Raw genomic sequence first — 57,882 nt, forward strand, 5'->3', positions numbered from 1 at the left:
ATATCCCTTCCGCCTTCCTCTGTTTTGTCTCAATTTGAATGCGAAACAAAAACAAGGCTAATTTTGATATGAGGCACAATAGTGCATCAGAAGAAGCCCTGCACAACCTCTTCCACTCACACTTTATTTGGATAGTCCTTATTTTACATCTGAAGATGCTCTGACGATGGTCATACTATCAACAAACTGATAAGCAACTGCTTGCTAAGGTCAGGGTTAGGTTTAGAATACAGGTAAAGGTTAAGGTTAGGATTAGGTTTAGGATTAGAATAAGGTTTAAGGTTAGGGCTAGGGTTACTAGATAGTTAGTTGAAATTATAGTCTGTAGAGCAACTACAGAGGGACTGTCCAAATATACATTTTCCTGGCTGTGATCACATTAAATTGCAATTTTTGCGTCTTGGTAATTACTTTTACCTTGAGATACTACCTGGACTACATACAGTGTCACAATCCGTCAAAACACACAGCTGGGTGTGCAATGAAGCAAGTCTGCAAGTAAGTAGATGTGTTGGCACCCCTCCCTCCTTGTTGCTGGGTTCTGTCCTGCTGTGCTACAGCAACACCTCACACTTTAGTAATTGCCCAAAAGGGTGAGAAAATGCATGCCTGTTGAACTTGGGTATTTAGGTGCTAGACAACAGTTAGCTTAATCACTCATTTCATTATTTCTTCTCATGTTTCCTTTTGAACTTGCAGGAACTTTTAGAGAACTTATTCCCTTCACTAATCCTCCGCGACTGTACTCCTAAGAAGAGGTCTTCGTTCAGCAGCGCTCCATGGGCCTGCAGACTTGGAGCGTCTCCTCTCGACCCCACTTGGAAGTGTGCAAGGATATTTGCACTGACCCAGATTTGTCATTTCTGATTTATTGAGTGGAATCACTTAACAGCAATCATGTCATCTTTTAAGAGGGGGGGGGGGGGTATTTCAATGAAATGACGTTGAACCAACATGGAATAGATGTTGAATTGACATCTGTGCTCAGTGAGATGTGAATTTAGTATTGAAGGGCCAGGAGAGGAGAGGAAGCTCTGCTGATTGGATAACTAGCACATTTAATCTTTACCCCTCAAGCACTTAAAGCCAAACCTATTCTTCCACACTGAGCATGGAAGATTAAGCCCAGTCCATGGACCTCCGCTGGCCAGAAGGGCAAGAAGCTGAGCTCAATCAGATGAGCTAATGTTAAATCACTTTTTAAAGTTTATGAGTTAAAAGTGCTTCTCTCTCTCCATTCACACGGTTAATGTGCTTGGGTTTCTCAACAAAGTGGTTCTCTCTGTGCAATTTTTAATGGTCCCTCAGCGCCCACTGCATTTATTTTGAAAGCCGACTGAAACAGAAATTGACAAACAGCGCTAAGTTTGTGGTTTGTTTGCTTTTTTGCTATACAACATTTCCCCCAATTCTGTTTCAGCCTGAGACTTAGGCCACAATCAGTGTTGATTCATTATCTGACTGGATTGAGGCTATAACTGCTCTCCGTCTCTCCTCCTCATCAGGGTGCCTCTGTGTTCACACCCCGTCTCAATCACTTCTGAATTTCCCCCCTAAAAGCTCCCCTTCTCTTTTTCAATAAACTCTGCTCCCTGTTGGGTCAGAGAACTACTGTATCGTGATGTTTTTATAAAGGGAGAGAGGGAGTGCCTATGCAGTATAACCATCCGGATGTAGTAATGAAATGAAATGTAAACAAGTAGCCTCCTTGAAGCATATGTTCTTTCATGAGTCATAATACATTCTGTAAAGATTGGTAAAGACCTCTTTTGACTACATACTGTACAGTGTCTATGAAATCCGTTGTAAATTCTGTTCTGAGCTGCTATGATATGTATGTTTGTAAGCAAGCTGTTGCGGCTGGCGTCCATGATAGTACCTCTATCTTGGATTAGCTGTGGGGCGGAAGTCTTACCACGAGCTCCTACTCGCCACCAACCTAGAGAGAGAGAGAGAGACAGAGCGAGAGGGACAGAGAGGGGTGTAGAGAGAGAGAGAGAGTCAGAGATCGGGACAAAGAGATGAACCGAGGGCCTGAGAAAGAGATAAAAAGAGAGCAAGAGGGTGGGATTTATGATAGAAAAACATTCCAACGGTTAACTGCAGTCAAAACAAAGGTATTTTTGCTGCTTTGCTGATCACTCATTTCTTATTGGACCATAATCTTTGTCAGATCTGACTAAAGCTTTGGTGATACAGATTATAGCAAGGCTCAGTGAAATTGGCATAAAATTAACTTCTAATAATGACAGTCTCCTGGGTGTGTGTTGCATTGTCTGTGTACTTGGAGTCTGTCCAGTACCCCCTCCTTCTCACATCCTCCATCTCCCCCAAGACCACCTACCCCCCTCGGGATCTGCACGGATGATCGAGCTCATTCTCCTCGCTGGCTGTTCCCCATGCATGACTGATGTTCGGTTGGATATCCTTGACTGAGTCCTGTTCTGCAGTGAGGAAGTGTGTCAGAGCACAGCCATCCCCCAGCACCCCATAGATGTAAGCACAATCATGACCACCAGATACTGGGGGGGAGGGCTGTTCACTTGGGCCTAGCAGTAGACACTTGCCCTGCTAAAACTAAGGTGTCTCTGTCCTCCTCTGCCCTCTTCCTGGGAAATTCCAATGCCAAGGAGGAATGTGATGTACGTACCAGTATGTATATTTTGGACACAGCTACTCATTCAAGAGTTTTTCTTTATTTTTAGAATAATAGTGAAGACATCAAAACTATCACTTAGTAACTATCATGTAGTAAGGAAAAAAAGGGTTAAACAAATCCAAATATGTTTTATATGAGATTCTTCAAAGTAGACACCCTTTGCCTTGATGACAGATTTGCACACTCTTGGTTATTGTCGAGAGAGAGAGAGACAGAGAGAGAGAGAGAGAGAGAGAGAGAGAGAGAGAGAGAGAGAGAGAGAGAGAGAGAGAGAGAGAGAGAGAGACTTTGCATATTTTTTTTAAAAGTTAGAATTTGATCAACTTGGATTTTTCGGCAAGGACATATACAGGATACTAACCTCCACAAAATAACCTCCACTCCAAATCAAAACTCCAAACCTACAACCTGATTTTGGATAGAATAACCTGGAAGCATTCCTACTACCAAAGATTCTTATTTCCGAGCTATACAACAAATGCTCTGGCAAACAAACAACAGAAACTTGAAAACACCATCCAACCTGGAACTGAGTGAGCAATGTTTAGTATGAAGCTCCTTTTAAAGCCAAGAAGAAAAATACATTACAATGATAGATTTTACTTTATAAGAAATTAATGCTAAGTTAAGGCTACCAAGCTTGCTAGGACAGAAGATATCTGACTGCAACTTCAATTAGACATGATGTGTGAAGTGAGAGGTGTCAATGCCCTTCAGCCCAACAATCACAGGAGAGTTTCAAAGCCTACCCCACCTAAATGCAGAAGCCTTTGAAGCCCCCTCCCACTTTTCAGAGGTCATTACTATACAGTACCCTCTGGATGTAAAAAAATGATAAGTCACGAAAAAAGTACAAAAACAACTCCTTATGGAAAATCAAGAGACACTTTTTGCTGACAATTATAGAAAATGGGAACATAAGAAGCGTAATCATCCACACAGGCCATCCCCTGGCATGGCGCAGTGCTATATTAACACCCTACCCCTCTGTTAAGGGGGAGGGTGTTAGCGATGGGTAGAAACTCAGGATAATAGACAACGAGGAGTCAGCCAATGTCAACCTGTACAAGTCTGGAACAGTAATGGTACAGGGCAAGCCCAAACAGTTTCAGCTGGACTTTCACATAATCAAAGAGATAGCTCAGCAGGATAAGCTCTCTCTGGAGAAAGATACCCCCACCCAGAGGTTGTCAGACCAGACCTCTTCATTATACAACCCCACAGATGAGCACCCCCAAGCGGAAAGTCAACCTCCTAGAACGGAGTACCACTCCCTCATTGAAATGAAGGATAAATTCACCCAGTTGGAGGTAAGGCAGGTGGAGCTGGAACAGCAGTGGAACACACTCCAGTCAGCACAAAAAAAATTGTCCAGCTCAACAACACCCCCTCAACCAAACCCGGAGAGAGACATATCTGCCCTCTGGACTATGGTGAGACAACATAAACAAGAGAAAGAGCAGGAGCATGAGAAGAACAGAGCACTAGAGGAGAAGGTGAGAACGATGACATGTGACAGAGAACAACCCATTAGAGAGCTGGCCACCCCCGCAGAGAAGCCAACATAACAGCCCACCTCAGACCCTGACCAAAGTCTTGACACCACAGCAGAACAGTCCACCCCAGACCCTGACCATAGCCTCGACATCACAGCGGGACAGACAAATGAAGAACCCCAAACCCAGGGGATCCCACCCACTCTGAGCATCTCCCCTGTCAGCCGCACAGATATCCCTCCTGACAACCCCCCTGAGGACATACATAAACAGATTGTACTCCTTATGGACTCAAACAGAAAATATATACAAGAAAATAAACGTTTTCCCGAACACAGTGTCTAAACTCTGGTGTCCAAACTAGAGGTCGACCGATTATGATTTTTCAACGCCGAACACTTATTTTAACTTAATATAATACATCAATAAAATCAATTTAGCCTCAAGTAAATAATGAAACATGTTCAATTTGGTTTGAATAATACAAAAACAAAAGTGTTAGAGAAGAAAGTAAAAGTATATGTGCTAAATATGTGCTATGTGAGAAAGCTAACGTTTCAGTTCCTTGCTCAGAACATGAGAACATATGAAAGCTGGTGGTTCCTTTAAACATGAGTCTTCAATAGTCCCAGGTAAGAAGTTTTAGGTTGTAGTTATTATAGGAATTATAGGACTATTTCCCTCTATAGCATTTGTATTTCATTAACCTTTGACCATTAGATGTTCTTATAGGCACTTTAGTATTGCCAGTGTAAGAGTATAGCTTCCGTCCCTCTCCTCGCTCCTCCCTGGGCTCGAACCAGCAACACAACGACAACAGCCACCCTCGAAGCAGCGTTACCCATGCAGAGCAAGGGGAACAACTACTAGAAGGCTGAGTGAGTGACGTTTGAAACGCTATTAGCGCACGCTAACTAGCTAGCCATTTCACTTTGGTTACACCAACCTCATCTCGGGAGTTGATAGGCTTGAAGTCACAAACAGCGCAATGCTTGGCTCACAACGAAGAGATGCTGGCAAAACGTATGAAAGTGCTGTTTGAATGAATGTTTACGCGCCTGCTTCTGCCTACCACCGCTCAGTCAGATACTTAGATGCTTGTATGCTCAGTCAGATTATGTGCAACGCAGGACACGCTAGATAATATCTAGTAATATCATCAACCATGTGTAGTTAACTAGTGATTATGATTGATTGTTTTTTATAAGATAAGCTTAATGCTAGCTAGCAACTTACCTTGTCTTACTGCATTCGCGTAACAGGCAGTCTCCATGTGGAGTGCAACGAGAGAGAGGCAGGTCGTTATTGCGTTGGACTAGTTAACTGTAAGGTTGCAAGATTACATCCCCCGAGCTGACAAGGTGAAAATCTGTCGTTCTGCCCCTGAGCGAGGCAGTTAACCCACCGTTAATCGTCATTGAAAACAAGAATGTGTTTTTAACTGACTTGCCTAGTTAAATAAAGGTATATAAAAAATATTTCAAAAAACGGCAAATCGGCGCCCAAAAATATTGATTTCTGATTGTTATGAAAACTTGAAATCGGCCCTAATTAATCGGCCATTCCGATTAATCGGTCGATGTCTAGTCCAAACACCCAGTGCTCCTTAGAACTTCTGTCTGAGAACCAACTAGGGCCACCCATGCACATAATAATACCCACAGGCACAAACGACCTGAGAGCACAGCAGGAAAGGGTGGCCACAGCACTCAAGGGAGTGATTGTAAAAGCATATTCTACATTCCCCAATGCACAAGTGGTTATCTCCACCCTGCTACCATGAAAATACTTCAACCCTGCTACCATACAGCGGGTAAACACAAGTATTTGCCATAACTGCGCCTCAAAACCAAATGTCTACCTGGCCCACCACTCCACCCTGGACTTTACCAGGTCCACCTCTATAAGGCAGCAGTGCACACCTTCGCCCTGACCCTAAAAGACTTTGTCCTCAACGAGACACTCTCACAGTCCTGCGGGAGAGTGTGTGTGTGTGTGTGTGTGTGTGTCCACCCCCAGACCTACACATAGAGGACCCACGCCGAGAGGACCTACATCCAGATCACTAGCCACATCCACACCCCCACCAATCAACCCCCCCCCCCCCCCCAAGTCAACCACACCCCATTTAGGCTGCTCAGATCAGACCTATGGCCCTCCTGCCCAACCCATGCACCCCACCCCCGCAAAGAGGGATTCAGCATGAAAGTCACACATACAGTGGGGCAAAAAAGTATTTAGTCAGCCACCAATTGTGCAAGTTCTCCCACTTAAAAAGATGAGAGAGGCCTGTAATTTTCATCATAGGTACACTTCAACTATGACAGACAAAATGAGGAAAAAAATTCCAGAAAATCACATTGTAGGATTTTTTATTAATTTATTTGTAATGTATGGTGGAAAACAAGTATTTGGTCACCTACAAACAAGATTTCTGGCTCTCACAGACCTGTAACTTCTTCTTTAAGAGGCACCTCTGTCCTCCACTCGTTACCTGTATTAATGACACCTGTTTGAACTTGTTATCAGTATAAAAGACACCTGTCCACAACCTCAAACAGTCACACTCCAAACTCCACTATGGCCAAGACCAAAGAGCTGTCAAAGGACACCAGAAACAAAATTGCAGACCTGCACCAGGCTGGGAAGACTGAATCTGCAATAGGTAAGCAGCTTGGTTTGAAGAAATCAACTGTGGGAGCAATTATTAGGAAATGGAAGACATACAAGACCACTGATAATCTATCCTCGATCTGGGGCTCCACACAAGATCTCACCCTGTGGGGTCAAAATGATCACAAGAACGGTGAGCAAAAATCCCAGAACCACACGGGGGGACCTAGTGAAAGACCTGCATAAAGCTGGGACCAAAAAAACAAAGCCTACCATCAGTAACACACTACGCCGCCAGGGACTCAAATCCTGCAGTGCCAGACGTGTCCCCCTGCTTAAGCCAGTACATGTCCAGGCCCGTCTGAGAGTTCAATGCTGCGCGTCTTTTAATCGCACCAACGCACCACAGGGTGCTCACAAAAAGTTACGTTCCCAAAACACAGGGAATCAAAATGTACAATGGGAAACAATCCCGACCGGGCACTAACACGTGCCTATACCACAGAGCCGAAGGTTACATAGAAAATAATCCCGCACAACAACCAGGCGGGCCGGCTGTCTAATAAAGACAAACTAATTAAACATCCACAGGTGCTACCACTCAACATACAAGGAGGGGGAGGAAAAACAATCAGTGGCAGCTAATAGGCCGGTGACGACGACCGCCGAGCGCCACCCGCCCGGGAAAGGGAAACACCCTCGGTCGGACTTGTGACACTCGGCCTAAACATCAGCGTCACAGGTAACTTCCACAAAGCTGTGTACAACATGAGAGACAAGGCAAGAAGGTCCGACTATGCCATCAAAAGGAACATAAAATTCGCAATACCAATTAGGATCTGGTTAAATAAAATAAGGGCAACCAGTGAAGAACAAACTCCATTGTAAATACAACCCATATTTATGCTTATTTAGTTTGCCTTTTGCACTTTAACTATTTGCACATAATATGACATTTCAAATGTCTTTATTCTTTTGGATCTTTTGTGAGTGTAACAATTTCTGAAACCTTGCTCCATTTCCTGAAAACATTCAACACAAAACCTAATCTTCAAGCACTATTTACATAACCTCTGACTCCTCTCGCAAAATTAAACATTCACCTCAAAACAGTTTTACATGTGTTCAAAATCAAACACGGCTCTCAAATCATAAACAAAGTGATAAAAATTATATACACTCTCAAGCAGTCAGTAAACAATACACCGAAAAATAGAAAACACATTGTTCAAAACATACAATTCTCAGGGAGACGTAAATTTTTAATCTAAAAAAAGATTCATATTTTTCCGTCATTGTCTTTTGATGAACGAAAACATGTTTTATCATAGTAGCTCAAAATTTATCAGAAATTACTACTCTGCTTTGCTCTTTGCAATTTTGTTTTCTGTTCTTCCTCGGGAAAGGGAAACACCCTCGGTCGGACATGTGACAGTACCCCCCCCTGACGCGCGGCTCCCGCAGCGCGCCGACACCGGCCTCGAGGTCGCCCCGGAGGACGAGGTGCAGGGCGATCCGGATGGAGGCGATGGAAATCCCTCAACATGGAGGGATCCAAGATGTCCCCCACCGGTACCCAGCACCTCTCCTCCGGACCGTACCCCTCCCAGTCCACGAGGTACTGCAGGCCCCTCACCCGGCGTCTTGAGTCCAGAATGGCCCGGATCGTGTACGCCGGGGACCCCTCGATGTCCAGCGGGGGGGGAGGGACCTCCGGTACCTCACTGTCCTGCAGGGGACCAGCTACCACCGGCCTGAGGAGAGACACATGAAACGAGGGGTTAATACGATAATAGGAAGGGAGTTGTAATCGATAACACACCTCGTTTATCCTCCTCAGGACTTTAAAGGGCCCTACACACTGCGGACCCAGCTTCCGGCAGGGCAAGCGGAGAGGTAGGTTTCGGGTCGAGAGCCAGACCCTGTCCCCCGGTACAAACACGGGGGCCTCACTGCGGTGGCGGTCAGCACTCCTCTTCTGCCGTCCACTCGCTTGTCGTAGAGATTCCTGGACGGCCTTCCAGGTCTCCTTGGAGCGCTGTACCCATTCCTCCACCGCAGGAGCCTCGGTCTGGCTCGGATGCCATGGTGCCAGGACCGGCTGGTACCCCAACACACACTGAAAAGGGGACACGTTAGTAGAGGAGTGGCATAGTGAGTTCTGAGCCATTTCAGCCCAGGGAATGTATCGTGCCCACTCCCCTGGCCGATCCTGGCAATACGACCGCAGAAACCTACCCACCTCCTGGTTCACTCTCTCCACCTGCCCATTACTCTCGGGGTGATAACCAGAGGTCAGGCTGACAGAGACCCCCAAGCGTTCCATGAACGCTCTCCATACCCGGGACGTGAATTGGGGGCCCCGATCAGAAACGATGTCCTCCGGCACCCCGTAGTGCCGGAAGACATGGGTGAATAACGCCTCCGCAGTCTGTAGGGCTGTAGGGATACCGGGCAACGGGAGGAGACGGCAGGACTTAGAGAACCGATCCACAATCACCAGAACCGTGGTGTTCCCCTGAGACGGCGGGAGATTGGTTAGGAAATCTATAGACAGATGTGACCATGGCCGCTGTGGAACAGGGAGGGGTTGTAGCTTCCCTCTAGGAAGGTGCCTAGGAGCCTTACTCTGAGCGCACACTGAACAGGAGGAGACATAACCCTTAACGTCCTTAGCCAACGTAGGCCACCAATACCTCCCCTGAAGGCTCCCCACTGTCCTCGTCACCCCAGGGTGACCCGAGGAGGGTAGGACGTGAGCCCACCGAATCAGTTTGTCCCGAACACCAAGCGGCACGTACTTTCGCCCCGCTGGACACTGAGGAGGCGCGGGTTCAGCCCGTAACGCCCGCTCGATGTCCGAGTCCACCTCCCATACCACTGGGGCCACCAGCTTCGAGGCGGGAAGGATGGGAGTAGGTTCGGTGGACCCATCCTCCGTGTCATAAAGGCGGGACAGTGCGTCAGCCTTCACGTTCTGGGAGAACGGTCTATAAGACAAAGTAAACCGGAACCGGGTGAAGAACATGGCCCACCTTGCCTGACGTGGGTTAAGTCTCCTAGCTGCCCGAATATACTCCAGATTCTGGTGGTCGGTCCAGATGAGAAAGGGGTGTTTAGCCCCCTCAAGCCAGTGTCTCCACACCTTCAGAGCTCTAACCACCGCTAGCAACTCCCGGTCCCCCACATCATAGTTACGCTCCGCTGGGCTGAGCTTCCTTGAGAAGAAAGCGCAGGGGCGGAGTTTTGGTGGCGTACCCGAGCGATGTGATAGCACGGCACCCACCCCAGCCTCGGACGCGTCCACCTCCACTATGAATGCTAGAGAGGGGTCCGGATGCTCCAACACGGGCGCATCAGTAAACAGCGCCTTCAACTTGTTGAATGCTCCGTCCGCCTCTGCTGACCACTGCAAACGCACCGGGCCCCCCCTCAGCAGTGAGGTGATGGGAGCCGCTACCTGGCCAAAACCCCGGATAAACCTCCGGTAGTAGTTGGCAAAACCCAGAAACCGCTGCACCTCCTTTACCGTGGTCGGAGTCGGCCAATTACGCACGGCCCTAATGCGGTCACCCTCCATCACTACCCCCGAGGTGGAAATGCGATATCCCAGAAAAGAGACGGCTCGTTTAGAGAACACGCATTTCTCAGCCTTGACGTATAGGTCATGCTCCAGCAGTCTACCAAGCACCTTGCGCACCAGAGACACATGCGCGGTGTGAGTGGGCGAGTAGATCAGAATGTCATCGATATAAACCACCACTCCCTGCCCGCACAGGTCCCTGAGAATCTCGTCTACAAAGGATTGGAAAACGGCTGGAGCAGTCTTTAACCCATACGGCATGACGAGGTACTCATAGTGGCCTGATGTAGTACTAAATGCGGTTTTCCACTCGTCTCCCTTCCGAATACGCATCAAACTATACGCGCTCCTGAGATCCAGTTTTGTGAAGAACTGCGCTCCGTGGAACGACTCCACCGCCGTAGCGATGAGAGGTAGAGGGTAACTATACCCCACTGTGATGGCGTTTAGACCTCTATAATCGATACACGGACGCAAGCCTCCCTCCTTTTTCCTCACAAAAAAGAAACTCGAGGAGACGGGTGAAATGGAGGACCGAATGTACCCCTGTCCCAGCGCCTCCGTGACATATGTCTCCATTGCCAACGTCTCCTCCTGGGACAGCGGGTACACGTGACTCTTGGGAAGCGCAGCGTCTTCCTGGAGATCTATCGTACAATCCCTTCCCGGTCGATAAGGTGGTCATTTAGTCGCTTTCACTTTACTGAAAGCGATTGCCAAATCGGCATACTCGGGGGGAATGCACACCGTGGAACCCTGGTCTGGTCTCTCCACCGACGTGGCACCGATGGAAACTCCCAAACACCTTCCAGAACACTCCTCTGACCACCCCTGGAGAACCCCCTGTCTCCACGAAATTGTAGGATTGTGCCGGGCCAGCCAGGGAGTCCCCAGCACCACTGGAAACGCAGGCGAATCAATAATAAAGAAACTGATACGCTCCCTATGATTCCCCTGCGTCACCATGTCCAGTGGGACCGTGGTCTCCCTGACCATCCCTGACCCTAATGGCCGGCTATCTAGGGAGTGCACGGGGAAAGGAGAATCTATCGGCACCAGCGGAACCCCTAACTTAAGGGCGAGTCCGCGATCCATAAAGTTTCCAGCTGCGCCTGAATCGACTAGCGCCCTATGCTGGGAAGAGGGAAAAAAGCGAAGGAAAAAAGTTAAGACAAACATGTGGCCAACAGGGGGTTCTGGGTGAGTTTGATGCTGACTCACCTGGGGTGACCGAGAAACGTTCCGCCTGCCATCTCTACTCCCAGACGGACCCCCCCAGCACCGATCAGACGTGTGTCCTCTCCGACCACAGTTGGTGCAGGGAAGGCCTCCTCCTCCGGTACCCCTCGGCGCAGCCCCTCCCAACTCCATCGGAATGGGAGCGGAGGGGCTGGGTGGTGGAACGCACAGGACCCTCTCTGAACGCCCGCGGGCAGCCAGCAGATTATCCAGTCGAATGGACATGTCAATCAGCTGATCCAGTGACAGAGTGGTGTCCCGACACGCTAACTCCCGGCGGACGTCCTCTCGGAGACTACACCTGTAGTGGTCCATAAGGGCCCGGTCGTTCCACCCAGATCCGGCTGCCAAGGTCCGGAACTCCAGCGCGTAATCCTGGGCGCTCCTCCTCTCCTGCCTGAGGTGAAATAGTCGTTCTCCCGCCGCTCGGCCGTCTAGAGGGTGATCAAACACGGCACGGAAGCGGCGGGAAAACTCTGGGTAGTGCTCCCGCGTTGAGTCTGGGCCATTCCAGACCGCGTTCGCCCATTCCAGGGCACGACCCGTGAGGCAGGAGATGAGGACACTCACCCTCTCTGCTCCTGAGGGAGTGGGTCTGATGGTGGCCAGGTATAGCTCCAGCTGGAGCAGAAACCCCTGGCAACCCGCCGCCGCTCCATCATAAGCCCTCGGTAGCGTCAGACGGAGGGTGCTGGAGTCGGGAGATGGGGAGTCCGGAACCGTGGGTGCCGAAGGTGGAGAGAGGAGCCCACTCCTCTCCCATCTGTCCATTCTCTCCATCACTTGATCCATCGCGGATCCGATCCGATGAAGGACGGTGGTGTGGTGGAGAACCCGTTCCTCCATCGATGGGAGAGGGTTGGCTGCTGCTCCTGCTGACTCCATTCAATTTGATAGGTGCGGGATTCTGTAATGCTCCGGGTGTCGTGGGTGTGGAGTCAAATGCAGGAGACAGAGAGTTCAATGCTGCGCGTCTTTTAATCGCACCAACGCACCACAGGGTGCTCACAAAAAGTTACGTTCCCAAAACACAGGGAATCAAAATGTACAATGGGAAACAATCCCGACCGGGCACTAACACGTGCCTATACCACAGAGCCGAAGGTTACATAGAAAATAATCCCGCACAACAACCAGGCGGGCCGGCTGTCTAATAAAGACAAACTAATTAAACATCCACAGGTGCTACCACTCAACATACAAGGAGGGGGAGGAAAAACAATCAGTGGCAGCTAATAGGCCGGTGACGACGACCGCCGAGCGCCACCCGCCCGGGAAAGGGAAACACCCTCGGTCGGACTTGTGACACTCGGCCTAAACATCAGCGTCACAGGTAACTTCCACAAAGCTGTGTACAACATGAGAGACAAGGCAAGAAGGTCCGACTATGCCATCAAAAGGAACATAAAATTCGCAATACCAATTAGGATCTGGTTAAATAAAATAAGGGCAACCAGTGAAGAACAAACTCCATTGTAAATACAACCCATATTTATGCTTATTTAGTTTGCCTTTTGCACTTTAACTATTTGCACATAATATGACATTTCAAATGTCTTTATTCTTTTGGATCTTTTGTGAGTGTAACAATTTCTGAAACCTTGCTCCATTTCCTGAAAACATTCAACACAAAACCTAATCTTCAAGCACTATTTACATAACCTCTGACTCCTCTCGCAAAATTAAACATTCACCTCAAAACAGTTTTACATGTGTTCAAAATCAAACACGGCTCTCAAATCATAAACAAAGTGATAAAAATTATATACACTCTCAAGCAGTCAGTAAACAATACACCGAAAAATAGAAAACACATTGTTCAAAACATACAATTCTCAGGGAGACGTAAATTTTTAATCTAAAAAAAGATTCATATTTTTCCGTCATTGTCTTTTGATGAACGAAAACATGTTTTATCATAGTAGCTCAAAATTTATCAGAAATTACTACTCTGCTTTGCTCTTTGCAATTTTGTTTTCTGTTCTTCCTCCTCCTTGTACCCCTATTTCTTGTACCCCTATTTTTACAGTACTGTACCCTGAATCTCACAAACTTGTCATTTGTCTCTGTGATACTGTAATTCTTGTTCTTTGTTGATATGAACCTGCAACCAGTCAAAATCTATTGAGCAGTCAATACTGTTAATAAATGGAAAGCACAATGTTCAGGGCCATACAATTCATCCATTGTACAGTATACAGCCTACAATGCACTGTACTACAGTATCCCTTCTCAGACTTTCTCCTTCCCACCTTCAACAACCTGTTTGCTCTCTGAACTGGCTTATATTGGTTGTGTCGCATCATTTGAAACAGGTTCAATCAATTTTGAGTGGTTGTGTTCAATCAATGACATATGTTCTCTATTTGTATTTGATTGTTGCCACTTGTGTTTACCAGTACGGATGACATGTGCATTAGACTGCAGAATGTGTTTTGAGAATGAGAATGTGTTTAGAGTTTTGCTGAAAAGTGAGATCTGCAAATTGTGTTTTACCATGTGAAATGGTTTAAGGTATTGACAACAGACAGCATAATAAGCTAAATTAGTCCAGGCTACTGAGAACTTTGTTCAGCCAATGGGTTTTAGTGTTTTAGCAATTGAGAAAAACTGTATCATCTACTTCACTTGCTTTGGCAATGTTAAAAAATGCAGTGGGGAAATGAAATGCAGTGGGAAAAGAGGGAGGGTTGAGTAACACTACAAATTCAAAGACAGTTTACATTCCTATCCTCAAGGGAGCCAAAAACATAAGACTGTTGTTTTACTATTGGTCTCTGCCGACTCCCCAACAACCGGATGTTCCGGTTTTCAGGAGAAATGGAAAGAGAGAATATGATGTGACTCCCGTTTTTGGACATTAACAAGGTGACACTCTATATTAACTCCTCCTCCACATTTACTGGATTGGTTGGAACACTGCAGAAGAGAACCTCCCCCGACAGTTTTTTTTTTCTTCTCATGAAGACCAGTATGTAGGGGATCTAGTTTCAGGAGTTTATTTTTACGCCTGCTACATTCATTTTACTATTAAACTCAATGCTGCTATTGTTTTTAATTTCGTAAAACAGCTTGTGTTTCTTAACCAGGCAAAGGGTAGCTAAGTAAGAGAGTCGCCTGTGTGAAGTGTATAATTGGAGCCGGAGCCGGAGCAGAGCATGTCTGCCTGTCTGCCCACACTCATCGCTTGCTCCCCCGCAGCTCACCAGCTGATGTAGGCTGTGTGTGCCAGGTGTGGCGTGTCCTTCCCACTGCTGAACTGAACTGAACTGCACTGTGCATCTGCAATGCTAATTCTAAAAACCTCTCAATCTCTCAAACACTGTTGTTCAGTCCACTTAGTAGTCAGATTTTAGTCACAGAGATCATTTAGTCTTTTCTCATTTTATTCTCGTTTAAGTCAACTGAAATGAAAAATCTTTTTCGGTTAGTAATATTTTTTGGAGGGGTCTATATACTCAATTATAGTCTCGTCAATTTCCACAGAAAAATAGGTGACAAATTCATATTTTCATCACTATTTTTTTTAACTAAATTAACACTGACGAAAAACAGACAGTTGACTGGTAACCCTGTGAGGATGCCATTCATTTCTCTGAGCACTCCTCTGACACAGAGCATCAAAACAACCACAGACCAATGAACCGCAGAAAACAAAAGATCAATGGATAGACCAGAAGAAGAAGAGGGGAATGTCTGGATGCTCTGGTCCTGCCAGATTGTCATGTTCTTCACTCCTATTTACATGACTAAGCGACACAAGAAAAAGAGGAGCAGGTTGGTTGTATGTTTGGACCGAGAGCAACAGCAACATCTTCTGGTGAGATATAATAGTAGTGAGCACTGATAACAGAATACTGACAGATGATACCATTCTGCTCTGCACATACCTGCCCTTATTTTCAAATTCCCACTCGAAAATAATGTCCATGTGTTTTACACCACTCAGCACACAAAAAAACAAGCAAGTGTTGTTCCTTGAAAAATAAGTGTTGTTTCTTCTTTAAAATACCACATGGAAATAATAACCATGGTATGAGCTATGGCCAACAAAAAGAGCAATACTTTTTCATCAAAACTGAAGAAAATGAGCTGTTGTCAGTTGGGTCACACAACTAGCTCTGCCTCAAATGCCCAGTCACCGTGAAGTGGAGCTTCTAATGTGATCAGAATGACTGGATGGGATCCACTGACCTTAAAGATATGTTGTTTATCAACCAATATGCAATTACTCTCACATCCTGACATTCTCTGTTGGCAACCATAATCACTGCACCGTTTGTCAATGAATACCTGCTGTCGTACATGCAGTACCATCAGCTATACACCACTGCATACCACACATCACGCTTAAATAATGCATTGCAGGTGCTGTATGATTGTGTTTCACTTAGTTCCCTACAATAGCTCCTTTCCAGGGGAGCCTTGACCTGCAAGCCTGTAACATCTGTGGCACCCCCGGGGGTAGCAGGTTCGTCATGGCATCAACAAGAGTCAAGGCCCTCTATCCTGCTGAACAAGCTGCAGCACAAGTACATAGCCGAGAGGTCGCAACCTCTTGGCGAGGTAGCGCCTTGGGGGTCGCACTGCTAATGTGGCATCCCTCCTGGGGTCACTCTCACAAGGACTCCCAGTCCCACACTGCACAGCGCTAAAAGCTCCACATGCCTCTCTCAAATACCAAATCAATTCACACATCACCAATCACTCACGCTCTCTAAACCATGAGCTCAGCAACTCTCAGCTACTGAGCCTATTTTCTGTTTTGAGGAATATAACTTCCTGAAATAAGCATAATGAATCACATGTTGTGAGTCACGGCAATAAGCTCAGAGTACCAGACACTGTCTGAAAATGTGTCAGCAGGAGGTGGGAGCTCCATGTGGAAAGCTGGTCTGTCCTCATTACCAGTTCAATACAGCAGAATGGAAAGCCATTCTCATCTGGTCGCCAGTAGCTTCTGGGGATGGAAAGATCCACCCGTCTGTAAAACTTCTCTCCGCCATTGGTAAACCAGGAATGCACTTCAGCATGACAGAGCCACGTTATTCCTCCTTACATACTTTCAAGCCTCATTGACAAGAGATCAAGAGACCATGCCGTCTGGGCTGCTGGCCAGACGGCATGGATTACCAACAATGACGAGACAGCCTACAGGGAGGAGGTGAGGGCACTCAGAGTGTGGTGTCAGGAAAACAACCTCTCACTCAACGTCAACAAAACAAAAGAGATGATTGTGGACTTCAGGAAACAGCAGAGGAAGCACCCCCCTATCCACACCGAAGGGACAGCAGTGGAGAAGGTGGAAAGTTTTAAGTTCCTCGGCGTACACATCACAGACAAACTGAAATTATCCACCCACACAGACGGTGTGGTGAAGAAGGCGCAACAGCGCCTCTTCAACCTCAGGAGGCTGAAGAAATGTGTCTTGTCACATAAAACCCTGACAAACTTTTACAGATGCACAATCGAGAGCCTCCTGTATCACAGCCTGGTACGGCAACTGACCCGCCCTCAACCACAGGGCTCTCCAGGGGGTGGTGCGGTCTGCACAACACATCAACGGGGGCAAACTACCTGCCCTCCATGACACCTACAGTACCCGATGTCACAGGAAGGCCAAAAAGATCATCAAGGACAACAACCACCCGAGCCACTGCCTGTTCACACCGTTACCATCCAGAAGGCAAGGTCCGTACAGGTGCATCAAAGCTGGGACCGAGAGACCAAAAAACATATTTTATCTCAAGGCCATCAGACTATATTTATATGTACATATTCTCATTCACCCCTTTAGATTTGTGTGTATTGGTTAGTTGTTGGGAAATTGTTAGATTACTTGTTAGATATTACTGCACGGTCAGAACTAGAAGCACAAGCATTTCGCTACCCTCGCATTAACATCTGCTAACCACATGTATGTGACCAATAACATTTGATTTGATTTGAGAGAATAGAGGATAGAAAAAAATTCACCAGTTCACCAACTCCTTTTTGCCTCGCTCCCCCTCCCATTCCTCCCCTCCCATTCTGTCTTCCTCACTTGAGAAACCTTTAAATCAAGAAGATGAGGAGCTCAATGGAGTGTATCTGAGCCACGTCGTGCACAGGGTACCTATGGAGGTGTAAGGGGGCTAGCCTTCGCGCAGGCCCTCCTCTTAGATTGATGCTTCCCGCTCACATGATTTTAATCTCTACAATGGCCGTAGCTCTCGTCATGAGTAGACAAATAAAGACTCGTGGCCCAGTCTCCCACCAAGTGACTGTCCCTCACAGATAACACCAATGGAACACAACAGAAGAGAATGCATTGAAATGGTTTAAAAGGACATTCACTATTCCATTGTCAAAATCCTTACTTGGTATGCAAAGGTCCTCTGTAATCCATATGTACACTGACATTTTTCCACCTTAAATATTTGTATAATTATGTTATACCACTACTGTCCATGAATGGCAACAAATGAGTAACTGCTATAATTTCATGCATAATAGTGTCTTGTTAGCAGAACAACGTTTGGAATCAGAGAAAATGTGAAGGTGTGCATGTTTTCATGTGAGAAATAACATACTGTAGGTGTGCATGTGGCTGCTCATGCATGTGGGGGATTCCACATAAACTGGAGAACTTAAATAACAGCTAGCAAACTAAAGAGCAGGACACAGAGCAGAGGGATGGGGGGGAAATGTGGAGAAAGTACAGAAATGGTTCCACAGATAGCAGAGAGGTGAGGGGAAATGTGGAGAAAGTACATAAATGGTTCCACAGATAGCAGAGAGGTGAGGGGAAATGTGGAGAAAGTACAGAAATGGTTCCACAGATAGCAGAGAGGTGAGGGGAAATGTGGAGAAAGTACAGAAATGGTTCCACATATAGCAGAGAGTTGGGGGGAAATGTGGAGAAAGTACAGAAATGGTTCCACAGATAGCAGAGAGGTGGGGGGAACGTGTGGAGAAAGTACAGGAATGGTTCCACAGATAGCAGAGAGGTGGGGGGAAATGTGGAGAAAGTACAGAAATGGTTCCACAGATAGCAGAGAGGTGGGGGGAACGTGTGTGGAGCAAGTACAGAAATGGTTCCACAGATAGCAGAGAGGTGGGGGGAACGTGTGGAGAAAGTACAGAAATGGTTCCACAGATAGCAGAGAGGTGGGGGGAACGTGTGGAGAAAGTACAGAAATGGTTCCACAGATAGCAGAGAGGTGGGGGGGACGTGTGGAGAAAATACAGAAATGGTTCCACAGATAGCAGAGAGGTGGGGGGAAATTATGGAGAAAGTACAGAAATGGTTCCACAGATAGCAGAGAGGTGGGGGGGGACGTGTGGAGAAAGTACAGAAATGGTTCCACAGATAGCAGAGAGGTGGGGGGAACGTGTGGAGAAAGTACAGGAATGGTTCCACAGATAGCAGAGAGGTGAGGGGAAATGTGGAGAAAGTACAGAAATGGTTCCACAGATAGCAGAGAGGTGGGGGGAACGTGTGGAGAAAGTACAGAAATGGTTCCACAGATAGCAGAGAGACTCCAGGGAGCAGTGAGGGAGAAAAGGTACAATCTGGTTTCCCAGCGACTGCCTCTAACTTCTCCCTCTGATTGCAGAGTGGGTCCGGAACAGCCGTCAGAAAAGATATGAGACACAAAGATGAACAGTGTGTACTTTAATGTGATTGTGGGCAAAAAGCCCGTTTGAGGAGATGCGTAAGGATTGCAGGGGGAAAATCCCACCATACTTGTTCTATTCCTGTTATCTTCCTCTCTTTTCTGGTAGAACTGTTGCAATTGGGATTTCCAGTTGGAAGCCTTGTATAATATGTTACTTCTTATTGCTCTGTAAAACACATTTCCTACTGGTATGGAGGGAAATGTTTCACAAGTAAAACCTCAACATCAAACATTTAAGAGGGGGTGGAGGTATGGTGTATCATAGAAAGAGTGCATGGATTTTGACATGTTTAGGTCAGGGTGGTTCAGTGGTTTGTCTTATTGGACAGGTGTTATTAATAGTTCTAATGATACGTGGCGGGTGGCAGAGAGGGGAGAGGCTGGGAACGATGGAGTGTGGAAGTGGAGCATCATGCTGCAGCAGCTCATAGAGCCCAGGTCTCTCTCTGTCTCATCACTGCTGCCTCCTGAGGAGCAGACAGAGGGAACCAGGAACAGGCCGTTCCGCTGTATTGACTTTCATTTGTTGAAAGTGCCTGATACAGCAAAACATATTTTATTTATTTGCTTGGTAAAGCCCCCCCCCCCCCCCCCCCCCCCCCCATCAAATGAACCACTGAACCTGAGAATAGCCTGCCAGACGCTCCTTAAATCTCTCCCGTTCCGTTTTTTATTTCCACGAGTCGCCTTTTCTTCTCTTTTGTCTTCAAGGAGAGGCTTTTGGACAACAGGAAATAGAACATGATAAGCAGCTCTAATTCCTTATTTTACATGCAGGCATCATTGGTGATTCAGCATTCTCTTTGTTATTAGACTGCAACCAGTAGGTGTCTTCATTTGGATAGATTCCACAATGACATGTTTTAGGTGAACTAAAGCATTACATCCTAGACAATTACATCCAACTTTGCATACCATAGCATGTACCATGGTATTTTTGACCCACACTCTTTCATGGCCCAAACAGAGAAATGGCATCGCCACAGTGCTCTTCCGACCCTGGAACCTCAATTGATTGTGTTTGGTATTGACCCAACAGAGGCAGACAAAGATCCTGCCAGAGTGTGGGAGGGGAGGGGGGGGGGGGGGGGGGGGGGGGGACTGTTTCTCCTACATCTTTGGTATGATCTCTTTAGCTGCGGCTCGGTGAAGCGACCACCATATCGAACAAGGCCAAACACTACCTGGCTGTCAATACAAACACAAGGCTGACTGAGGCATGTAAGTGAGGTCGGGAGCGAGTGCCCTGTCGACTCATACCGATGGCACTGTAGCACTGCGCAGTTCATTCTGAAACTCACAAATCCGAGATCTCTCAGTAGAACAGTGATGTCGCTTAACTTGTCCATTGCAAGCAAACACATTGGTCATGCAAGGAACAATTAGGAACAAAAGATTCTAAGGAGCAGAGATTGTGATCTACAGTGATATGGGTCAGAGGTCAAGTATCTCATATCCTGTCTCTCCAGATGAAGAGGAGTCTGTGACGGCCTCTCATTTCCTGTTCCAGCTCACATCACTCAATGGATTGACCATGCATGATGTGCTTCCCTTGCGGCCTGTAGTAGACTAATAGGGGATTGCCACCAGATCTAGGATTGCCACCAGATCTAGTTTAGCTGCTACACGATGAGTATAGTGGCACAGGACAGAAATAGAAGGAGCGATAATTGAAAGAATCGATATTGCACAGTGCCATTATGTGGAGTGCATTTCACATTGCGTTGCCGATCAAATTACATATTCAATATTCGCTGTAGATAACCATGCCAACGATAAGCTTTGAGTTGTTCTTCCCAGAGGAGAAATGGAGTCTGTGGCTACTGGCTGGTGATGTCATATGTCCTGTCCATCTTCAGGGTTAGAAATCTCTTTACATCATATCAGTTCAAGTCAAAAAGCCTCTCCAATTCCAGGGCATCCAAGAGACAGTACACTACCCATCCGCCCATGGGAAGGCACACGTCCCATCCCTCTCACAGATGGAAATATAAATCAACTTGTCTTATCACGCACACAGTCATACTGGTCTCACATCAAGAAATGACTTTGATTTAAAGTAAAGACCTCTTGTTACAGTGGCCTGCCTATATGTTCTAACCCACTTCCGGGCCATTTGTTTTTTTGTGTGGGGTGATGGGGACCTAATTCAAAGCGACACCCCGTCTTCGTGACACAGGAAGTGCAGTTACAGTGGCACGCTTGGGGCTCAGTGGTTGCCTTGCAGAGTTCACAAAAGGCTCTTCTACCTCTCTCTGTTATTCGGGACAATTTGATCTGTGTAAGAGGGCTGAAAGGCACTTCTGCTTCATTTGTTGACAAAATGTTTGCATGGTGTTGTTTAGTCACAATCACAGTAATGGCATCTGCAGTTATAATGTCATTTCTCCTTCATCATGATGAAGTGGGTTGACTGGGCTGTGACAGGACATCTTAAACACACGCGGGGAGAGAGTTACTAAAGTTAAGATTTTCCCACTTGATGATTCAGCAAAAGTGTTTCGGAGAGTTCTTGTAGACTCAGAGCATACCGTTGACGCTTTCCTCACAGATTGGCAGCCACCATAGAGAGAGCAAAAGAGGTCAACATGTAGATTGAGCTGCTATTAAAATGTTTACTGCCACCAGAGAAGAAATAGATCTCCCTCTCTATACTTGAGACAGACACACAGACAAACACACACAGGAGCGTCATGCATCCATTTCTTTAGAGTAGGCATTAAGTACATGAGGATCATGAGGAGGGAGTTCTGGAATTCATGGAATTTAGCATTCTTTTAACACACTTTGTCCTGCAATCTAGAGCCATAATCATTACGCCTAATTGTATGTAAAAAAATATATATGTATATTGTTCTGCATAGGTTATCTAAGCATAACTCTTCACCTGTTCAATTGTCATTTTATTGAATGATATTGATTCTTTAAGAAGTGTTATGCCTTGACTACAACTGCCACAAAGGTATATAGTATGCCATAACCCAATAATTAAAGGCCCACCTCAGAGGAAGTTGCCACACTTATTTCGAATAATTCCTGTCTTCACATGCACCTCGAAATAAGATTAAGCAATTAGCCCATTACATTAATTATCTGACTCCATAAAGATAAATTGCAATATGCAAGACTATAGTTGAGTTGCTGGACTTGTAATGCCTCAGAATTCATTCTAAATAAAAATGTATTTAATGACTTTGTCAAATGAATGGATTCACATACAAGTCATGAAGCCTAAGTTACAAAGCATTACCATGCATTTACAAGGCATTATTTTAAGCATGATCAGAGAGAGAGAGACAAAGAAACTGGGGCTTGAGCCATGGCCCATAGCTCATGGGAGAGGGAGAGAGAAAGAAAGGGTGTAGGAATCTCACCACCGCAGACCAGGAACAAAAAGAACGAGAACGAGACAATGAAGATAAGACCCTTTTATCATATCTGAGTTGTTTGGACTCCAAATCTGAGTTGTTGACGAATAGCATTACTGTAAAGTTAACTTCCAATCAGACATCAGACCTACAAAACCTTTAGACAACAGATCCTCTGCTACCCAGAGGGGTGACAATGGGGGTTGGTAAAATAACGAGGCATTCCTAAGACAACACAGAGAATGCTGAGTTCCTAAGACAACACAGAGAGTGCTGAGTTCCTAAGACAACACAGAGAGTGCTGAGTTCCTAAAACAACACAGAGAGTGCTGAGTTCCTAAGACAACACAGAGAGTGCTGAGTTCCTAAGAAAACACAGAGAAAATTCTTGCATACAGAGTAAAGAGACACTTCGGGGTATGCCCTACAAAAATGATTATTTCAGACAAAGACTGCCAGCCTACCTGTCAAGAGATGAGTCTCAGCTAAACCCTGCATATACAAGTTGTTGACATGTTGAGGGTTGACGTTTGTCTGACTCTTGCCGTTAATTCCAGTGAAACCGTGTCGGATTCCAGACATCATTAATATTTGGACATGCACACTGACATTATCAAATAGCTATTCTTTGATCTCTCTGTTATCATTTCAGCAAGCTAGCAAGCTATATATCAATGCATTATTTAAATTGTGCAGCTATACACACCCTGTTCAAAACATTAGGAACACCTTCCTAATATTGAGATGCACCTCCTTTTGCCCTCAGAACAGCCTAAGTTTATCGGGGCATTGACTACAAGGTGTATAAAGTGTTCCACAGGGATGCTGGCCCACATCCTTGCTGTCTCTGCCTGGCCGGCTCCCCTCTCTCCACTGTGATTCTCCGCCTCTGACCCTATTACGGGAGCTGAGTCACTGGCTTGCTTGCACTCTGCCATCCTTCCTATCCTCTGGCTTGTGTGGTGGGGGAGATCTTTGTGGGCTATACTCAGCCTTGTCTCAGGGTAGTAAGTTAGGGGTCTGTTGATATCCCTTTGGTGGTGTGGGGGCTGTGCTTTGGCAAAGTAGGTGAGGTTATATTCTCCTTGGTTGGCCCTGTCCGGGGGTTTCTGCTGTTCTGCCTGCGGCTATGGAACCCTGACCTGTTCACCGGTCATGTTACCTTGTCCCAGACCTGCTGTTTCTACCCTCTCCCGTGCCTGCTGTCTCGACCTTTGAATGCTGGGCTATGAAAAGCCAACTGACATTTACTCCTGAGGTGCTGACCTGTTGCACCCTCTATGTCCACTGTGATTATTTCTATGAACATTTTAATATCTTGAAGAACGCCTCAGGGCCTTGTTCCTCTCTAGGTTTTTTCCTAGGTTTCTGACTTTCTAGGGAGCCTATGGATAGCCTAACTAGTGAACGGTTTGGTAATATGGATAGCCTAACTAGTGAACGGTTTGGTAATATGGATAGCCTAACTAGTGAACGGTTTGGTAATATGGATAGCCTAACTAGTGAATGGTTTGGTAATATGGATAGCCTAACTAGTGAACGGTTTGGTAATATGGATAGCCTAACTAGTGAACGGTTTGGTAATATGGATAGCCTAACTAGTGAACGGTTTGGAGCATTATTGGATGGACTACGATCATTTGCTGGTAAAAAATGAGAGGTGCAAAAACAAAGGCTTGAACCCCCTATTTGAATTTGCTCCATTTGACCAAGTGTAGGTTTGTCACTAGTTAACACAGCCATAAACCCACACTCATAAACCCTAACCTTAAATTAAGACCAAAAAGCTCATGTTTGTTTTCATGAATTTGTACGATATAGCCAATTTTGACATTGTGGCTGTTTTATCTAGTTGAAACCCAAGTGTAGGCTACAGAGAAAAGCTGTTAGGCTCTCAGAAGACTTGAGAATAGGCGAGAATAGGAATAACTTTGTAGCAGGTGCTTCTGATTTAATAAACATTGCCATGCTGGTGGGTGGTAACATTGAAAAAAACCCAGCCCTGAAACTATGTCATCTCATTGGAAAAGACCCGTAAGACTCAGAAACATCCGAAGTCACACATTCGGATTTGGCACCTCAAGCCCAAATATATCCTACTTTGAGTAAAACAATTACTTATTGACAAACATCGTTGCGCAACATCACGGGTAAGCTCTGGCCATCGTCTTTCAGCTCAAAAAAGGATTTCTACTGGTGTGAGCGGTCAAAGCAATTTTAGTATTTTCTAAAGTCTACCAAGCTTGCCAGCAGGCATACCAGCTAAGATAGTTAGACAAGCTACTCTAACTTGATTGATAGCCTGAAAAGGCTTGGTAGCTAGTTATGAGGTTGGGGGATTGGGAACCTACACTATCTAGCTGGCTAGCTAAAGCCAACTTAATAAAATTGCTAGGTGGCTAGTTTTACGGAGATATTTGTATTTTTTATTAATCAAGAAGGAATCAATAGGTTATATAGCTTGATCAAATGAATTTCCAAACATGATTCCTACTCATCACCGCCAGCTAAAATCAAATAAAAACACTGTGTGGCACTTGACAGTCGACACTCTGTCCTTCGCTACTGACTATACTGTTTGCACGCACTAGAGTATCTAGCATCCTGCCTAGCATATCTTTTCTTCCTTGGTGCATCTTGGAAGGAGAATGGTCTGGTCCAGTCAGTGTACCCCCTCCGCAAAATAAAACTGGCAGATCTATTTATAAATAATTATGATAAAACGTTGGCTTAAAAATTGCGTCTAGTAAATCATTTCACATCTGAATGCTGAATAACTATATATATTTAAAAATAAAATGTATGACTTCTTTTTTTTTCTTTTTTTTTTATCTGAGGGGGCACGTGCCCTTGTGCCCCCTATGGACATGACTCCTCTGCACACACACTCCAACCAACCATGGTTTCAAATGTTGATGCACCATGGTACCTGGGAGGCACATTTGGATCCTTTTCAGCAGGGTAAACCGACCGTAACTCCCTCTATGCTTGGTGCTCTCCAGTGACAGTGTGACAAAAAGGCCTTCCCTTCATACATGGAGCCACTTATGTGAAATCACTCCAAACAGTGGCACATTTGTTGCACTTGACTAATGTTTAACAGGACATGGAAAATGCTAATTGTTCAAAAGGGTAGGTGGACTGCATTCATTTCAGCTTAGCTCAACTCACTGCAACAAAAGGCTACTTTCTGCAGCCCAACTGAAGGAACAAGAGGCTGACTGGGCACCAGTGTTATCTTCCCTCCAGACGATGACAAGTGAACCAAGCAGCCACATCTTGACTCATCTGACTGAACCACATAGTCATGTTTCCTGCATTTTTTTTTTATCCAAACACAACTCACTAAACTGGGGAGGTTTGTCAAGCTGAGACGGTTGTCTGGAGGAGTGTGGGCCAGAGTTTTAGGGATGGGACCAGAGAGTCATGCTCCTGAACACAGACAGGGGGAAGTGTCACAGCTCACTCATCCTCTCACTGTTGTGTCCCATTAGGGGAGCTGCTGCTGGTGTATCTGAAGTGTGCACCTGTTCATCTACCCTCTCATATCTCATTTTATATACTTCTAGAAAATGGAAGTCATCAAATGGTTTACTGGCACTCTGCAGTCATGTGGTCAATGTACCTCTCCATCGTCAAGGCTATGAATGATGGCTAATAAAACTAGCATAGAGGAAATGAGCAGATAGGCTCAGAATATGTCCATTCAAAGCATTTTAAAAAAATATTATTTTTTAACTCACAGCCAGGAAACGCAACATAGACAGTAAATGCTATAGGGTTAGATCTCTGGGAGTGAATAACATGTCGCCATGGTTCAGGCCTGGGAAATGCAATCACATTTTAGTATTCACTTCAACTCCTGCCTCACCTGTAACTGCCACATTCATCTTTCTTTTCTTTTTTTGTTCATGTGTGCTGTGATTTACGACATCACAGAATGTTTATTCAATTGAAATAAGTCAATAAAACAGGGGAAGCCACTGCTACTGACTGCCCACGGTGAGCAAAAAACTGCATCAGGACTTAACGCCGAACGGGAAACCATTTCTCTAATGGATTAATACATCTCAGACTAAATCAAAGACGTAAATACTTTTAGAGTTTATAGGTTGGGAACCAAAAGACAGCAAGGGCTTTGAAAGATGAAGGTCCTCTTAGTGGGAGAGGTGGTGATTTAAACACTCTTCAGGCCATGAGCTGGAAATGGTAAATGAACACAGGCTCCAAAAATATCAGGATCCAAAACGTTATCCCAAAAATTGCAAAAAGAATATGGGTTAACAGTAACATATTATCTATGTATGCAATATCTGGAATTAATCTGAGGGGGAATCATATTTTTTCTCTTGTTATATTCAGCCATTTTTAGTAAGTGTATTTTAGTCTTTGGGACAAGAACAGGGAGCCCAGTGTGAAGCCTCTGGAGTGATGTTAGTGAGGGATGTCCTTCAACACAGCCTAGAGGGGAAGATGACAACATAGACCCACATATCAGGTGATATCTCTGGGGACAGGGGGGATGGAAATGGTTGACTGACCTGTATAAATAAGGGGAGGAGAGAGAGAGAGAGAGAGCGAGCGAGAGAACAAGAGAGAACAACAGAGAGAGAGAGAGAGTATGAAATGAGAGAGGAGGGGCATTTACTGCCTGACTCCAAGCTTAAAATAGCATCATTGTCTAGACGTTCAACTCCCAACCGGGAATTAACAAAATACACTTTGGGGAATTAAGAAAAGCACATCCTGTAAAATTAACATTTACAGTTTTTCTCCCAGGGGCCAAGTAAAATGGCATCTGGTTTTCACTGAGGCACTTTAAGAGCAGTGTGTGTGTGTTTGCAGAAGACAGTGTCCGATGGGCCCCTGACTATTTCAGAGATAGTCATTAAGCACTGTCACTATCTGGGACGTGACTGTTCATCAAGACCTCACCCTGAAGCTAGAAATGCACTTGTGTGCCGTACTCTGTGTCCGCCTCAGCCCTGTTGTGTCCCATCAAGGGCTGGCCTTACACCCCCGCTCCCATTCCCCACCCTGACCTCCATACACACTCTGATTTATAGAGGCTTGCAGTTTTTCACTCCTCTCACTCAATAAAAGGTGCACTTCTTCCAGAACTAATAAACACAGAAATGATGGGAGGAGAACTGCTGTGATTGCGGTGGAGCGTCACTTTCTCTATATCTCTGTGTGTTTGCCTCACATCCTCCACAACCAGAGGGGCTTCATAGTAATAGGACCAATTACCCATAAGACTAACCAGATTGCAACCTGCATGTGAATATAGGTAAATATACAGGATCTGGTACGATAAAGTAATCAACGTTTTTAACTGTTGTGTTAGATATGTGCTGAAAATGTATCCCTTGATGTGTAAAAGTAGGCTTGCACTGCCCCCTTGTGGAAATACATGTTTGTCATACCATTGTTTGACGATGATTGAGAATTATGATGACATGACGTCAACTCCATCAACATCGATTCCATAGTAGGGACCATATTAGTAATCTAAAAACAAACTACATTTATGCAAATTACACATTTTTGTGTCAAATTAAAATTACGCGATTAATGCTCTCCTCTACTTCTCCCTCCTGTCCAGTGTCACCTCCAAAACTGTCTGACTTAATGAGGAACCTACTGCACCTGCATGTGTGTTTCAGCTCCAGTAAAATCGAGGGAAGTTTTGTTTCGAATGCCTCTATTTCATATAAACATTTGCAGCATATTTACAGATTAATTGTCCTAGTTTGTAGTGCTAACGGAGAAAACCAGCAGCGTTCTTTCCAGCACAAACAATGGGATACGACAATGTGGCTATTTCCATCCATAGAGTGAATTACAGCTGATGCGTGTCCATCACACCACTGTCCCTTGCTCGAGTCCTTGGGGGATGGAAAGAGGCTGTCTACTGTAAACGGGATGATGTCATGGCCACTGGTCTCGCACAAGGATTCCATAGCAACAGCAGATTGTGAGAGAGAGAAAAAGGAAAGCTAAACAAGACTTGGAAAACTGGAGTCATCAGTCCAAACATCCTATCAGAAAAACATTCAGTCCTCAACGTGAGGCCTCAACTGCAGAATAGTGAAGGATGGGGTAGAATTTGCTTAAATATTTTATCTTGTCTCTATTTAATTGTAATTATTGCTTGGAATAGGTCCACCGACAATAGATGTTCCCCTCTGGATTAGATTGCAATGGCAGTACTTCGATAAATCTACAAATTAGTCTGATGCACTTTTTCTTCTAAATGCTTAATTTGTGGCATTGGTAACGAATGACACCTGAAACAGAATTCCCTTATAATGTAGCATGTTAAAATCATCTGAAAGGTTTAACAGGGGGATGATTTTAGCCATTTATCTATTCTGAAGCAATATATTACAGTTCTATAACCTAGGTCGGGCTGAGGCAGAAGTCACCATGAATTACAGCAGGCAGCAATGGTGCAGACACAGTTCCCGGTCAGCAGTTTATCGTAATCAACCTGTCACCCAACCTCCGTTTCCCGAGAATCATGGGTTCCCTTCCCTCCACCCCTATATTGGAGAGTCTCGGATCCACAGTGAATGATGCAAGCAATGCCATCTCACATTAGCAATGTTATGCTGCGTAGGCAAACACCATCCACAGAGAATCACTGATGAGAGCATCTGTGTTGGGTTGTTGATGAAAATGTGATTACACAAAACCAAGTAAGAATCCAGCACATATTTACTCCGGTAATCTGGCCATTTCAGCATCTGTTGTCTTTCATTTTTGAGATGCAAAAAGCCTTGTATCTCTGGAGAACAATGCCTCTACCTAGTGGAATACCAAATAAGGTTTGTGGATGATTGAGGATGTAATGAGGGTAATTATTATTGTGATTGGAATGGCAGCCAAAGCACTCAGACTGCCAGATTTCAAGTGAGCTTTAGAGACATTAAATTTAATGTTATCAAAACGCCTTAATACTGTGTACATCATCTGACGTACATGATGCCTTGCAGTTGCCCTTGATTTCTGGTTGGCATTACTGCTAAAAGGGCCTTCTATAGTTCCTCTCACAAAGCAACTTTTTCACCTCACGGAAAGCTATTTCAGCATTGTGAGGCATCACTCAATAAGACCATAATGAAGATGGCTCAGGAAATTGCTCGTTCCATCTCCCTGACGTGAGCGCTGCGGCATGACTCAGCCAGAATACTGAACCACTCCAGCTGATGGGCAAAGCTGTTCCTATAGCAACTCTCAGACACACAGAGATGATCAGAAGATAATATTTTCAAACCTTGTCTACATTATTTGTTTCCATGATTTCTATAGTGCACACACAGAACCAGGCCACCTGAAAATGTTTATTATTATTTTAACCAATCAACATCAAAATGTGCTGTTGGTGCCATGCTGACCTATCCCTGTACTAAAAACAACATTTACTTTTGTGTTTGGTGTAATGATAGATGAAGCCAGTCATTATTTAAACTGCTCGCCCAATTTGAGCATTGCTTAGATTTGGAACTGGTATGGCTTCAGTCAACTGACACAAATATTTAAGATGGTGAGTCATAAAGAGAAAAATCTGTTTAATCCCTCAAAACAACAGAACCTGTACAAGCATGACAAGGCACACAATGACTAAGCAATGGCTGCTAAATAAGCTACGATGGTTACACCATACATTCACATTTTCCAAACGGATATAAAGCAATATCCCATCTCCCCCATCTCGTATGAAATAGTTAATTACAAATTGTCCCTCTGCCCTTCTATGAGAATCAACATTTGAGGTTTTCAGACAAAATGCCTCACTCAGGACTCAAAACTCTGCAGGAGAGGACAAAGTTAATGGTTTGGAACATTTCCATGAAATACCTTATGAAAACATTCATAAGTACAAAAAAATCCAATAGCTGTCAAAGGAGATGGCTTTGATTTAACTTGGAGCACAAATAAAGCAAGACATATTGCAACATAGAAATTGAAAAACTTTTTTTTTTTTTTTTACTTTATAATAAGCAAATATCTGGATAGACTATGTTGTCACATTTTGAATTGGCAATTCACACGGGACATCCTTTCATGCTCACAGTATATTGCACCATCCATTCAAAATACAAATATATCAGCAATATGGAAAAACACATCCAATAATCAGAGCCAAGGAACTAAAATAAAGAGAAATAGTGACATGTTCTAGTAAATACAGTAGTGTTTAATAGTACACTGAGGATGACCGGAAAACACTCCCTAAGGTGTGTGTGGTGGCATTCAGTTAGCAATGAGGAGATTCACTTAGTCACTTGCTCTCGTGTTAGGTCTATGGCACTATGAGGAACATGTCAACATTACCCCTTTTTCTCCCCAATTTCGTGATATCCAAATTGGTAGTTATAGTCTTGTCCCATTGCTGCAACTCCCGTAAGGACTAGATGGAGGCAAAGGTCGAGAGCCAAGCGTCCTCCGAAACATGACTCTGCCAAGCCGCACTGCTTCTTGACACACTGCTCGCTTAACCCAGAAGCACCAATGTGTCGGAGGAAACACAGTACAGCTGGCGAACTGAAGTCAGCGTGCACTGCGCCCAGGCCACCACAAGGAGTCGCTAGAACGCAATGGGACATACCGGCCAGCCAAACCCTCCCCTAACCCGGACGACGCTGGGCCAATTGTGTGCCGCCTCATGGGTCTCCCGGTCGCGGCCGGCTGCGACACAGCCCGGGATTGAACCCGGGTCTGTAGTGACGCCTCAAGCACTGCAATGCAGTGCTTTAGACCGCTGCGCCACTCGGTAGGCCCACGTGTCTATTTCTTAACTCTCTCCCTCTCACATGGTTGCCAACTCCTGAGTTAGTCTCTCTTTCTCCAGCTGCAGCTCAATGATGTTCTGTTTGTTCTGCTCCAGACGATCCTCCAGCCACTGCAGCAGGGGACCACTCACAGCAGACATCTGGCTGCACAGGTTCTTAGTGAAGACTGAAACGCGCACACACACACACACACACCAAGTGGAGTAAGAAAGCAGTCAAGACATGGATGCATCGTTGGGGATATTAATATGCATACTGACACAATTAAATATCAGTTATCAACAAATACATGGAGACCAACCTGAGCCATTGTGTATCTTCGTGATCGGATCCAGTTGAGTTAAGCTGCAAAGAAATGAAATCCTGAAATGACTCTTAACAATGAGCAATACACAATGAGCTGCCTTGAGTTCATAGTATTTTCTTCTGAAACCAGTCTTTGCTGCAAGACAATTGTGCATATTATGGTAGACAAAGGGGAAATATCTTCTGCGTGGCAAAGGCAATTGCAGAGGGGGCTCAACACACTCCAAATCAGAGGTACCTACCAGTTAGTCTTGCTGGGCCATCCATCCAAATCTCATCTCGTTGACTTGACTATTGTAAGTCTGGAGAACTTTATTACCGGATTTTGCATTTGAATGGGAGCGCTGGCTGTTAACGCTCCCATTTAAATGACTGAGTAGAATTACATTTTCCCCCATGAGAGGCTTTTCCTTGTTTTGTCTCTCTTTTTACTACCGTGTTCGACAAAGTTTTAGTAGCCTATGCGACATTAGTGTTGCAAGTCAGACAAATGATCAGAAATACAACCTTCGTTCAGGGCTCCACCCACGTGAAATATCACACTGTTTTGAAAAGTGCCAATGCGTCACTAGCTTCCATCTCGACCCTCCCTCTTTTTACCATCTCCCTGAGGAACACTTCCCCAGGGTTTCGAACAAAACGTCAGATCCCTGGGGTGCATTCAGTACGACAGAATGGTATTGTTAATGGTTAATTCAACGGAAAATGGTACTGTACTGAATGACCAGTTGAATAACGGTGTGATTATGGTGGCCCAGAGGGCGATTGTGTATGGTGTGCTGCACAAGTTTTGCAATTTCAAATGGTCACACCCATATTGATCAGGCCACAGCTCGCCACACACCCACGAAATAAGAGCAAACACACACCATCAAAGGCTGTTGAAGAGCAGTGCATTGTTTTGGGGAAACATGTCATTCAGTAAAAACAGTCACGCAACGTAGCCAACTCTGAACCAAACTGAATGCTCCCCTGGGTTTCTGAGGCAACCTACCTGTGAATCTTTCTGTAGGTGTCCTGCTCTTCCTGGCAGAGGATTCTGGGAAGCTCCACTGCTGATTCAAGGCACACTTTCCCAATGGCCTCGTGTGGAATCACATGAATTGGAATCTCGATTCTCTCGTACCTTTATCAACACAGATCAGGGATGTAATTCAGTATTTGTGTCAAAAGACAACATGAGGGAGAAATTATTAAATCATCTAATAACACTTAATTTTGTTTAACTAACATCTGGATAGGATATTCATTTCACCGCAAACAGTGGTGTCCAAACAGGGGCATACTTACTCAGAGCCTTTCTGGGCTTGGACAGACTGGAAGCAGGTGTAGAGAACTCGACCGGTCTAAGATAAAATAATTATTGAATTTGTTCGAAGCCCCTTTGTAAATCAAAATGACATAATATATTTTAAAATAGCTGTCATTAATCCTTACTTTTGTGTTCTTATCCTCAATGAAGCAGGAGAATATCAGCCCAACAAAGCCCTGGTCCATCATTTGATACATAGCCTGTGTCCTCACATCTGTTGTAGAAAATGAATGATTTTCAGACACTCTGACTGAAAAAGTTTGCCACGACATTGAGAACTAACAGTGTGGCATTGATGTGGTGGAGGGGTGCTCTGGTTCTTACCCACATGTGATGGCCACACAGTGATGTGGGGGTGAGAGTGGTACCAACCAACTACACGCATCGGCCGTCCAGTCATTTCAGCCAACCTGTAGCTCTTACTAAGGAAATTGATGATCAAAATGAGACAATGGCCTCAGGAATTCTATGATACCACTACCTGTCACACTGACATCTCTGTCACGGAGTATGTCACACTGACCTGCAAGGCACCACCAGAAGACAGAGATTTAAGTTATTGAATGAGACATTGCACAAAGGATATCTCCGCTTCGGTTGCCGCTGAAGACAGCTGCTCAGGCGAAATTTCCACGCGATCCTTCCTCTTGTCCGAGCGTCGGAGAATAATAACAGAATGAATGTGGACGATGCGGTTGGTGTCCACCTATGTAAACAAACCAGGTGACTTTAGAAAGCATAATAATTAACAGGGTAGCCAGCTAGAATCAATATCAGGTGCCCCTAATACCAAGTTGGAGGTATAGGCCAATTGAGAATATGAATGTAACAAAGGGTACATTATTTATTTTACCTTTATTTAACTAGGCAAGTCAGTTAAGAACAAATTCTTATTAAAGGTAGATAATATGCATGCATGTAGATAGCAGAGGCGTGTCCAGGGTCCCCCCTGAAATCTGATTGGCCACCCCCAGAAATTCTGAGTTCTGATTGATCGTCTCTGAACATATTGACAATTTTGACAGAAAGACCCGTCAATCTCAACAGAGAAAGCATCTGGGCTACAGATACTAAGACAGAGGGGCGCCGTTTGCCTCGCTCAGATGCTTTCTCTAGTGAAATAAGATTCAGCCTCTTGTGAATTGAGGGAAAACTATGAAACACAGAGAGACATGAATGTGTAATCATTTTATATGTTTGTTTCCTTGTTGTAAAAAGCCTGGCTTCACTTGGCATCCTTGAATACACGCCACTTTGTAGGCTTAGCGTCATTACACGTATGGTGTTTGTAATAGATGTCCCTTTCCATTCAAATGGCGGGTGCACAGTGCAGTGTTCAAATGCTAGATTTAATTTGGAGTAGAAAAACATGCACAGGTAACCTACTTTTTTAAGAGTGATTCGTATGACAATCAGATATGAACACAACCAGGTCATTATGTTTTTGACACATTAAAAAAGGTCATCAATTTTTAGTTAAATTACATCTTTACTATAAAGCCCATGTATGCAGGCACACATAGGATGTCCCATTTAAAAAAATAGAAACCTCCAGAATCTCACAGTATAATTCACACTCTGGATGGCACTTTCAAGTGAATTTACTGCTGTATGCGAATACCCTTATATACAATCCTGACTTTGAATGCAAACACCGTAACAAGACTTGAGTAGTAGATTTCAAATAGTGTCAGGGGACAAAATGAACAGGGATGCAAACTGGTGGGGATCCAAAAAGATGACACTTTTTTCTGCCCCGAAACATGCAAAAAAATAATCTGTGCTAGGGGGAAATGCAGGTTTAACTAATTAAACAAAATAATATCTACATGATCAGTCTCTGTCTGTAAAATAAAAAGTGGTTAATGTGAACCTAACTCACAGCTAAAAAAATGTAAAGAAAGCAATTTATTTGATGCCTAGACTTTACAGCAAATGACACTCAAGTCTTGAGAAAAAACAACACACTAATATTGCAGTTAGCCAAGACAGCCTTTATGATAGAATGTTTGTGACCACACACACACATCTAAATATTGCACCTGGGCAAAAAAAACAACTTAAAGTAGAAATAGAATTAAACAAACAGGCATTCTATTTTTGCTCTATTATAGTCACAACTATAGTAGACATTGATCAAGTGCACAAGGCTACATGTATGCAAAAATAACATTCACTGAGTAAAACATTAAATAAGCCCCCCTCACTCACACACGTGTTACTATCACGTTCAACACAACAAAGGCAATATATTTGGGCTACACTGCACATTATACACTTTGCCTGTGGACATCTGTTCTACAATGTGCCAGCAGAGCATGCCAACAAAGGCTCTCTTTCAGGCAGAGAGTACACCTGCCATACCCCTTTTTATCAGCACTATATTTAAAAAGTGAGAGAGGGAAAGTGTGTGGTGTTCCTTTCAACTCTATAGTGGCATCCAGCTTAAACCAGGCCCAGCTCCAGCTCCACTTCATCCCTGATTCCACTTGTTTAACAAGCAACGCCTAATTTTCACCCAATTCTCTCATTCTGAAAATGTACCAGATACGTTAGAGGGAAAACATTAGCTCACTGATAGTAGTTAGTTCGTTAGCTAGTTAACATTTCACACAGATTGCCAGGCTCCAGTAAGCAACTAACACGTTATAATTTGAGGAACAGCAAGGAGTCGCATACCAGTTAATCCTATAGCGAATTGGTTAGGTTACTAACGTTATCTCATCTAAATTAGCTGTCTGACTTTATTAGCCAGCTAATTTTCACACCATGAATTGAATGATTTGATCAGTTAAATTGGCTAATGTTACTCAACATTTCTCTGGCCAGCTAACGGAGAATTCGATCCAACTAGCAAGATACATAACAATGCTTACAATACTTGTTCCACCGCACCTTCTATCCCACATCAAACTTTCCAAATGCTACTTTTTCGCAAAAAGCTTTATCCACTTCCCCAGAGTCAGGTGAACGCGTGGATACCATTTGTATGTGTCCAGTATGAAGGAAGTTAAGAGGTAGTTTCGCGGGCCAATGCTAACTTGCGTTAGCGCGAGTATATGGGCATCTTATACCTGTAATGTCGAACCATCATAATTACATTGAAAAAAATACACCTTGCATTAAAATATGATGCCCTGCCCTCCTAAACTGGGTCTATGCCCCACTTTGGCCACCCCATTTCAAATGTTCTGGACACACCACTGGTAGCTAGCTAGTTATTGCTAGCTATCAAATGATTTAGCTAAATAGCTAGCTTGCAAACGTTACCTCCCCGATGCAGAGTCCCATTACTTCCTCCTTCTCGGTACTTAATGCATGATTCATGCAAACCAAAAAAGCATCTGATTCGAGGTGAACTGCACTCACTGCCATGTTATAGTACTATAACGGCCTTGTTCTCTAAAAAAACAGGATCAATTACTACAAGCTATCGCTCAAACTTCACAAGCTAAAGCTAGCTTGTCAGCGACTTTTCTATCAAAACTTGTTACAGAAACAATATTCCGTTGTTGCAAGGAGGCTGGTAAAGTCTGTGGTCCTACCTACATTAGTGTAACAAACTATTACCACTTAGCGCTCAAAAGCGTACACTTTTTTATAGTCGTGTGTTATCCACAAAAACAATACATTTATAGACAAACAAAATAATATTATTATTATTATGCAATTTAATCAGCAAAGTCCGTAGCGCAGCCAATCCAGTCGGACGACATTTGAGTAAGCACCCGGGATTCCGGGTTTGCAGCAAATATTGTGTAAATCTTGAAGAACAGGTATAAAATCATGAGTTTAACATCTATAATTGTAATATATACTGGTGGTTAATTGGTCATAATATTTGTCCACGTAATTAATTATGTCCAAAAATGGCCCTTATCGGACACTGCACTATTACATTAACTTGGCCCACTGAGTTTTTCTTCCAGGCAAACAAGTACAGAGAGAGCAGGTGCGGTGATGTGATAAGAGCTATGCGCATGCAGGTGAGAAGTCTGCTGCTCAGGGTTTGCATATGAACAAGTCTCAAATGTATATTCTTTCTACAGCTTATTAGCGTACACCTAATATGTTCCCACTGTTGATGATGCTTATTATGCATTAAGGTTGAACCAAAAGACTACATGTAACATATCAAATATAAAACAATGTATGTTGATGCTAATATTATGCACAATATTAAATTGTTTCTATATGATAGCCTAATATTTAATATGCCATAAACTGTTGAATATTTTCACTAATTAACTTAATCATTATGACACACCCCTCACTATTGTCATTGGTTACACTAATTGCACTGTCTACATAACCTGGTTCAAGTATTCATGACATTAGCCTGACAAAGGCACAGTGATGGCAAAATGTTGGTAAATACCCAATAATTTACTGGGAGTTTATATATGGAGTGTGCCACAGTTTAGGGTTTGTGAGGGAACAGAAGTCAACAGAGCCTAAATGCCCTACTGCATCCTGACATGATTGCGGACACTTGAAACTGTAGAATATAATGACAATGCTTCTAATGCAGGGATTGGCAACACCCGTCTTTGGAGGCCGGAGTGCTGACACACTTAACCCATTCCTCGCAAACACAGCTGATTAAACTAATTACATTTTTAACTGAAGATCATGATTAGTTGATTGGTGTCACAGTTGCGTTAGCCGGGGTAAATGTGTGACACCACTCAGGCCCCGAGGACTGGAGTTGCCCATCCGTGTTGTAATGTAATAGAGTTGTTTATATTGACAGTCAATTATCCTAGGAGGACGCAGTCAGTAAAACTCAAACAAAATCATTCTAAAAGACAATTCACTTGATTACTTCTCCCAGAATGATACATTTTGCTTGTGAAAAATACTGTTAAAGCTTTTGACAGCACATTTTACACTTTTCTAATGCTAAGTACTTAGGCAAGTGTAGCATTGAGGAGAATAACAAACATTGGAGAAATAATTAGAGGAAACTAATTTCTATCCGTGTATTTGTCATCCCATATGTTCCATACAAATGGCTATTGATATCTTCCATGTATTACATTCATAATTGTCCATAGTTGTTTGTGAAACAGAAGCCTTGTATGCTGTTAGGCAAGGGTGTATTCATTAGCCTGATTGTTGTAAAATGTTTGGTCTATTGCAAAAAGCTCTACAACAAAAAAACATTTACGAGGAAGCAAACAGAACCTACCTGAATTTTTCAGAAAGAACAAACTTGTTTTCACTGCTAAACATTTTCCGTTTGGAGTAAACAGGTTCCGTTGCACTACATTTTACAACAGAATCCAAATAATGAATACACCCTAGTTTTTGATAATGCGCACAGCCTGTACTTACACACATGACACGCCTCACTCTTAAGGAGGGAATTAGAAAGCCAAATGATATGTCCAGTCTTGCCGTCTCACTCCTTGGTCTCAAATAAATACTTCACACGCAACCTCCTGCACTGGTAAATAAGTCAATACTATTGGGGACGGTTAATATGCACCCATGATTTTCTTTGAGTTATACTTTGAAATGTCACTGATTTTCAGGTAAGAATATAACTTCAAATACCATTCAAACTTGCGTTACTGTGGCCTAGTCCTGTCATACAATATTTACTCATACATGTACATGCTTTTAACTCAAACCCTTCGGTTTGAAGTAACATTTAAACACATAACAACCTTGTTGATCTTAACTTAGAAAATTAAGGATGTTACAAAACACGTTAAAGGGCTTTGCTCCAGTTCTAGGGTTCTCCCCAAAGAATGTAAGAGGCGCTGCTCCACTATGTATCATAGGCCATTTTTTCTCTAGATTGCAGGAAATGGCAGTTAGAGGTGCGTCATAAATAAATAAATAAACTGAGTCCAAAGGGGGGCACTACACCCCTCCGGGCCACCCCCCAGCCATACTCAGCAGAAACACCTTGTTTTAAAAAATTCCTGGGGAGAACCCTGAGTTCCATCTGAATGCATACAGATAACTATTGAAGTGGATCTGAACAATCTCTCAAATAAGTACCATACCAAAACAACCCATAGAAAAATTAAAGCCAATGCTCCTGCCATATGTGCATAGGCCATGCATAAACTTTAACCACAGACATAGTATCTAAAAGGCTGTTTTCAAATTGACACATGCCCAAAAACCCACCAAGCGTATGAATTTGCTTGACATATGATATCAATGGAGTCTACTTACATATCTAGATAGCTGCTTAGGTTTAAGCTGTTTTCAGCCTTGTATGAGACAAAAAATATTAAGTAAAGACCGAAATGAGAGGCTCTTAAGAGGCCAAGCCCAGCAGAAATCCCCCAGCAAAACCTCCTGTGAGGATAATATTCTTCTTCACAAATGTCTGCACCTGGTAAGACAAAAAAGATAAAGCACCTTTAAATCGATGGTAAAGTTTTTCAGAGTATTGTTCTTTAACATTGTTCTCTTTTATACTCTGGAGTAAAACAAAAGGTGTGGATGACTTCAATCATTTTAGTCCTGAGCATATTAAAACATGAATCAGAGAAGAAACATCCACCATTTTGTAATAGACCATGATAACCCCTTACCTCATCCACTTTTGTCCTGACTTCCTTAGTGGGCTTTTCTGCATTCAACTTCAGCTGCTTCTTGGCATTGTTTACATCACGCTCCACCCTCTTCCAGTCCACTTTGATGTATCCTGTGTGATTGGCAATCTAGAAGGAAATGAATCACACCAATAATGGCAATGTGACTTGGTCATCATAACCATAGAGATACAGTGCCTATATAAAGTATGCACTCCGTTAACTTTTTTCCAATTTTGTTGCATTACAAAGTGGGATTGAAAGATTTCGTTGTATTTTTTTTGTCATTGATCTACACAAAATATGCCATAATGTCAAAGTGAAAAGAAAATTCTACAAATGTTTACAAATTGTAAAATTAATTTGTTCTATAAGTATTCACCCCTTTGTTTAGGCAAGCCTAAATTAGTTCAGAAGTCACATTTGGCTTAACTAATCACAAAAGTTATATGGACTCTGAGAAATAATAGGGGATGACGTTTGAATGACTACCCCTTCCTCTGTCCCCAATACATACATAAATACATCTGTGAGGTCCCTCAGTCAAGTATTGAATTTCAAGCACAGATTCAACTACAAAGACCAGGGAGCTTTTCAACAGCCTCAGTGATTAGTATATCGGTTACAACATTAAATCAAACATTTACTATATCTTTAAGCATGGTCAAGTTAATCATTATGATGTGGATGATGTATTAAAACCACCCAGACACAAAGATGCAGTCGTCCTTCTGAACTGAGCTGCAGGACAGTAAGGAAACTGATTAACGATGGGAGAAAACTGAGGATGGATCAACAACATTGTAGTGACTCCACAATAATGACCTAAATGACAATGAAAATAACAAGAAAAAAAATATACAGATAACAAATATTCCAAAACATGTATATGATACAAGGCATAAATGCAATGTTGACTAGACCAGGTGTGTCCGCGTGCATGTTCATTTTGTCCTTCCACACCAGACACGATGAGGACACGCAGGTTGAAATATCAAAACAAACTCAACCTCCTATATTAATTTGGGGACAGGTCCAAACACATGAAACATTCATGGCCATTTAGCTAGCTAGCTAGATAATTTGTTCAGGGATTTAAACATTGGGGTGTTATTTTATCTGAAATACACAAGGTCCTCTACTCCGGCAATTAAGCCACAGATTCTTGTAATCTTTCCTCCTTCAGTCTTCTTTTGTCTTCATCTTCTTTGAACTTTATATGTCGGTTGAAAACCAACTTTAAGGTGCATTACCATCACCAACTGGACTGGAGTGTGGACCACAGTTCAGCGTTCAATCACCCACCTGGGCATATGCTAGAGGTCGACCGATTAATCGGCATGGCCGATTAATTAGGGCCGATTTCAAGTTTTCATAACAATCGGTAGCCGATTATGGCCGATTACATTGCACTCCACAAGGAGACTGCGTGGCAGGCTGACCACCTGTTACACGAGTGCAGCAATGAGCCAAGGTAAGTTGCTAGCTAGCATTAAACTTAGAAAAAACAATCAATCCTAACATAATCACTAGTTAACTACACATGGTTGATGATATTACTAGTTTAACTAGCTTGTCCAGCGATGCAAATAATCAATGCGGTGCCTGTTAATTTATCATCAAATCACAGCATTCTTGGCCAAACGGGTGATGATATAACAAGCACATTTGTGAAAAAAGCGGTGACAGTTGCACCAATGAACCTAACCATAAACAATGCCTTTCTTAAAATCAATACAAAAGTATATTTTTTTAAACCTGCATATTTAGTTAAAATAAATTCATGTTAGCAGGTAATATTAACTAGGGAAATTGTGTCACTTCTCTTGCGTTCTGTGCAAGCAGAGTCAGGGTATATGCAGCAGTTTGGGCCGCCTGGCTGGCTCGTTGCGAACTGTGTGAAAATAATTTCTTCCTAACAAAGACCATAATTAATTTGCCAGAATTTTACGTAATGATGACAACATTGAAGGTTGTGCAATGTAACAGCAGTATTTAGACATATGTATGCCAGCCGTTTGATAAAATACGTAACGGTTCCGTATTTCACTGAAATAATAAACTTTTTGTTTTCGGATTTGACCATATTAATGACCCAAGACTCGTATTTCTGTGTGTTTATTATATTATAATTAAGTCTATGATTTGATATTTGATAGAGCAGTCTGAGCGGTAGTAGGCAGCAGCATGCTCGTAAGCATTCATTCAAACAGCACTTTCCTGTGTTTGCCAGCAGCTCTTAGCAATGCTTGAAACTCAGCGCTGTTTATGACTTCAAGCCTATCAACTCCCGAGATTAGGCTGGCAATACTATAGTGCCTATACAAACATCCAATAGTCAAAGGTATATAGAGCGAGAAATAGTCCTATAATAACTACAACCTAACATTTCTGGGAATATTGAAGACTCGTGTTAAAAGGTACCACCAGCTTTCATATGTTCATGTTCCGAGCAAGGAACTTAAACGTTAGCTTTTTTACATGGCACATATTGCACTTTTACTTTCTTCTCCAACAGTGTTTTTGCATTATTAAACCAAAATTGAACATGTTCCCATTATTTATTTGAGGCTAAATTGATTTAATTGATGCATTATATTAAAGTTAGAATAAGTGTTCATTCAGTATTGTTGTAATTGTTATTATTACAAAAAAAAATATATATATATATATATTTTTTTTTTTAAATCGGCCGATTAATCGGTATTGGCTTTTGTTGGTCCTCCAATAATCAGTATCGGCGTTGAAAAATCATAATCGGTTGACCTCTAGTATGTATATGTTCCTAAAAACCAATGAGGAGATTGGAGAGGCGGGACTTGCAGCGCTTCAAGCATCAAAAATAGAACCAAGTTCTGTTTTAGTGCCTGGCTACGCAGATGCTCGTTGACGCGTGCAAGCAGTTTGGATGAAATTATTGGCATGTGTAGATTTATTTTGCAATGCTCACGCACACAAAGCCCTCACAAACAAAATAATTCTAAAAGACAATTCACTTTATTACATCTCCCAGAATGATACATTTTGCTTGTAACAAAATATTGTATTTTAACAGTGAAAAATACTATTAAAGCTTTTGACAGCACATTTTACACTTTCCTAATGCTAAGTACTTAGGCAAGGGTTGCATTGAGAATAAAACATTCGAGAAATAATTAGAGCAAACTAATTTCTATCAGTGTATTTGTCATCCCATATGTTCCATTCATTCCATTCTATTGATATCTTCCATGTATTACATTCCATAATTGTCCATAGTCATTTGACATTCTAAAATGTTGGATGCTTTAAATGCCAGGATGTCATACTCATTTTGTATTTTCATCTAGTAGAATTCACTGTACACTTGAGGAAGAGAATAGTATTTTTGTTATTCCGTTTCTTGTACTTTTACCCCTTTTTCGTTTTACCCCTTTTTTATCCAAATTGGTAGTTACAGGCTTGTCCCATCGCTGCAACTCCCCTACGGACTCGGGAGAGGCAAAGGTCGAGAGCCATGTGTCCTCCGAAACACGATCCTGCCAAGCCGCACTGCTTCTTGACACACTGCTCGCTTAACCCAGAAGCCAGCCGCCCCAATGTGTCGGAGTAAACACTGTACAGCTGGCGACCGAAGGGTGCTTGCAGGCGCCCGGCCGACACAAGGAGTCGCTAGAGCACGATGGGACAAGGAAATCCCAGCCGGTCAAATCCTCCCCTAACCCGGACGACGCTGGGCCAATTGTGCGCCACCTCATGGGTATCCCGGTCATGGCCAGCTGTTACACAGCCTGGGATCGAACCAGGTCTATAGCGATGCAGTGCTTTAGAATGCTGTGCCCCTCAGGAGGCCAGAGATTCGTCTTTGAGTGTGTTGTCAAACCTGTGTGTGAGTTTGACAACAGCTGATAAACAGCTAAAAATACCAAAATTAACGAATGGTAGGAATCACCGCAACTGTGGATTAGATGTTGCATTCTCAGTAGGTTGAGACTAGTGTGCTAATATTAGCTACTTACTGCTTTTTACTTTTCTAAACAGTACATTCTAAATAGTATGTAGTATGATTAGTACACAGTATGCAGTTTAAATAAGTAGTAGGCAAGCCAGATTTTGGACACGGCCATAGTCAATGGTCATAACACACCTCCATGTGTCCTAATGAAACATGAGTGTCAGAATCTGTGTTAAATGTGGCTCAATAAATTGGTCAGGTGTCATGTAGAACTAAGGATTATCAAAACAAGAAAATAAATTGACGTAAAGAAGTCAAACCCTACCTGAAGGAAAAAGAAGCCTCCACCCACTGCCGAAGCTGCCAGCTTCCCAACTTTCTGGAACAAATACCCTGCACACCTAAGAGGAAACACAGCAGTCAAACAGTGAACTGCCAAGTAATTTAACTGGTTAAATTGCACCACCAGATTCTCATGGCTTAGTTCTGTTTAATATTAACGCATTCAGGACTGATCGACTCACCAGCCAGACACTCCACCAATGGCAAGCTGGGTGGCAACATTATACTTCTCTGCTACGGGCCCAGAGTTCTCGCCAAATATTTTGTTCCACCATCTCTGTTTCTTGGCATACTCTACTACGTCCATGACTTCAAAGGTCTCCTCACTCTTATCTAGAAGAACAAGTCATAATTAAAAATGTGTCATACGCTTAATCGTCCTTGGCTCACATGACCTTGAAAGACACTGAAATGCATGTTGGATGGCCTCAACAGTAGAAATAATGTGTGCATTGTGTATCTTACGCCACGTCGGATGCCAGACAGTTAAGTTAGGTGGTTGTTTTAGGGGGTAGATCTGCATAATTTCCAATCCCCACATAGCCTACCAGCTTATACATACATTTTACAGACATTATATTTTACAGACATATTTTATATTAGTTATCTTTTGTTATTTTTAGTCCCACCATCCAGTTTCGATTTCCATTTGCTATATACATTTAACTGTGCTATTTCACCAAAGTTCTGAACCTTTCTATTGACATAGTCTACAGATTGCAAATTAAAGAAGGAAATGTTTGCTAAGAGTATTATATTCTTTTTCGATTTACTGACTTTTCAAATCACCCAGCAGTGCTATTTACAGAGTTAGCTCCAGGTTGCAATTATTCAAAAACAAGCTACATACGAGCAGTACCAAAACAAGTGATGTAATGATTCTGTCTAGTTGCAGCAAAATCTGCTGAGCATTCTATTGGTTGCAAGAATTTTGTATAATAATTTTAAATGAAAAACTAAGTTTTGAATCCAGCGTTGTTTTGTGTATCAGTTCATGAACCATGTGCCATGGAATTGGTATATTTTTGGTTTTGGTTTTTGACCTAGCTGATTCAAATTATCAACTACTCGTCAAACTTTGATCATTTGGGGCCTCCCGGGTGACGCTCTGGTTAAGGGTGCTGTACTGCAGCGCCAGCTGCGCCACCAGAGACTCTGGGTTCGCGCCCAGGCTCTGTCGTAACCGGCCGCGACCGGGAGGTCCGTGGGGCGACGCACAATTGGCCTAGCGTCGTCCGGGTTAGGCCGGTAGGGAAATCCTTGTCTCATCGCGCACCAGCGACTCCTGTGGCAGGCCGGGCGCAGTGCGCGAAAACCAAGGTTGCCAGGTGCACGGTGTTTCCTCCGACACATTGGTGCGGCTGGCTTCCGGGTTGGATGGCGCTGTGTTAAGAAGGAGTGCGGCTTGGTTGGGTTGTGTATTGGAGGACGCATTGGAGGACGCAACCTTCGTCTCTCCCGAGCCCGTACGGGAGTTGTAGCGATGAGACAAGATAGTAGCTACTAAAACAATTGGATACCACGAAATTGGGGAGAAAAAGGGGTAAAATAAGAAAATAAAATAAAAATTAACATTTGAAGCCGCTATGTTGTGTTAAAAAAACAAAAAAACATGCACCTCTTGGGGCCTAGAGGACCAAGAATGGGAAAAGCTGCATTAAGTACAAGCCTAAAATAGACCAGCCCAAAGACATCTAATGGGTATCGATTTCTCATTCAGTCAGACAGACTTGTGATTAGCTCAGTAGAGCTAATGCTTGACCCAGCTTTGTCTGGGTCAAGAACACACACACTGGCCTGGCAGACACCAAATCTTTGACATATCCTGCAAAGCAGTGTAACCCTTTCATTCAGTTTTATGGAATTGTCCTGTTAATAGTTTCAAATAGTATCCCTTTTCCCCCCTCCTTGGCATTATCAGTGATACTAGAAGATTCTACAAATACACTGAACAAAAAATATAAAAAAATGCAACATGTAAAGTGTTGGTCCCATGTTTCATGAGCTGAAATAAAAGATCCACAAGCTGTTCCATACGCACAGAAAGCTTATTTCTCTCAAATTTTGTGCACAAAATGTGTTTACATCCCTGTTAGTGAGCATGTCTCCTTTGCCCAGATAATCCATCCCCCTGACAGGTGTGGCATGTCAAGAAGCTGATTAAACATGATTACCTTGTGCTGGGGACAATAAAAGACCACTAAAATGTGCAGTTGTCGTCAGAACACCACAAATGTCTCAAGTTTTGATGGAGCATGCAATTGGCATGCTGACAGCAGGAATGTCCACCAGAGCTGTTGCCAGAGAATTTAACATTCATTTCTATACCATAAGCCACCTCCAACAATGACATTTTTTTTGCAGTACGTCCAACCAGCCTCACAACTGCAGACCACTTGCAACCACACGAGCCCAGGGCCTAAACATCAGGCTTCTTCACCTACGGGATGGTCTGAGACCAGCCACCCGGACAGCTGATGAAACTGGGTTTGCACAACCAAAGAACTTCTGCACAAACCATCTCAGTGAAGCACATATTCTCACCTTCGATGGCCACTATCACGCTGGAGAAGTGTGCTCTTCACAAATTAATCCCAGTTTCAACTATACCAGGCAGATGTTTGGTGTTGTGTGGGTGAGTGGTTTGCTGATGTCAACATTGTGACCGGAGTGCCCAATGGTAGCAGTAGGGTCATGGTATTGGCAGGCATAAATTACTGACAACGAACACAAATTGCATTTTAAACCAATGGCAATTTGAATGCAGAAATACAGTGACGAGATCCTGAGGCCTATTGTCGTGCCATTCATCCACCGCCATCACCTCATGTTTCAGCGTGATAATGCACAACCCCATGTCACAAGGATCTGTACACAATTCCTGGAAGCTGGAAATGACAGGTTTTAATGGCCTGCATACATGTCACCCATTGAGCTAGTTTGAGATGCTCTGGTTAGACGCGTACCACAGCGTGTTCCAGTTCCCCCCAATATCCAGCAACCTCGCTCAGTCATTGAAGGGGAGTGGGACACCATTCCACAGGCCACAATTAACAGCCTGATCATCTCTAAGCGAAGGAGATGTCACCCTGCATGAGGCAAATTGTGGTCACACCAGACTGGTTTTCTTATCGATGCCCCTACCTTAATCTTTTTTTATTTTTTTAAGTATCTGTGACCAACATTTGCATATCTGTATTACCAGTAATATGAAATCCATAGATCAGGGTCTAATTTATTTATTTCAATTGACTGATTTCTTATTAACTGTAACTCAGTCAAATCTTTGAAATTGTTGCATGTTTCGTTAATATTTTGGTTCAGTGTAAAACAAGTAGGCGGGGTCCTATAACATGGCCTTCCTTCACACTAGCCCCCCATATGAGACCTCCGCAGTTGTCAGTAAACAGTCAGACATACTGTAATGTCATAACAGCTAAGGAGTAATACATTTTCGATGTGATTGAACTAGCCCAATGTTTGTCGTAGTATGTAAAATGTTGTAGCTAGCTAGTTCAGTAGTTAGCCTACCAAAGCTAGCTACCAACCAACACACCCAGGGCACTGGAACCTAGCTAGCAACATGGAGTTAGTAAGCATCTCATTTGACAAAATACGTAGCACTCCCACCCTGAATAGCAGGCGTGGGGACTAACAAACGAAGGACGCTGGTCCGCATTTCGACTATCCGTTTGCTAGCTAACTTCGATTGTTAGCATAAAACGTTACACATTCTACCTTAGCTAGCTAACCTTCCGACGGACAACCGTGTTCATGTGCATTAGCGTAACTGCATTTGTTTGATGGTATTTTACCTCTTTACTCAGATTAAAGACTACATTTTGTGAAATAGGTAGCGATGGCAATATATTTAAAATATTGATATTGCTAACTTGTTTCTCACCTTTATTCTTCTCGGCCATGTTTCTCAATACATTTGGTTGTAACCCAGCCCATCCGACATGTCACGTGTTTCACAAAATTGGCCCGTACCATTTCGATGAATAGGGCCTTTACATACATCCTACCTTTCTGGTGTTCATTAGACCATAGCTCAATTGAGGGTTTTCCAAACTCGGTCGTGCGCCCCTGGGTGTACGTTTTGTTTTTTGCCCTAGCACTACACATATTGACTTTCTTCACACGCCCACCTCTTATATCTCACACATTGGAAAGTACTGATTTTATTTTTCTAATCAATCCATTGTATATAGTGTGTTAACTTTTCAACTGTGCTCCAAATCATTTTGAAATAGGAGCACCTAAGACCGCAATTTAACATCAAGCACGGAATCTCTATCATTGTCCTATCTTGCGGTCTAGCAATGTAAGGTTTGCATTTTAAAGTAACGCCCCTCAAGATTAGAGTGGAGCTGAATGGAGAGCAAGGTTCTCTGCTGAGTTTATGTGCTGAGAGGACAGTGCACCGTCTAGCCATACTCCCAAGTACTTGTATGAGGTGACTACCTCAAGCTCTAAACCCTCAGAGGTAGTAATATCACCTGTGGGAAGAGGGGCATTATTCTTACCAAACCACATTACCTTTGTTTTGGAGGTGTTCAGAACAAGGTTAAGGGTAGAGAAAGCTTGTTGGACACTAAGAAAGCTTTGTTGTAGAGCATTTAACACAATCCGGGAGGGGCCAGCTGAGTATAAGACTGTGTCGTCTGGATATAAATGGATGAGAGAGCTTCCTACTGCCTGAGCTATGTTGTTGATGTAAATTGAGAAGAGCGTGGGGCCAAGGATTGAGCCTTGTGATACTCCCTTGGTGACAGGCAGTGGCTGAGACAGCAGATTTTCTGACTTTATACACTGCACTCTTTGAGAGAGGTAGTTAGCAAACCAGGCCAAAGACCTCGAATAGGCACCAATACTCCTTAGCCGGCCCACAAGAATGGGATGGTCTACCCTATCAAACGCTTTGGCCAAGTCAATAAAAATAGCAGCACAATCTTACTTAGAATCAAGGGCAATGGTGACATCATTGAGGACCTTTAAGGTTGCATTTTGGTTTATTGTAGTGGAAGATTGATCTTGTCTTCAGGATATTTTATTATCAATTTACTTTATTTAGTCTGATCAGTTGAACAATTCTCATTCTTAACATTGGGCTAAAATAAAGGGTAGTTAGTGTGCTTGTCAGCAAGAACACTACTGTTATTCCTCACACGAACAGTATTTTATTATCCCTCTTCTTCCCAATTTTGGCAGTGTTATCATAGATTTGGAATCTGATATTTGAAAATGAATAATTTGAGATGTATTTTTGCAGTTTTTGCAGTTTTGAATAATTCCTACAAATAAGCATTGGATATTAAATGCTCCAGGCCTAGAATATAATTTTTTACATTTTAGCTCTGTGCACATGCTAGGCAGAGATGGTAGGGTGACTCACAACGCATCATATTTTTTCTATTTAAAGTAAGATGATGGCAAGGATCTTCAACTAGTAGGCTTAAACCACTAGAATATTGATTAGATTGAGTGATAGAAGGTTGAGTGATTTGTTTTTGAGAAATGTATTGTTATTACAAGAACATTTTCAAATACCCATCACTTGAGAAATAGCTCAGGGGTGGCCAACCCTTCTGGAGAGCCAGCGGGATTTTCTTCCAGGCCTATTTTGAAAAAGATAGTTCACCAAAATTACAAAAGACAAAATGTTTGTGTCATTACCTTGAAAGCAGTCTATGGACAAGGAGACTGCAATCTATGATTGGTTAACCACTGCCATCAACCATTAATTAGTATTTCCTGTGCAGAGCATTCCCACTGACCATCCCACTGTTTCTCCCATTTGCCTGTCTCCCCATCTAATTTCATTACTGTCTGAGTAAAGTGTCAAACCACCTAAAAAGTATGTTTGCAAAAATATTAGTATACCTTAAATTTAATTCCCCCAAAATCCCAAAGCAACAAAGCTGTGGAATTTTGAGTGTTCATTTAATGTTCAAAGCATTCTGAATACACCTGACTCCCCCCCCCCCCATCCTGGTCATAGGCCTAAGCCATGTCAAAATACACAGAATTCCAGGAAATTAGCTTTAAAACACTACAACTTTCCTGGTGGACCCCCAGATGCCATCTGGGTAAAATCTCACTCCAAGCTTTCTTCCACCCTGGTTTGAAAACTTGATTAAAGTGTTAAGACAATATACTTTTGTGTTTTTGTTATTTTGAATGTATCCAAGTGAGAAAGAATGGAAATGTTCCAAGTGAAAGTAGAGCAGAGGAGACAGTGTTTTTTGGCTAAGAAAGACTGCATCTCAATAGTCTAAAGTGGCTTCCTCTTCTCATCTCTGTCCCTTCATCACACAAGTCTAGCAGACCCCAATAAATAATAACCAACACTGTACTTAGTCAAAGGTGTGTTTTATTAAACAAGAATACAGTTGGCATAATGGTCCCCATACCTATTGATGTGCTCAGTTTGGGCACATGCAGCTTATAATGTCATTACTGACCCAGTAATCAGATGTAGCTGTACTTTGATCACACAGACCTTACACTGAGTACTGGGTGAGCCATGGACATCTTGGTGTTAGTGACCCATGTTGAGAGTTCAGATCCGTCTTGAAGGCGCCTGCAGCTCAATGGCAATTGAAATATTTCCAATCTTTGAGCTGTGAAAATCTAACCATTCTCTTTAATAAAAATAGATGGCAATGCATATATTTTAACCATGCTAACCTGGCAATTTAAAGGCAAATGTTTGCCTTATTGATTACAAACAACCACTTCTTGAGCCCAAGAAACACTTGGAAAAGATACAATAATATATTCTTTATTAAAATTGAATCCAGTTTTACATCTCCATTAACTTCGAGTTACAGTACATATCATTGCAGCAAGGTTTGTCAGAAGCCCAATCTCACATGTTGTGTTTTACATGCTGTTTTAAAGTGAAAGTGTCTATATCTTTGTAGGACGGAGAAAGGAGCGCCATGCCCCAGTTATCATTCAGAGAGTTGACATATTTATTTCCAAAGAGTGTCCACACTACCTTTACAACATTCATTCACACATTCATTTCTCAGAAGGAAATGTCCTGTTCATTAAGGATGGGTGATGTCTGTTCATTGGATGGTTCATGTTACCATGTCACATTTACCAAATCTGACTTTTAATGTTAATGACACAACCTTTACTTCCATATTTAATGAATGTAGGGTCAGAATCTTATCTTTTCATCTTTATACAAATTAGCTTCATTTTATTCCAACTATATAGAATCTAAAATCTACTTTCATGATGATTCATTTTCAACCACTAGATATGTGAAACAGACAATAATTGCTTTTTAAAGACTTAAACTATACAAGAGGCTGCAATACATTTATTCTCCTGCAGCTTGTTATTTTATAAATATTATTTCACCATTAAAACTGTATGAACATTCAAGATGAAACAATTTCTTCATAGACCTACCCGCTGGTTTGTGTGGACCTGTCTCCACCTGAATCTCTCGTTTGGTGCCTCTCTGCAGCACTGCCTATTGCTCCACATCCTTCCTGCTTCAGTAGACCCCGAATTCTAAGAAGAAAAAGGTTACTTCCTCGGTTGCAGAAGAGAGTCATTTAAACATTGAGTTGCCCTATGTTTGTGTTGTCTGAGAGGACAGGTTCCTCTGGGTTGCCTTGAAAAGTTTGTGTGACAGTGCAGGGGACAGTGACTATGGTTTAATAATGTCACACTCGATCAAATTTCCCCTGGGTCTCTCCCGGCACCTGGATGGGAATTATGAATTAGTCAGCTTTTAGGGAATGTCCCCACAGCCAATTCTTGTAGCTCTTTGACGCACTTACGCTCAATATTTACATAACTTGTGTGTCATTATGAACTTTATTAGCAGGGAGTTTAATAACCACATTTTCTTTTAAACATTAGCAGTTGGATTAGTACTTGCTTCATAATATTGCTTCATTATACTTACTGGGTTAATATTTAGTGTCAAGATAAGAGAAAACAGTGTTTCATTTGACATTGTCAATGGATTGTGTATTATGACTTCAGATTTTTGTGCTTTTTGCAAATGTTCTGTTGTCTTTTTTTCCCATAAGAACAGAATACAACAGTAGTGACTATGTTCTTTGTTACAGACAATAGATCATGTTAGTGAAAGTTTTAGTTGTGTTGTTCTTTGTCCTCTCTCTTGCTACTACAGTATCATGGCCATGATAATAATAAACAAGGATGAGGCCATAAGACCAGGGTGATGTACATTCCTTTAAGAACAAAAAACAGTAAAGGAGCATTTCTATTTCATGAATACATTTCATATTCACATTCACATTTTTACAGACTTTCAGAAGAATCTGTTAAAAAAACAAAAACAATTAAGGTTATTATGATCACAACTTTTTATGAAAAGTTTATCAGACTTGTTATGACTTTATTCTTGAAAGTTCAGTACAGGTGTTGTGTGATGACCACAAGATGACAGGCTCGTAACACATTTGCCAGACAGTCATAGAACTGGCCCTAACGGTTGATGCTGGGACAGTATTGATGGGAAGGATATCTTAATATGAACTTTTTTTTACCAAAGTTAGAATAGCAGGAAATGAGCTTAAACTGGGGGTTTCTCTCTCCAATGCCAAGAGCTGAACCTTTAAAATGTTCCTTCCAAGAAACCGAGATTTGTTACTTCCGGCCTTGTACACGAAGTCATGGTAAAACTCCTTGTATGCAATTTATTATCTCACTCGCGCTGTGTTCTGATTATGAGGGGGTCACTGATGAATTTGCTATCACAAAAGGGGTCCGTGGCCCAAAAAGTTTCAGAACCCTAGGGCTAAGGGTTAGGGAAAGGGTTAGCTAACATGCTAAGTAGTTGCAAAGTAGCTACAAAGTAGTAAGTAGATAAAGTTTAATAATACAAAATAAAATTAAAGACACTTATTACAAATGTTTATGCCTTTGATATTACTGGACATTTCCAAGTATGGATTGTATGTGTTGACATAAAAAAAACGTTTTACAACAGCGAGAGTGTGATGGGTGGGGGCGAAGTTGACCTCCTGTGATCTCATAATCTTTTCAAGAAATCAGAATTTAATTATTTTCGCTGTGCACTCCATTAGAAGTTTTTCATTTGCATAAACATTTTGGTGAATCATACTGACACCAGCATCCATAGAGGGGAAACTTTTTAGTGTTTTGAAGCCCAAAGTACAGCAAGTAACTGCTCATCACTACCGCCCACCCCAGAGTGTGGGTGGGGCTTTTTTCTGTCTGTATATACATTGTCTTTGATGTTCACTGGGAGGGAGCCAGTATTAGATCAGACTAAAACATCAGGCTTTTGTTGGTAAAACCAAAGCACAGATTAAGTCAAGACAGGGTGGCACATTTACCTTTACATCTTGGTTGCATTCTCTAATCCTAGCTACTTAATAATGTTCAGTGCAAATGATATGCAAGTTCTGAGCCAAAAAGTATATTCTTGTAAAAAAAAAAAAAGCCATTGTTGCATGAACCCTACAAGTCCATTGTATGGATTATCCATCTCCTGTAGGTTCTCTTCATGGACAGGTGGGAAAGCACAAGCTTCAGGGAGGGGAGTGCAGACATGGAGTGATATCAGATGATATGTCCTCCTATGAAATTTCCTGGGTCACTTCAGCTGTGAAGAAAAATGAAAACCACTAGAGGGCGTGCACGCACTAATAATGAGGGGGTTTGATTCATCTCGCCTGGGTTTGTGGGTAAAAAAATGGCCTTAATTAATTGAAAAAAAGCAGACTTGATGGGGAAGACTTTTGCTAGGGTACAAAGTGGGGTTATTTGGACAAAGTATTTAAGGCAAAGCAAGTGAGATTTTACATGCTCATGTTAATGTGTACATCAAGTTCATTGGTGTCCACATCACCAACAATCTATCATGGTCCAAACACACCAAGACAGTTGTCAAGAGGGCACGACAACACCTTTTCTCCCACAGGATTCTGAAAAGATTTGGCATATGTCCTCAGATCCTCAAAAAGTTATACAGCTCCACCATCGAGAGCATCCTTACCGGTTGCATTATCGCCTGGTATGGTAACTGCTCGGCATCTAACCGCAAGGCGCTACAGAAGGTAGTGAGTACGGCCCAATACATCACTGGGGCCAAGGTTCCTGACATCCAGGACCTATAAACAAAAAATTGTCAGACTCCCGTCACCCAAGTCATAGACTGTTCTCTCTGCTACCGCACGGCAAGCGTTACCGGAGCGCCAAGTCTAGGTCCAAACCACCCCTTAGTTTTTACACTGCTGCTACTTGCTGTTTATTATCTATGCATAGTCGCTTTCCAAATTAACATGACTAACCTGTACCCCCGCACAGTGACTCGGTACCGGTACCCCCTGTATATAGCCTCATTATTGTTATGTACATTTTCTTGTTGCTTTATGATTGATTAGATTTTTTAAATCTTTAGTTTATTTAGTAAATATTTTATCAACTCTATTTCTTGAACTGCATTGTTGGTTAAGGGCTAGTAAGTAAGCATTTCACGGTAAGTTCTACACCTGTTGTATTCGGCGCATGTGACCAATAACATTTGATTCGATATACAGCCCAAGATCATAATCAGTTGTGTTATGTAATGTTTAACCATATACCTGATGAGGTTATGTATGTTCTCCTGGGATTATTTAATACGATTTGAAGTGAGGGGGTTATACCTATCCAGGCTGTATCCCAACTGGACGTGAATGGGAGTCCCATTGGGCGGCGCACAACTGGCCCAGCATCGTCCGTGTTTGGCCGACGTAGACAGGCATTGTAAATAAGAATTTGTTCTTAACTGACTTACCTAGTTAAATAAAGGTTCAATAAAAAATAAAATAAAAATTACCTTCTGGTTGGAAACGTGCAGTAATATTACCATTTGAAAAGCCTGGTAAGGACCCTTCATGTGCTGATAGTTACAGACCAAAAGCACTGACCTCTAACTTGTGTAAACTGATGGAAAAGATGATAGTCAACAGATTGTCCTATTTCCTGGAACATAGAGGTTTATTGAGTCAATGTCAAAGTGGATTCTGTAGAGGTAGATAGATCTACTTTGGATGCATTAGTAAAGGTGAGCAATGAAGTTGAAAAAACTCTGGTCATGAAAGAAGTATTTAAAATATGAAATATTACATACATATTTTTTGACATTGAGAAGGCATATGACACTATATGGAGAGAGCCTACTGATTAAGATAGAAAGATTTGGTATTGGTGGGAGATTATATAACTGGATTTTGGACTTCTTATTTAATCAATCTTTTCAAGTTAAAATGGGATCCATTTTATCTGATGCCTACGGAGTTGACAATGGTATTCCTCAAGGCAGTGCTATCAGTCCTATTTTCTCCAATATTATGATTAACGATGTATTTCTGAATGTAGGTAGGGGCATTGGGGCTTCTCTATATGCTGAAGAAGTAGCTATTTGGAAGAGGGGAAGGAAAGTCTCTCATGTGACCAAATGTATTCAACAAGCTATAGAGGATGTTGAAACATGGTCGATTGACTGGGGTTTTAAATGGTCAGGTCTTGCTGTATGTTCTTCTCCTCGAAGAAAGTTGTTGAAAATATACAGTTGTTTCATTATGGACAGTCTATGAGGAGGGTTTTTAAGTACAAATATTTGGGTCTTTGGTTCAATGAGCGATATACATGGAAAGATCCTGCCATAAATGTTGAAACAAAGTGTAAGAAGGTGGTGAATCTTATGCACTCTCTGGTGCTGACAAACAATCGTTGATGGATATTTATAGAGCTCTGATCAGGACGCCAATTGACGATGGGTGTATAGTTTTTGGAACAGCGACGAAGACTTGGCTTCAGAGGCTGGACAGAATCGAGTATATAGCTTTAAGGATATGTATTGGTTCATTTAAATCAACATCTGTATCAAATCAAATTGTATTTGTCACATGCGCCAAATATAACAGGTGTAGGTAGACCTTACTGTGAAATGACTACTTATAAGCCCTTAACCAACAGTGCATTTCAAGAAAGATTTAGCAAATACTTAAGCAAAAAATTGTCAAAAGTAACACAGTAAAATAACAATATTGAGGCTATATACACGAGAGAACAGTCTATGACTTAGGTGACTGGAGTCTTTGACAATTTTTTGGGGCCTTCCTCTGACATCGCCTAGTATAGAGGTCCTAGATGGCAGGAAGCTTGGCCACAGTGATGTACGGGGCCCTACGCACTACCCTCTGTAGGGCCTTACGGTCGGTCGGCTGCCGAGCAGTTGCCTTATTAGTAGAGGTAGGTGAGATTCCTTTGGATATACAGCGTAATAAATTGTCATTAGCTTATTGGGTAAGGCTGAAAGGCTGTGAGGTTGATCATCCCACTGCTTTTGTTCTAGATGACTGTAGGGAATATACTATTAGACTAGGCAGTGGTTTTGGTTGGATAGTTGGAAAGCTTGCTGATGAGAGTAGTTTGAGGGAATTGGAGGTTGGCCCTTCTGTGGTGATAAGGGATGTTCATCCATGGTTAGTCCCAGATCCTGTTGTTGATCTAACTTTGGTAAAGAAAATAAAAGATTTGTCAGAAGTCAGTGATATAGGGAAACTGGTTTACAATTACATTGGAAGAAGTTTTAAAGCATTTTTACAGTTTTTCACACCAGAGCAAGGATTTACATTCCTGAATTTGATGTGGAGATATATAGAAGACTAACAAATTAACTGTCAGTATACTCAGTTGAACTGTTGGATAGTAGTTGCTCTCAAATCAAAATCAAATAATTAAGGAGCAACAATAAAATAACAGTAGTGGGGCTATATACAGGGGGTACCGGTACAGAGTCAATGTGTGTGGGCACAGGTTAGTCGATCTAATTGAGGTAATATGTACATGTAGGTAGAGGTAAAGTGACTAGATTGAGGACGTTCAACCTGTCTGAATTATAACATGCTCAGATTCCCTGTCTGTATTGAATAGTGTATCAGCTGGCAAATCTAATAGGAGTGACCTACTATTGGAGGAATTAATGTTATTATGGAGAATTGAGAGAATGGGTGTAGTACTAAGATTCTACTGGGTCCCAGTCCATTTGTGTGTGGAAGTTAATAAAATTGTAGACCAGATGGTCAAAAGAGCTTTAAACAAGATAAAATTGATATTAATGTTCCACTGCGTAGAGGTGAGGACAAATGTAAGATCAGGGCCATTTTGATAGATATGTGGCAGGCTGTTTCACAACCGGCCATTATTGGGAGTCCCATAAGGTGTGCACAATTGGCCCAGGTTTTGGTCGGTTCAGGTATGCCCGGTGTAGGCCGTCATTGTAAATAAGAATTTGTTCTTAACTGACTTGCCTAGTTAAATAAAGTTTAAATAAAATACAAATCAATTATAATAATAATAAAATGAGATGGGACTCTGAGCCCAAGGGCCCTCCAAATGTTGGTGGACCAAGATTCAAAATTCGGATTTGCCCGGGAGGCAACCCTGTTCCAAATCGAAAGCATTCAACTTTCAACCGATTCTGAACAAGGCTACGCATGTGCCCAGGCGAGATGATTATGATTATTCTTCAATGTACAATGTCCTAGGAGCAATCTTGCAAACACCACCTCTTACTTCCTCTCTTATCTTGTTTGCAAGATTGCTCCTAGGACATTGTACATTGAAGAATAATCATAATCATCTCGCCCGGGCACTTGCGTAGCCTTGTTCAGAATCGGCTGAAAGTTGAATGCTTTCGATTTGGAACCGGGTTGCCTCCCGGGCGTGAGCTAGCTGCCCCGTTCAAAGCCTATGGCGAAATCGGCTCGAAACAAAAGTGACGTTTTTAAGCACGTGAAGTAATTACTAGGATTCTGTCTTCCCCATGCAAAAGTGATTGATTTTGATTTAAAAAATGTATGGAAAAGATATGTTGTATGTTTCTGGACAATGCACAATGCTGCCTTGTCCGCAACAAGACTAAACGGCACAGATTACCGTTCAATTTAAGCATGACGCTCCTCTCACCCCTCTTTCGCCCGATGCCCCGCGGCTCAGC

The 57,882-nt window shown here is 42.8% G+C and overlaps 2 protein-coding genes across 3 annotated transcripts; both read right to left on the reverse strand.

Annotated features, from left to right (window-relative positions):
- Positions 1-30,173: 30,173 nt before the first annotated feature.
- On the reverse strand, positions 30,174-36,626 carry LOC139418504 (lys-63-specific deubiquitinase BRCC36-like). Its single transcript, XM_071168028.1, has 8 exons — positions 36,306-36,626; positions 33,621-33,741; positions 33,360-33,446; positions 33,161-33,249; positions 33,014-33,069; positions 32,718-32,849; positions 31,719-31,762; positions 30,174-31,583 (listed from the first exon to the last, which is right to left on the reverse strand). The coding sequence occupies exons 1-8, from the start codon at positions 36,408-36,410 to the stop codon at positions 31,435-31,437; spliced, it is 783 nt and encodes a 260-aa protein (XP_071024129.1). The 5' UTR covers positions 36,411-36,626; the 3' UTR covers positions 30,174-31,434.
- A 1,377-nt stretch (positions 36,627-38,003) lies between these two features.
- Positions 38,004-47,970, reverse strand: LOC139418505 (FUN14 domain-containing protein 1A-like). Of its 2 annotated transcripts, XR_011635334.1 has the most exons (6): positions 47,773-47,964; positions 44,051-44,201; positions 43,852-43,927; positions 39,593-39,721; positions 38,980-39,390; positions 38,004-38,772 (listed from the first exon to the last, which is right to left on the reverse strand). XR_011635334.1 is itself a non-coding variant. In XM_071168029.1 (5 exons), exons 1-5 carry the CDS (start codon positions 47,789-47,791, stop codon positions 39,313-39,315), a joined length of 453 nt encoding a protein of 150 aa, XP_071024130.1. In that variant the 5' UTR covers positions 47,792-47,970; the 3' UTR covers positions 38,004-39,312. The 2 variants fall into 2 exon arrangements, 1 of the variants encoding a protein (XP_071024130.1); XM_071168029.1 differs by having other exon boundaries at positions 38,004-39,390; positions 47,773-47,970.
- Positions 47,971-57,882: the final 9,912 nt, after the last annotated feature.

This window comes from Oncorhynchus clarkii, chromosome 10 (assembly GCF_045791955.1).
Source record: "Oncorhynchus clarkii lewisi isolate Uvic-CL-2024 chromosome 10, UVic_Ocla_1.0, whole genome shotgun sequence".
Taxonomy (NCBI): Eukaryota; Metazoa; Chordata; class Actinopteri; order Salmoniformes; family Salmonidae; genus Oncorhynchus; species Oncorhynchus clarkii.

Coding starts and splice junctions, on each gene's coding strand:
- LOC139418504 (XM_071168028.1), bottom strand. CDS start 36,410: ATGGCAGTGAGTGCAGTTCACCTCGAATCAGATGCTTTTTTGGTTTGC. Junction 33,447..33,620: donor AGCGGCAACCGAAGCGGAGA/TATCCTTTGTGC, acceptor GTAAGAGCTACA/GGTTGGCTGAAATGACTGGA. Junction 33,250..33,359: donor TGTGTGGCCATCACATGTGG/GTAAGAACCAGA, acceptor TTTCTACAACAG/ATGTGAGGACACAGGCTATG.
- LOC139418505 (XM_071168029.1), bottom strand. Junction 39,722..43,851: donor GAGGCTTCTTTTTCCTTCAG/GTAGGGTTTGAC, acceptor ATTTCCTTCTAG/ATTGCCAATCACACAGGATA. Junction 39,391..39,592: donor TCAGGACAAAAGTGGATGAG/GTAAGGGGTTAT, acceptor TTGTCTTACCAG/GTGCAGACATTTGTGAAGAA.